We start from the raw sequence: 70,043 nt of genomic DNA, 5'->3' as shown, positions 1-70,043 counted from the left end.
GAACATCAAAGGAAGATGATTGGAAAGTGAGAGAACGAAATGGGAGTCGGGCTGGTAAAGGAAAATAGTAGAGGGTTGTAATTATCGGAAGTTGGAGAAGGCTGTCTCACTTTATCTCCAAACCTGCACATCACCTCCCTCCGGTGACTCTTCTCCTTCCCTTTCTTGCAAGGCCTTCTGTCAGAATCCTATCAGATTCTCCCTTCTCCAGTCCTTTAACAAACCGACCCCCCCAGCTCTTTGCTTCACCACTCCCCCCTCCTGATTTCACCTGATTAATTCCATTTACCTCTTCCTCTCCTCCACCATTTCTAACGCTGACTTTTAATGTCTTACTTCCAGTCCAGAAGACGGGTCTCGACCCGAAACGTCGCCTATACTCAGGCAGTAGTGATAGGAGACTCTATAGTAGGGGCCAGACAGGTGATTCTGTGGACGCAGGAAAGAAACTCGGATGGTAGTTTGCCTCCCAGGTGCCAGGGTCCGGGATGTTTCAGATCGCGTCCAAGATATCCTGCAGTGGGAGGGAGAACAGCCAGAGGTCGTGGTACATATTGGTACCAATGACATAGGTAGGAAAAGGGAAGATATCCTGAAAAAAGACTATAGGGAGTTTGGATGCAAATTGAGAAGAAGGACACCAAAGGAAGTAATCTCGGGATTTCTGCCTGTGCCAAGCAACAGTGAGAATAGGAATAGAATGAGGTGAATGATAGATGCGTGGCTGAAGCATTGAAGCAGGGGGCAGGGATTCAGATTTCTGGATCATTCGGAACTCTTTTGGGGCAGGTGAGACCTGTACAAAAAAGGATGGGCGGCACTTGAGTCCCGGGGGACCAATATCCTGGCGGGGAGGTTTGCAAAGGCTACTGGGGAGAGTGTAAACTAGAATTGCTGGTGGTGGGAACGGAACTGAAGAGACTGGGGAAGAGGAGGTTGGCTCACAAATAGAGAAAGCTTGTAGATAGTGCGAGAAGGAGGATAGGCAGCTGATAGAGAAGGGACGCGCTCAGACCGACGCTTTGAGATGTGTCTACTTCCTTAGAAGGTTGGCGTCATTCAACGTCTGTAGTGAGATGTTGAAGATGTTCTATAGGTCAGTTGTGGAGAGCGCCCTCTTCTTTGTGGTGGCGTGTTGGGGAGGAAGCATTAAGAAGAGGGACGCCTCACGTCTTAATAAGCTGGTAAGGAAGGCGGGCTCTGTCGTGGGCAAAGTACTGGAGAGTTTAACATCGGTAGCTGAGCGAAGGGCGCTGAGTAGGCTACGGTCAATTATGGAAAACTCTGAACATCCTCTACATAGCACCATCCAGAGACAGAGAAGCAGTTTCAGCGACAGGTTACTATCGATGCAATGCTCCTCAGACAGGATGAAGAGGTCAATACTCCCCAATGCCATTAGGCTTTACAATTCAACCGCCAGGACTTAAGAACTTTTTAAAAGCTATTATTAATGCTTTTTGAGATAGTGATTTAGATGCATATCATATTTTTACTGAGTTAAGTATTGTATGTTATTAGTTTTGCTACAACAAGTGTATGGGACATTGGAAAAAAAAGTTGAATTTCCCCATGGGGATGAATAAAGTATCTATCTATCTATCTATCTATCTATCTATCTATCTATCTATCTATCTATCTAATGCAAGGAGTGTTGTGAACAAAGCGGATGAGCTTAGAGTGTGGATCGGTACTTGGAGATATGATGTGGTGGCCATTACAGAGACTTGGCTGGCTCAGGCACAGGAACGGTTACTTCAAGTGCCGGGTTTTAGATATTTCAGAAAGGATAGGGAGGGAGGCAAAAGAGGTGGAGGTGTGGTACTATTGATCAGAGTTAGTGTTACGGCTGCAGAAAAAGTGGACGCCATGGAGGGATTGTCTACGGAGTCTCTGTGGATGGAAGTTAGGAACAGCAAGGGATCAATAACTTTACTGGGTGTTTTTATAGGCCGCCCAATTGTAACAGGTATATGGAGGAGCAGATAGGGAAACACATCCTGGAAAGGTGTAATGATAACAGAAACACGAGGAAATCGGCAGACATTGGAAATTTAAATTTAAATTTAAGCAGGAGAAGTGGGTCATCGTTGGGGGTGGGAGCAGCCTCCAACTGCGACTCCATACATGCTTCGATTGTGACTCCCGTCTCCCCTTCCATCACCAGCACTCTACAATCCCCTCTCCCTCAGATCCCACCGTTAACCGCTGGAACATCAGAGGCTCCATCTTCCTCTCACCCCAACCCTCCCCTCTCCAGTTACTCAACTAGACTCCCTGCCCACCCCCCTCCTCTGATCCCGGCTCTCATCCGTGCAGGGTCTTTGCTATCCCCTCTGACATTCCACTCTTTGAGGCAGAACGAGCTGTCCTCAGTAAGGGCCTTACCTTTATCTCCCTTCACCCACACCTCAGCAAGTTCCGCGTACACCATGACGCTGAACTCTTCTTCCGCCGGGTCTGTCTCCAAGCTCACATTTTGGCAAGGACTCTCCCAACCCCACCGATGACCCTTTCTCCCGGCTTCAATCCTCCTTCTCTTCATGGACACCCCACTCTGGTCTTCTGCCTCCTCTGGATCTCTTTATTGCTAATTGCCGACGGGACATCAACCGTCTCGACTTCACCAATTCACACACCTTGTTCCAATTCCAACCTCACACCTTCCGAACACTCTGCTCTCCACTCCCTCCGCACCAATTCCAATCTTAATATAAAACCCGCTGACAAGTGGGGCGCTGTTGCGGTCTGGTGTACTGACCTCTACCTGGCCGAGGCACAGCGACAACTCGCTGATACCTCCTCTTATTTACCCCTCGATTATGACCTCACTAAGGAGCATCAGGCCACTGTCTCCCACACCATTACCAACCTTATCAGCTCTCGGGATCTTCCATCTACTGCCACCAACCTTATAGTTCCCACACCCCGCACTTCCCGTTTCTACCTCCTAGCCAAGACCCACAAACCTGCCTGTCCAGGTAGAGCCATTGTCTCAGCTTGCTCCTGCCCCACTGAACTCATTTCTGCATTCCTTGACACTGTTTTATCCCCCTTTGTTCAATCCCTTCCCACCTATGTTCGTGACACTTCTCACGCTCTGATTTTTTTTTTCAGTGATTTTAAGTTCCCTGGCCCCCACCGCCTTATTTTCACCATGGACGTCCAGTCCCTATATACCTCCATCCCCCACCCGGACGGTCTCAAAGCTCAAAGCTCTCCGCTTCTTTTTGGATTGCAGACCTAACCAATTCCCCGCTACCACAACTCTCCTCCGTCTAGCAGAATTAGTTCTTACTCTCAATAATTTCACTTTTGGCTCCTCCCACTTCCTCCAAATCAAGGTTGTAGCCATGGGCACCGGTATTGGTCCCAGCTATGCCTGCCTTTTTGTTGGCTTTGTGGAACAGTCCATGTTCCAAGCCTCTACGGGTATCCGTCCCCCTCTTTTCCTTCGCTACATCGATGACTGCCTCCTGCACGCATGCTGAGCTAGTTGACTTCATTAACTTTGCCTCCAACTTTCACCCTGCCCTCAAATTTACCTGGTCCATTTCCGACACCTCCCTCCCCTTTTTGATCTTTTTGACTCTATCTCTGGAGACAGCTTATCTACTGATATCTACTATAAGCCTACGGACTCTCACGGCTACCTGGACTATTCCTCTTCCCACCCTGTAACCTGAAAAAGTGCTATCCCCTTCTACCAATTCCTCCGTCTCCGCCGCATCTGCTCTCAGGATGAAGCTTTTCATTCCAGGGCGAAGGAGATGTCTTCCTTTCTTAAAGAAAGTGCCTTCCCTTCCTCCACCATCAACTCTGCCCTCAAACGCATCTCTCCCATTTCACGCATATCTGCTCTCATACCATCCTCTCGCCACCCCACTAGGGATAGGGTTCCCCTTGTCATCACCTACCACCCCACCAGCCTCCGGCTCCGACATATAATTCTCCATAACTTCCGACACTTCCAACGGGATCCCACTAACAAGCACATCTTTCCCTCCTGCCCCACTCTTTCTGCTTTCTGCAGGGATCGCTCCCTACGGAGCTCCCTTGTCCATTCGTCGTCCCCCCCACATCCTTTCCCACCGATCACCCTCCTGGCACTTATCCTTGTAAACGGAACAAATGCTACACCTGCCCTTACACTTCCTCCCTCACCACCATTCAGGGCCCCAGACAGTCCTTCCAGGTGAGGCGACACTTCACCTGTGAGTCGGCTGGTGTGGTATACTGCTTCCGGTACTCCCGGTGTGGCCTTTTATATATTGGTGAGACCCGACGCGACAGGAGACCGTTTCGCTTAACACCTACGCTCTATCGGCCAGAGAAAGCAGGATCTCCCAGTGGCCACACATTTTAATTCCACGTCCCATTCCCATTCTGATATGTCTATCCATGGCTTCTCTACTGTCAAAATGAAACCACACTCAGGTTGGAGGAATAACATCTTATATTCCGTCTGGGTAGCCTCCGACCTGAAGGCATGAACATTCATTTCTCTAACTTCGGTTAATGCCCCTCCTCCCCTTCTTACCCCATCCCAAATTTATTTATTTATTCCCGCCACTTTTTTTTCCTCTATCTCTGCCCGTCTCACAATCACTCCCTGTTTGTTCTCCATCTCCCTCTGGTGCTCCCCTCCCCCTTTCTTTTCTCCTAGGCCTCCTGACTCATGATCCTTTCCCTTCTCCAGCTCGGTATCTCTTTTCCCACTCACCTTTCCAGTTCTTAGCTTCACCCCTCCCCTTCCTGTCTTCTAGCATTTCGGATTTCCCCCTGCCTCTCCTACTTTCAAATCTTACTTTCCTTTCTTTCAGATTGTCCTTACGAAGGGTCTCGGCCCAAAACCTCCACAGTACTTCTTCCTGTAGGTACTACGTGGCCTGCTGCGTTCTACCAGCATCTTGTGTGTGTTGCTTGAATTTCCAGCATATGCAGATTTCCTCGTGTTTACAGTACTCCAACTGGGATCTGTAGAGGGTCCTATATGGCTGCAATATTACCTGTCGGCTCCTAAATTCAATACCACGATTGATTAAGGCTAATACACATTACGCCTTCTTAACCACTGAGTCAAACTGTGCAGCTTTGAGCGTGCTATGGACTCGGACTCAGACCCCAAGATCCCTGTGATCTTCCACATTGTCAAAAGTCTTACCATTAATACTATATTCTGCCATCATATTTGACCTACCAAAATGAACCACTTCACATTCATCTGGATTTAATTCCATCTGCCACTTCTCAGCCCAGTTTTGCATCCTATCAATGTCCTGCCATAACGTCTGGCATCCGTCCACACTATCCACAACAACTCCAAGCTTAGTGATATCAGCAAACTTACTAACCCATCCCTCCACCTCCTCATCCAGGTCATTTACAAAAATCACGAAGATTAAGGGTCCCAGAACAGATCCCTGAGGCACTCCACTGGTGACCGACCTCCATGCAGAATATGACCCATCTCCAACCACTCTTTGCCTTCTGTGGGCAAGCCAGTTCTTGATCCACAAAGCAATATCCCCCTGGATCCCATGCCTCCTTACTTTCTAATGAAGTCTTGCATGGGGCGCCTTATCAAATGCTTTGCTGAAATCTATATACACTACTTCTACTACTCTTCTTTCATCAATATGTTTAGTCACATCCTCAAAAAAATTCAATCAGGCTTGTAAGGCACGATCTGCTTTTGACAAAGCCGTGCTGACTATTCCCAATCATATTATAACTCTCCAAATGTTCATAAATCCTGTCTCTCAAGATCATCTCCAACCACTGACCAACCACTGAGATAAGACTCACTGGTCTATAATTTCCAGGTCTATCTTTACTCCATTTCTTGAATAAAGGAACAACATTCGCAACTCTCCAATCCTCTCGAAACTCTCCCGTCCCTAGTGATGATACAAAAATAATCTCCAGAGGCTCAGCAATCTCCTCTCTCGCCTCTTACAGTATCCTGGGGTGATGTCCATCCGGGCCCGGCGCCTTATCCAACTTGATGTTTTCCAAAAGCTCCAGCACATCCTCTTTCTTAATATCTACATGCTCAAGCTGTTCGGTCTGCTGCAAGTCGTCACTATTATCACCAAGAGCCTTTTCCATAGTGAATACTGAAGAAAAATATTCATTAAGAACCTCTTCTATTTTCTCTGGTCCCATACACACTTTCCCACTGTCACATTTGATAGGTCCTATTTTTTCACGTCTTATCCTCCTGCTCTTCACATACTTGTAGAATGCCTCGGGGTTTTCCTTAATCCTGCCCGCCAAGGCCTACTCATGGCCCCTTCTGGTTCTCCGAATTTCCTTTGTAAGCAGCATCCTGTTAGCCTTATAATCTACTAGATCTCTAACATTACCTTACTCTCTGAACCTTTCATAAGCTCTTCTTTTCATCTTGACCAGGTTTATTACAGCCTTTGTGCTCCACGGTTCCTGCACCCTACCATAACATCCCTGTCTCTTTGGAGCGTTCCTATGCAGAACTTCACACAAATATTCCCTGAACATTTGCCACATTTCTTCCGTACTTTTCCTTCAGAACATCTGTTTCCAATTTAAGCTTCCAATTTTCCTGCCTGATAGCCTCATAATTCCCCTTACCCCAATTAAACGCTTTTCTGATTTGTCTGTTGCAATCTCTTTCCAATGCTATGGTAAAGGAGATAGAGTTATGATCACTATCTTCAAAATTCTCTACACTGAGAGATCTGACACTTGACCAGGTTTATTTCCCAAAACCGAATCAAGTGCAGCCTCTCCTCTTGTAGGCTTATCTACATATTGTGTCAAGAAACCTCCCTGAACACACCTAATAAACTCCACCCTCTCTATACCCTTTGCTCTATGGAGATACCAATCGATATTTGGGAAATTAAAATCTCCCATCACGACAACCCTGTTATTATCACACCTTTCCTGGATCTGTTTCCCTATCTACTCCTCCATATACCTGTTACTATTGAGCGGCCTAAAAAAACACCAAGTAATGTTATTGACCGCTTCCTGTTCCTAATCTCCACCGACAGAGACTCCGTAGACAATCCCTTCATGACTTCTACCTTTTCTGCAGCCCTGACACTATCTTTTATCAACAGTGCCATGCCCCCACCTCTTTTGCCTCCCCCCCCCCGTCCTTCCTGAAACAAGTAAAAACTTGAAGTAACTATTCCTGTCCCTGAGCCATCCAAGTCTCTCTAATGGCCACCACATCATATCTCCAAGTACTGATCCACGCTGTGAGCTCAACTGCTTTGTACATAACACTCCTTGAGTTAAAATACACATCTCAAACCTTCGGTCCCTTCTTTATCACCTGCCTATCCTCCCTAACACTCTGTCTCCTATCTTTCTCTATTTGACAGCCAGACGCCTCTTCCCCAGTCTCTTCAGTTTGGCACCTGAGAACATTTTTACCACATACAAACCATTTATTTCTGTCTATACAAGCAGTCCTCGTAAGAACATTTATCCTCCTCCACCTCACCATCTGTGCTAACACTCAGGTTCCCCTCCCCCTGCAAATCTAGGTTAAACATCGCCAGAGCAGCACTAGCTAGCATTCCCTGGAAAGAAGCCCAATTGGCCAGAATCATTAAGCCCTCTCTCCTGTTCCATCTCCTTAGCCACGTATTTAGTTGCATTATCTTCCTGTTTCTAGCCTCACTAGCACGTGGCACAGGGAGCAATCCTGAGATTGCAACCCTGGAGGTCCTGTCCTTCAACTTTGCACCTAACTCCCTAAACTCTCTTTGCAGGACCTCCTCCTTCTTCCTATCCACTTCACTGGTCCCTACATTGACCATGACATCTGGCTGCTCACCCTTCCTCTTGAGAATACTGAGAGCTCGATCCGAGATATCGCGGACCCTGGCACCAGGGAGGTAACAGACCATCCGGGATTCTCGATCTCTCCCACGGAACCTCTTACCTGTCCCCTAACTGTCGTATCCCCTATAACTACTGCTCTCCTCTTTTCCCTCCTTCCTTTCTGAGCTGAGTGTCTAGTCTCGGCGCCAGAAACGCGGCCACTACAACTTGTCCCTGGTAGGTCGGCTCCACCAACAGTATCCAAAACGGTATACTTATTGTTGATGGGAACGGCCACAGGAGTGATCTGCTCTTCCTATCAATTCCCCTTCCCCCTCCTGAGTCATCCAGCTACCTGCCTCCTGACTTTTAGGGGTGACTATCTCTCTGAAACTCCTGTCTATTTCTGTCTCTGCCTCGCAAATGATCAGATGTTCATCCAGGTCCAGCCCCAGTTCCCTAACTCGGTTTGTCAGGAGCTGCAGCTGGATGCACCTTTTACAGGTGTAGTCATCAGAGACAATTGAGCTCGCCCTGACTTCCTAAATACTGCAAACGGAGCACTCGACTGCCCTAACTGCTGCTTCCATTACCTACTTCTAAGCTAATTAGATTAATTAAAGGACTTTACCCAGCCTTACCTCACTGGGAGCAAGCTCGTCCTCAGCCTCTGCTCACTCATTCCCACTGTCACAGCGGTATATACATACAGCAACCAGTATCTCTCAGTCTCACTCTCTCAGGAGTATATAAATAAACTGACCAGTGTCTCTCAGTCCTCCTCTCACAGGGACATATTTATACACTCAACACGTACAAAAGCTGGATGAACTCAGCAGGTTGGGCAGCATCCGTTGAAATGAGCAGTCAACGTTTCGGGCCGAGACCATTCATCAAGTCAGAAGAACGAGGGGGCAGGGGCCATATAAAGAACGTGGGAGAGGATGGAAGGTGCCAGGTGAAAAGCCAATCAGAGGAAAGATCAAGAGGTGGCGGAGGGGAAGCAGGAAGGGGATAGGCAGGAGAGGTGAAGAAGGAATGTAAGGGGAAAGCAGGATGGGTAGTAGAAGAAGGCAGAATCATGAGAGAGGTGATAGCCAGTTAGAAGAGGAGGCAAAGTGAAATTGGGATGGGGGAAGGGAGAGGGAGGGCTCTCTGTCCACTCTGTCAGGGTCCTATCCATACACTGGCCTGTTTCTCTCAGCCCCACTCTCTCAGGGGTACTCAATGGTTTGGAGTGTTTAACCCATGAACCACTGTGCCGAATCCATTACTTCTTGTAGGATTTTCGGTTCAATTCCATTGCTGTTTCCGTAGCAAGCCGTGATGCAGCCAGTCAACACAGTTTCTACTACACCCCAGATTTCTGAAAGAGTAGCTTATTGGTGTCCTTTGTGAACTACTTGAAACTGAAATGGTTCCTCTGGATTGGAAATTACACATGTCACGCCACTCCTTAAGAAAGGAAGGAGACCAAAATAGGAAATTGTAGGCCAATTAGTCTTACTTCATGGTTAGGAAAATGTTGGAGTATGAGGTGTCCGGATACATGAAAAAGTAGGGCAAAGTCTGCAAAGGTTCCGTAATGGAAAACCTGTTGCAATGTTTTGAGGATATAACAATCAGCATCAACAAAGGAGAGTCAGTGGATATGGTTTACTTGTTTTTTCAGAAGGTAGTTGACAATGTGCTGCACATGAGGCTACTTAATGAGATAAGGCTGGTTGATTTTCAGGAAACATGCTACCATGGAGAGTACAAAACTCTAGTTAGTCTGTAATAAACTCTGGTGACCCCATCAGAGGAAAGACATCGAGGCTTTGCAGAGGATTCAGCCGGCGCTAACCAGGATGCCTCCTGGATTAGAGAGCATGCACTATACTGAGAGTTTGGACAAACTGGGGTTGTCGTCTCAGGAGCGGGAGAGGCTAAGAATAGATCTGCTGAATTTTATACAATTTATGAGAGACATTGGTATACCAGACAGACAGTATTTTCCCCACGGTTGAAATGTCAAAAAACAGAGGGCACATTTTAAAGGTGAGATGGGGTAATTCCAAAGGACATGTGAGGTGCAGGGTTTTGTTTTTTACACAGACTGCTGGTGTGGGGTGGTGATAGAGGCAGATTCATTGGGAACCTTTAAGAGATGTTAAAGTAGGCAAGGTTACGGTGTGGAAAAAGGTTTCGGGGGGAACAATGAAAGTGTGGCGGGGGGCAGGAGCAAGAAAAGCGCGGTATCAGCGTGGGTGCACTGGGGATTACGAAATCCTGGGTAGCAGACCTCCCTCAGCCTCAGCTGTACCTCTGCGAGAAGCTCTGGATCGCTGTGGGTGATGGGGTTCCCGAGCAAACTCAAATCAAGTCCAACATAGATCAAGTTACAGCAGTTTATTGATTTCATCATAATAATAGTCATCCGATAGTCTCATGAGACCATGGATTTGCGCCTTGGAAGGTTTCTTTTCCAGGGTTTTTTTGATGGGAGACCAGGCTGCAAGCCGTCCCCTCTCCACGCCAACGATGTTGTCCAAGGGAAGGGCACTAGGCCCCGGTGCCACAGAGCAATGTGTTAACTGCGTTGCTCAAGGACACCAACACGCTGCCTCAGCTGAGGCTCGAACCAGTGACCTTCAGGTTACCAGTCTGATGCCTTGTCCACTAGGCCACGCGCCAACACACATGACAGATGTAAATGTAAATTAAACAACGTGCAACCTGCTAACTTGCAGAAATAAATAAGCTGTTCCTGATTCACTCAGAGTCACACACAATTAACTGACCAGTGACAACGAGTAACAGATTGAATAACCAGTCCCGTTTCTCACCATCACTCCGCATCAGGAAACCGATGATTATAAAATCACATTTCAGGACAGTGTCCGAGATCGCTGCAGTTCCAGGGTCGCTACCAAGGTATTTATCCATTTAACATCATTATGTCGGGCAGACTTCTAAATGTATTGTCCTCAGCATAGTGAGCAAAAGTATTCTCCCTCAGGATAATCCCACCTCAGACACTGGTGTCCCAGACTGAGCCCCGCCTCCGGGCTCATTCTATCTGTGTATTTCTCCAAGGCCTGACTTAAATGAACTCTCGGACCGGGACATCCAGCAGAAGTAGCGCCGCTGGTCACAAAGGTGAATTACATGCCTGCGGAAACACCTCCGACATCAGAGAGTGCTTGGTTGGAAACGTGACCCGTTAGAACCATTGGGAATTAAACCTGAAGCATTGTCGTTAAAGGGGATGGTGAGGAATCGACCAAAATGTCCCCATCCCTTGGGTGGGGTTGTTCACTCATTCAGATGTTCACAGGTTCACTGTCAGTCCAGGTCTGAGTTCCTGCAGAGACTTCAGTTCCATCTCCCCAGTCTCACTGAAGTGATTTCTCCACAGCCTGAAACAGAGGGAAGAATACAGGGAAATAAACAAATAATACAACAGTGACTGTAACAGCGGGCTGGGGTTAATATTTCAACAACGTTGACAAACAAATATCACCGGTGAACCCGAGGATCCACTGATATTTTATCACACTGAGCATTAACAAGTATACTCACTCAATATAAGCCAGACTTGGGACGGCCAGTATTAGGCGACGGAGAGCAGGGACAGATCGGTCCGTGAGCGAGTTTAATCTCAGGTCCAGCTCCGTCAGTGATTGGTTTGTACTGAGAGCCGAGACAAGATCCTCGGCACCAGAATCCGTGAGACCAACTTTCCACAGCCTGGAGGTGAGAGAGAGTGAGGGTGAAGGACACAGAGAGACAGGAGATAGTACAAATCCCCAGTGTTTATCAGTAACATAATTACTAATCACATTAATGTTCAGTGTCAGACACCCAGTGACTGTAAACACAAACTCCCACAGTCTGGTACTTACCACAGTCTCTGTATTTTACACTCCGGGTTTCCAAGAGCCTCAGACACCAGTTTCACTCCTGAATCTTTCAGTTTATTATAACTCAGGTTCAGCTCTGTAAGTGTACAGTTTGCACTGAGAGTGGAGGCGAGATCCTCGGCACCAGAAACTGTGAGGCCAACATCGTTCAGCCTGGAGATGAGAGAGAGTGAGGGTGAAGGACACAGAGAGACAGGAGACGGTACAAATCCCCAGTGTTTATCAGTAACACAATTACTGATCACATTAATGTTCAGTGTCAGACACCCAGTGACTGTAAACACAATCTCCCACAGTCTGGTACTTACCCCAGTTTCTGTATTTTACACTCCGGGTTCCTCAGAGCCGCAGACACCAGTTTCACTCCTGAATCTCCCAGTTTATTAGCACCAAGTCTAAACACAAACAGACAAACTAATGAACAAAGTGATTGAAACCGTGGTTCTGAGGGAATATCTCTCATTCCGATATTTCCTGAAACATGAAACCCTTCAGTAGATCACTGATTGGAATTCAATGTCAAATTTCACTACAGAATGTCAGGAATTTACTGTCAGTGTGACTCCGTAATTTCCTATCATCTGACTCCTTCCCCAACAGTTAGAATAGTTTTCCTGATGTGAGAATGTCAGAAAGAGCAGGGTTGAAGGGTTAGATATCGTCCCTCTGAGAGGAGGAATTGTAGGTGGGAAAATTTCCATGGGAGATGCGCGCAGAGATCACCATCGCAGGAAAAGTGGTGGGAAAAATGATCTCCACAGGAGGAAGGGGAACAAGGAACAGGGATCCCCATAGGGCGATGGGAAATGAGGAAGAGAAATCCCGAGAGGATGAAGGGAGATGGGGAAAAGAGATCCCACAGGATGAAGGAGGTGGGGAAGAGAGACTCCAGAGGAGAAAGCGGTATGAGGAAGAGAGATTCCTATTGGAGGAATGGGGATGGACAAGAGAGAACCCCACAGGAGGGAGGGAATCAGCAAGGGAGAAACCCACAGAGGAAGGGGGATAGGGAAGTGATCCCCACAGGAGGAAGGAGTTAGGGAATAAAGATACCACTGGAGGAAGGAGATGGGGAAGAGCGAGCCAAAAGAACGAATGGGGAGAGGGAATTGAGATCCCACCGGAGGAAGGGGAATCGAGAAGAGTTCCCACAGGGGTAATGGGGGTGGAGATTAGAGATATCACAAGGGGAGGAGGACGGTGGAGAGAGAAGAGAACTGACAGCAGAATGGGATGGGGAAGAGGGATCCCCACAGTGGGAAGGGAAAGGAGGAAGCGAGACACCCCGCACAGGGGAAAGGGAGTGGGGAAGGGAGATCCCATAGGGGGAAGGACGGGGAAGAGAGAACCCACAGCAGGAAGGTGGATGGGGAAAAGTTACACTCACAGGGAAAATGGGATTGGGAGAAATGAACGCACAGGAGGAATAAGACTTCTGCAGAGAGGTCCAACAATGGGAATGGAAGTGTGCACAGAGATCCCACAGGAGTGTAGTGATGAGAAAAGGTGTTCCCACAAGAGGAGGTGATGCGGACGTAGATCCTCGGGGAGAGCTTGGTCTAAACTGAGGTCCACAATCGGGAGAAAAGATGCCCACGTAGTGACTGGGTATCGGGGATTGAGAAAAGTCACACAGTTGGAGTGATGGAGATAGTCACTCACTGGGAAGGGCTGAGGAGGACAATCTCACAGCAGCATTTCTAAATCTCTCACTGGGAAAGTCAGCTCACAAACTCTTGTCCCTCAACGGGTGAAGGGTAGGAAGTTCCAAGACATCGCCTTGCAGTCAGTGTCGGTGTGGGTGTCATTAACATTGAGAAGGAACAATGTCAATGGACGTGTCACAGGCAGCGAGAAACACGGCCAATCCTGTGATTTATTACCATTAAACGAATGGCTGTTTTTCACTGATCTGATGAAGTCTCCAAATCCCATCAGAAGGTACAACAGAACCATCCCGTCTTTAGGGAATTACTGACTGGTCCCCTAGTCATTTGTAACAATGTTCCGCAATCTGATTTACTCCGATTTTACCCAATTTCTTTCACATTGAAACAACACAATAGAACAATTTCACATTTCAGAGTGAGAGAGAAATCTGGTTACCTCAACTCCTGGCACTTGTGCAGCCCGGGTCCCAGCCGCTGGATTCCTTCAAACTGAATGCGGCAGTTCCAAAAACAGAGGTGTTTTATTGTATCACAGAGTCCGATGGCATGAGACAGGACCGCGCAGTCAATCGGGGTCAGTGTCATTCCACTGAATGAAAGTTTTTCCACAGATCCCAGTGTGGCCCGAGCCAGTCCACGATTCTGAGACTCAAACAGGTAGTGTAATGCGTTCAGGAGACTCCTTGTATCATCTTCACCAGCAGAGTTATATATCTGGTTTTTAACCTCCTCCTTCACCCAGTCAATCACCCGGCCGGTTGTTTGATGCTGAAATGGACCCAGAAACTCCTCCAGGCCCGGAGCTGTCATTGGGGAGGAGAGACCAGCAACAAATCGGAGAAATACCTCAAATCGCCCATCTGTTGTGTTGTGGGCTTCAGTGAGGAATTTCAGGATATCCCCAGGATGTGGATTCAGGAATTGTGCGACTGCAGCTACAAACTCTTGGATTGTGAGGTGTGGGAATGTGTACACCACGCTGCGGGCAGAATCCTCTCTCTCCAAAAGCTCCATCAGGAACCCGGACAGGAACTGGGAAGGCTGCAGATTGTAGTTGATCAAATCGCCACCTGTAAACACAATCTTCTTATCGAACACTCCTCTGAAGGCCATCTGACCAACCCTGAGTAACACATCACGGGGGTTGTCAATCTCACGGCGGTGGTTTTTCAGGATGTTGTAAATATAGTAGGAGTACAGTTGGGTGATGGACTTGGGAACTCGCTGTGGGTCTCTGACTCTTTGTGTGAAGAAGGGGCCGAGTGCCAGAGCGAGGATCCAGCAGTAGGAGGGGCTGTAGCTCATGGTGTACAGGATCTCGTTCTCCTTCACGTGTTTGAAAACAGCTTCCGCCACCGTCTGATCTTCAAAATGCCTGATGAAATATTCCTTCCGTTCCTCACCAACAAATCCCAGGATATCGGCCCGAACACCGATCTTCGCCTTTTCCAATAAATGTAACGCAGCGGGACGGGTGGTCACCAGCACTGAACATCCTGGGAGCAGCTTGCCCTGGATTAAACTGTACACAATGTCAGACACTTCACACCACCACTCGGGATCTGGGCACTGGTGCTTGGGTTCTGTATCTCTCCGACTGTCAGCAAAATCGATTTTGTTTTTGAATTCATCCAAACCATCGAATATAAACAGCAAGCCCTCTGGGTTCTTCCAGACTTCTCTCAGTAAATTTCCAAAGTACGGATACTGATCCAGAATCAGTTCCCTCAGGTTTATTCTGCAGTTAATGGAGTTTAAATCCCGGAATTTGAAACTGAAGACAAACTGGAACCGTTGGTATATTTTACCCGTGGCCCAGTCGTAAACAATCTTTTGTACCATTGTTGTTTTCCCGATCCCTGGGACTCCGGCCACTGCTGCCGAACTCCCAGATTTGGATTCACTCTGGGAAAAGCTGCTGTGGAACAACTGATCAGTCCGGATTTTTTCTAGCCCTCCGCTGAGATGTTTCTGTCTCCACTCGTCGTGGTCTCTGCCTCTTGCCAGCAGTTCATGTTCCACCAGTCTCCGATCTCGAACAGTGGAAATGACCGTGAGCTCAGCGTATCGATCAACCAGCTGGAAAACCTTCACCTTCTCCCTCATCAGGATCGTGTTCACTTTCAGTGTCTCAGTTTGTGCCCGCAGAGTCTCCTTGTGTTTTTGTTGAACACCTTCCATGGGAACAGATAGTGGACAAACTGTTAGATGCCTCAACTCGGAACTTGGGTATTTAGGTACACAATAGTTAGCTGAAAGTTATTGTATTAATTGAATACATCAATGGATGTTCGTTCAGTTAAGTAAATTTTGATTAACAGACCCCGAACTGGACAAAGGGGCCTGGTTTAAATAAACAGCAGTTCATCATATTTCCACATTAATTGTGCTTTTGAGATGAGTACTTCCCTGGTAGTTTACTGACCCCCGACTGTCCCGACAAACCCCAATACTGCTACAGATATCATTGTTCTTGTGGAAGAAACTGTTAATCCCAAGTGCAGATGTGTCGTGTGGAGATAGAGAAAAGGGTAGTGGGCGTTCTGTCAAAAGAACAGGTCGGATAATCACAGCTCCCCCTCCTCTCTCACCGACACTGATTCAAAGTACAAAGAAGTAGCTTTCTTCATCATTACGTGCACTGTGGGTGGGTAATTGGGGAGAGAAAATGTCAGTGTCTTGCTCAGGAGATTGATTGAGACAATCACCATTTGACACGAAACACAGACAATTTCCCCCTTCTACCATCACAGATGCTGCTCAGCTCACTGAGATCCTCCAGAAAATAGTTTGAGACGGCAGATCTGCAGTCCCGTGTCTGTTAAAGAGTATGTGTTGCAAATATTCAACAGATTCTAGATTGAAGATACCCAAGTGTAAAGGAGAAGTAAATAATTGTTATTCCGTGTCTGATGCAGCACTCAGATAAAGATAGATAGATAGATAGATAGATAGATAGATAGATAGATAGATAGATAGATAGATAGATAGATAGATAGATAGATAGATAGATAGATAGATAGATAGATAGATAGATAGATGGATACTTTATTCATCCCCATGGGGAAATTCAACCTTTTTTCCAATGTCCCATACACTTGTTCTAGCAAAAACTAATTACATACAATACTTATCTCAGTAATAATATGATATGCATCTAAATCACTAACTCAAAAAGCATTAATAATAGCTTTAAAAGAAAAAGTTCTTAAGTCCTGGCAGTTGAATTGTAAAGCCTAATGGCATTGGGGAGTATTGACCTCTTCATCCTGTCTGAGGAGCATTGCATCGATAGTAACCTGTCGCTGAAACTGCTTCTCTGTCTCTGGATGGTGCTATGTAGAGGATGTTCAGGGTTTTCCATAATTGACCGTAGCCTACTCAGCGCCCTTCGCTCAGTTAGTGATGTTAAACTCTCCAGTACTTTGCCCACGACAGAGCCCGCCTTCCTTACCAGCTTATTAAGACGTGAGGCGTCCCTCTTCTTAATGCTTCCTCCCCAACACGCCACCACAAAGAAGAGGGCGCTCTCAACAACTGACCTATATAACATCTTCAGCATCTCACTGCAGACATTGAATGACGCCAACCTTCTAAGGAAGTACAGTCGACTCTGTGCCTTCCTGCACAAGGCATCTGTGTTGGCAGTCCAGTCTAGCTTCTCGTCTAACTGTACTCCCAGATACTTGTAGGTCTTAACCTGCTCCACACATTCTCCATTAATGATCACTGGCTCCATATGAGGCCTAGATCTCCTAAAGTCCACCACCATCTCCTTGGTCTTGGTGATATTGAGACGCAGGTAGTTTGAGTTGCACCATATCACAAAGTCCTGTATCAGTTTCCTATACTCCTCCTCCTGTCCATTCCTGACACACCCCACTATGGCCGTGTCATCAGCGAACTTCTGCACATGGCAGGACTCCGAGTTATATTGGAAGTCTGATGTGATTCGTTGGGCAGTTTTGACTACCGGTTGTAGTCAAAAGGTCCGCCGCAGTTATGCAGGGTGTTGGTCTGCCCTCTGCAGCACAGCTGTAGAAGGTCGGGAGTGTAGATGTGAGTACAGGTCAGACAACGTCTGTGGAAAGGGGAGAAAGTGGAGATGCTACTGGTCTATGACTGTGGTTAGGGGGTCAGACAGACTTTAAATACAAGTTTGAAAATCATACTGATTAGAGTCGGGTGGTGAAGAAGAGAGCAGAGAACGTGGAATTTCGGTAGCAGGTGGTTCAGGATTTCAGCTGTTACAGAACCTGAATAGAACACAGAACAGCACAGGAATAGGGCTTCGGCCTACAACGTTGCCACATTAAACTCTAATGTTTCAACATTCTCCCTACTGAGATAAGAGTCTGCATTATTGCTCCTTTTACCAAAATGCATGATCATATATTTCACAACACTGTATTCCATCTGTCACTTTTTGCCCATTCTTCTGATTTGTCTGTGTCCTGCTGCAATCTCTTTGCTTCTTCAGCACTACCAACGCCTCCACCTATCTTCATATCATTTGCAAAGTGCCACAAAGCCATCAATTCCTTCATCCATACCATTGAAAAACAGTGTGAAAAGTAGCGGTCCCAATACTGACCCCTAAGGAAAATCACAAGTCACCGGCAGCCAAAGAGAAAAGGCCGATTTTTTTCCCACTCACTGCCTCCTACCCGTCGACCATGCCGCTAACCATGCGAGTAACTCTCCTGTAATGGCGTCGGATTTTATCTTGTTAAACAGCCTGAAGTGTACCAACATATCAAACGCGTTATGAAAATCCATGTTAATGACATCCACTGCATCGCCTTTGTCCACACTGCTTAGTATTTCCTCAGTAAACTCGAACAGATTCATCAGACAAGATTTCCCTTCACAGAAACAATGCCTACTTTGACATATGTTATCATTAGGTTCCAAATACCAGGGAACCTCATCCTTAATAATAGACTCCAACACTTTCCCAAACACTGAGGTTAGACTACCTGGCCTATAATTTCATTTTGCTTGCCTTCCTCCCTTCTTTAAGATTCTTTGTTGCATTTTGTTAGATTTTAAAAGCTTCCCAATCAATGAACTTCCCACTCACTTGTGTTACCTTATATTGCGTTCCATTGGCTTTTCTGTGGCCCCTAGTTGCCTCTTAACGGCTCCTTTACATTAAGCTCCTTGATAAGTTCTGGGTTTTACAGTGAGTCCGGACCCTGACAGGAGTCTGTGGGATCTCACAGTGTAATCGAATCGTGTCATGGGTGTGTGGGATCTCACAGTATGTCTGGAATCTGCCAATGGCGTATGTGGTTTTGCAATGTGTCTGGACCCTGCCAGGGGTGTGTGGGGTCTCACAGTGTGCCAGGACCCTGTCAGGGTTGGTGGGGTCTCACAGTGTGTCAGGGCCCTGTTAGGGGTGTGTGGGGTCTCTAAGTGTGTCCGGAACCTGTCCGGGGTGTGTGTGGTCTCACAGTGTGTCAGGACCCTGTCAGGGACATGTTGGGCCTCACAGTGTGTCAGAACCCTGTCAGGGAGCATATGTCTCTCCAATCAACATATCAAACGCCTTCTGAAAATCCAAGTAAATAACTTCAACTGCCTCTCCTTTCCCTTCATAGAAACTACACTGACTTTGACTTATTTGATCATTAGGCTCCAAATAGCTCGAAAATTCAACCTTAATAACAGAGTCCAACACTTTCCAATCACTGAGGTTCGGCTAACTGGCCTATAATTTTACAAAGAAGAGAAAATCTGTAATGCTGGAAATCCGAGCAACACGGACAAAATGCTGGAGGGAGGCGATGGGCGGACAAGGAGATAACAGAAGAGAGGAACGACGTGAAGGGGGAGGGGAAGCATGACTGGAAGTTTGAAAAATCGATGTTCATGCCATCAGGTTGGATGTTACTCAAACGGAACATAAGGTGCTTTTCCTCTTTTCTGAGTGTGACCTTACCCCGACAGTGCAGGAGCCCATGGATGAACATAATGAAATGGGAAAGGGAAATAAACTGGGTGTCCACTGGGAGTTCCCGCTTGTTCTGCTGCACGGAGTGTAGATGCTCAGCGAAGCTGTCTGCCAGTCTATGTCAGGTTTCACCGATATACATGAAGCCGCACCGGTAGCATCTACGCCTCCCTCTGGTGCTCACCACCACCCCCCCCCCCCCCCCCCGTTTTTCTTCCATCTCCTTCTGTCCCTTTCACCAATCAACTTTCAAGTTCTTTGCTTCATTCCCATCCCCCAAACCGGTCTCACATGTCGCCTGAGATTCTTTACACCCCCTCCCCCACCTTTCAAATTTACTCCTCAGGTATACTTCTGCAGTCCTGCCGAAGTATTTCGGCTCGAAACGTCAATTGTACTTTCTCCATTGATGCTACCTGGCCTGCTGAGGTCCACCAGCATTTTGTTGCGTGTTAGCCTATAATTACCATTTCTTTTGACTTCTACGTTTTGATGCGTTATTTGATGTCTTTTGGCAGATTTTAAAAACTTCCCAATCAACCAGCTACCCAGGCACTTTTGCCACCTAATATTATGTTTACTGTTAGGGGTATCTGGGGTCTCATAGTGCGTCAGGATGCTGCTGGGAGTATATGGGGTCTTCAATGAACGTATTCAGGTGAGATAGGGAGCGTAGGAAAACATTGATTGTGGAAATATTGACTTTACAGAATGTGACAGTGGTAGACATAATGTTCTTCAAATAAGCAGGAAGAGAATCTGTTTTCTATTCCGAAATCGGTGTGGGAATTTCACTGCCGTGTCTTTTGCCCCGGCAAACAGCATGAAGAAAAGTGAAGAACAAGTTTGCAGGCAAATTGTAGAGAATTGCCAAATCCTTAGTGCAGAGAAACTGAGGGTTTTTATTGTCTGAATGTGGCCAGAAAAATCATTAACAGAGGTGACAGGAATGTGAGCAGTTTGGAAAACTTCCTCTGGTGCCATTTGAAAATTATCATCTTTGATGTTCTTGTTTGTTCTTGGAAACGACACAGGCTAAACGAGGGTTGTGTCCGAGATTCCTTATATTTCTGTTCAAGGGCATCGAGTAATCAGTTAAAACATGGGCTACTGTAAGATTAATAATTTTTACGATATCTGTCTTTCCTTCGCTCTCTCCTCTGTTAAATGTGGAGTTGAGTAATCAAATTCAGTCTGCGATTATGAAGGCTTACAATTGTTTAAGCCCATGGACTGCCCCGGGCTCCATTTTCGGTGACACAATGTGCTTACGGATGTAGTGAGTTTCTTATCCAGACGATCACAATTTAATTAATTACAATATTATTTATAGATATTTTCAGTACTTTCCACCTTTCTTGCCGCAATCCCACAACCCTTGGTTTCTCTGTCCTAATTCCTATCTCTCACCCTTCCACAATGTCCAGCACACAACACATGAATTTCAGCTTCTGTGGACTGAGCTGAGGATTTTATCCCGAATCTCATCCTCACCAGCACGGTCTCCTGATGGAATTCCCAGGATTATTTAGTGGGAAGTTAAACTGGATAAATTTAGCAGTGTGTGCACTAAGGGAGTGCAGATGTGAACAGAGTGGGATTCAAATGCTGCTTTGGGGTTGAACAGACTAGGTAGGGTGTTACCTGCTTTTCTCATTAAATTATCATTGTTATTCTGTGACGAGAACTTCGATGGACTCCCGGTTCTAAAAATGATGAACTGTAGTTTCTGAGGGAGTTTAGCAAAGTGATTTCAGATGAGGGCTGTGCCAGGGGCTGGATGGTTGTAGGACCTTTCGGAGTAAGAAATTCCCCATAGATTCGCTCCTCAGATCGTCCTCTTCTCCATTCTGACCCCGGTGGAGGGATCTGTAGTTGCAGGACCCAGAGAGGAGTGATCCCTTTCAGCAAACTCACCAACTCTCTGTGTGGTTCCTCATGCTGTCCTGTGAAAACTCTCCCTCCAGCAAACATTTTTCCATGTGTCTCACTGTGCGTTGTGTTACGGGGGAACGTTTACCTTATCAGAACCCCGTGGCTCAACAACGACATGGCCCTACATAATATCAACGTTTGGTGGTAACAGCGGTTTCTTCACTTACCTTTCAGCTCACTGGGAATCTCTGATACGGGCCAATGGACCGGTACACAACCTGTTCGGATTTAAAACATTTGACACATTTCAATTCCTCAAATTATAGGTATGTAATGTTTGAATCCAAAATTAAATTAATCTCTGATATTATCTCACCATGTTCCTGTATTTCTTTCAGTATTTTGTCCAACTTTCGGACACCAATCCGCATTTTGACAAAGGTTTCCCACATCACCCTCCGGGCGCGGGAGCCTTTCTCCATCACCAGGCTCAGGAGGAGTTTAGAACTGTCCGCCCGCTCTCCCTTATCAGCGAGATCAGAGATTTTCTGTGAAGGGTAACAGTGAACATATTGGGGACTGACAGATTCACACAGAGAATGAGAAGTAAATGATGTGCTCTGTAACGGGATCACACTGAGCAGTCACCCGGACGGGTGCTGATCCTGTCTGGACATGGACTGTACATTCTGAGTGCAGAGCACACGGAGGGACATTCACCGTGAACCTGGTCCACCAGTCAATGAGATCCTTGCTGGTCCGTGACCCCTTCGTTGAGGTGACTCTCCGCTATTTATGAAGGGGACAAGGAAGCAAGAAGGAAATTTATAGACCTGTTAACTTGACATCGGTGGTTGGGAAGTTGTTCGAGTCGATTATTAAGGATGAGGTTACGGAGTACTTGAAGGCATATGACAAGATAGGCAGAACTCAGCATGTTTTACTTAAAGGCAAGTCCTGCCTGACAAACCTAGTGCAATCTTTTGAGCAAATTACAAGTAAGCTAGACAAGGGACATGTAGTGGATGTTGTGTATTTGAATTTTCAGAAGAGGCTGCTAAACACTATAAGAGCCCATGAATTACAGGAAAGTTACATACGTAGATAGAGCGTTAGCTGATGAGCAGGAAACAGAAAGTGGGAATAAAGGGATCCCATTCTGGTTGGCTGCCGGTTACCAGTGGTGTTCCACAGGGGTCCGTGTTGGGGCCGCTTCTTTTTACATTGCATATCAATGATTTGGATTATGGAATAGATGGCTTTGTGGCTAAGTTTGCTGATGATACGAAGATAGGTGGAGGGGCCGGTAGTGCTGAGGAAACAGAGAGTCTGCAGAGAGACTTGGATAGTTTGGGGGAATGGGCAAAGAAGTGGCAATTGAATTACAATGTGGGAAAGTGTACGGTCATGCACTTTGGTAGAAGAAATAAATGGGCAGTCCATCATTTAAATAGGAGAGAATTGAAAGTTCTGAGATGCTACGGGATTTGGGAGTCCTTGTGCAGGATACCCTTAAGGTTAACTTCCAGGTTGAGTCGGTGGTGAAGAAGGCGAATGCAATTTTGGCATTCATTTATAGAGGAATAGAGTATAGAAGCAGGGATGTAATGTTGAGGCTCTATAAGGCATTGGTAAGACCTCACTTACAGTACTGCGTACAGTTTTGGGCTCCTTATTTAAGAAAGAATGTGCTGACGTTGGAGAGGTTTCAGAGAAGATTCACTAGAATGATTCCGGGAATGCGAGGGTTAACATATGAGGAACGTTTGACCGCTCCTGAACTGTATTCCTTGGAGTTTAGAAGAATGAGGGGGGCCCTCATAGAAACATTTCGAATGTTGAAAGGCATGGTCAGAGTGGATGTGGCAAAGTTGTTTCCCATGGTGGGGGAACCCAGTACGAGAGGACATGACTTAAGGATTGAAGGGCGCCCATTCAGAACGGAGATGCGAAGACATTTTTTTAGCCAGAGGGTAGTGAATCTGTGGATTTTTTTTCCCACGGGCGGCAGTGGAGGCCAGTTCATTGGGTGTGTTTAAGGCAGAGATTGATAGATATCTGAGTAGTCAGGGCATCAAAGGTTATGGTGAGAAGGCGGGGAAATGGGACTCAAGGGGAGATTGGATCAGCTCATGTTGAAATGGCGGAGCAGACTCGATGGGCCGAATGGCCGAAAGCTGCTCCTTTGTCGTATGGACTAAATCAGAAAATAACGATGGCAGATGAAGAAAGAAGTCAGGAGGGTTTTTTTTATAACAGAGTAAGCAGTCACAGGGAAGTTGCAGAAACGATGATGTGATTCATCTCCTCAGTCCGCCAATGTCCAACATGAGAGCAGATTACCGACTGACACCCAATGCCTTTCCTTTGCCTTTTCCAGGGGAGGTTTATTCAGTGATTACACATTACAACATGGCAGTACTCCACGATTCACACTGTTTGTGGTTACAGATTGTAGCACAATCATCTCCACCCAGAACAGAACACACTCGAGCTCCTGTGGCACCCACAGATGATGTCCCGGTTCTCACTGACATCCTGCCGTCACGCTGCATGGTCAACCGAAACCTCCTGTCATATTTCCATTTAATACTGTAATCCCACACAACCGTTACTTGCTCAACTCACTCTGAACACTGAGCAGCTACCCACCAGTCCCCGGGGTCCTTTCACCCCTTTCTATCACTGGTTCAGATTCAGATTTTTGTGATTGCAGGTACAGTATTTATTTCCCAGTTGTTCTTTTATGTTATTTAATATCCGATGAGTTAGAGTTCAAAACCCATCAGTCCTGTGATGTGTGAAAAGTCAAACCCATTCTCCCTGTCACTCACCCGATGTTCCTCTCCGCTGAACTGATTCTCGGCCGTTAACACCAGACTCACTCCGTGCACCCCTCCTTCCATCGCCTGCTCCAGCCTGTCGCGGTAGAAGTCCGTCAACTGCAGCAGTTGGAAATCATTCCAGCTTGCCAGGAGCTCGGTGATCACTGAGCTTGAAGCTGTGAAGGAAAATGAGGAAAATTAAAGAAATTACTGACCCCATATTGGGCAGCAGCTTTCTCTCTGGAAGCTAAAGATCACCAAATACAGTCCGGGGGTTGGTGGGGGGCGATCGGGGGTAGGGGTCTGATGGGCTATAGTTCCGTTTGTTGAAGGCTGCTCCTTTTTATCCCCAAGAATATATCTCCCTGTTTGGAAAGGACTCTGCTTATTAGCTGAGAATATAGTAACCATTAGCATCACTCTCCTGGTACTGCCCATCACCACCGCTTTGCTCTGGCTTACTGTCTGCCTGCCTGGTCAATCCCTTCCTCAGCAAATCTCTGGAATATCTCACAAAATGCTGGAGGTACTCATCAGGTCAGGCAACAACTATGGAGGCGATAAACTGTCAACATTTCGGGACAATTCCCTTCATCGGACTGGAAATGAGGCGACAGAAATTCTAGATATTCCCACATAAGTTTCTATTCCTCGTGGTCCTGATCCGAAAAGTCAACTGTTCATTCATCTCCATGGATGCTGCCTGACTTGCTGAGTTTCACCAATATTTTGTGTGACTTTCTGTAGTGTTTGTGGAGACATGATCACAGCAATGCTTCGCTTCCTGCTTGCTTTCGGCCTGAGAAATTGGACTGTTGGGTCAACTGACTCTGAAGACTAGCGGTATTAGTTTTATATTTAGTTGTTCTTTTCAGCCGCAGTGTCGGCTTGGTTTTCCATTTGAGAGTTTTAGTCAACGGCCCTGTTTGGCCTAGTGTTTATTGTTTTCTTTTTCCCTATAACACTGTTTGTATTAAAGTCTGTGAGTTATCGACATGTTAGTGGTTCTTTTCAGCCGCAATGGACCCAGCAAACTATCGACCCGCGTTAGTGCCTCTTACTCCGTACTTGGGCCATATCGGAAACGGCTGACTAAAAGATTTGTGTCAACGTGAAAACGTCTCTGTAAAGTGATCTAAATTAACACTAAATATAAAATGCAAAGTGATTAATTGCTTAAGTATTCTTCCTCCTTTAGTATGACACAACAAATCAGCACAAATCAACAAAGCAGCCAATTGGTTTTAGAAGTCACATAATTAGTTGAATTGAGATCTGTTTTCGGGCACCTGTGTGCAGTCAAGGTGCCTCATTGATTGTAGTAAAACTACAACTGTATCTGGAAGGTCCAACTGTTGGCGAGTCTGTATTCTGCACAAGTGACACCCTGAGGACAGAGGAACACTACAAGCAACTGCGTTAAAGGGTTATTATAAAGCACAAATCAGGAGATTGATACAAGAAATTTCCAAGACGCTGAATATCTCTTGGAGTACAATTCAGTCAATCATCAAGAAATGGGAAGAATATGGCACCGCTGTAAATTTGCCTTGAAGAGCTGTCCTCAAACACTGAACGACTGTACAAGAGGAGGACTGATGAGGGAGGCCACCAAGAGACCAAAAACAACTGTGGAGAAGTTACAAGCTTCAGTGACTGCGCAGACAACAACTGTTGCCTGGACACTTCACCAGTCACAGCTTCATTGGAGAGTGGCAAAGAGAAAGGAAGCGTTGAAAATAACTCAGTGTGTTGAAAATAAGTCTTGGCCAGAGTTTGTCAGAAGGCATGTGGGAGGCCCTGAGGATTCTAAGGCCGATGAAACCAAAACTGAGCTTCCTGACCATCAGACTAAATGCTATATTTGATGTAAGCCAAGCACCACACATCATCAAAATCACACCATCCTTACCATGAAGAATCATGCTTTAGGGACGTTGCACTGCAGCAGACTCTGAAAGAATTGTACAGGTAGAGGGTAAAAGGTATGCAGCAAAATACCAGGAAATCCTGGAGGAAAACCTGATGTAGTCTGCTGGAGAGCTGCAACTAGGAAAACATTTGATTTGCAGCAAGACAATGGTCCCCAACATAAAGCCAAAGCTATACAGGAAGAGGTTAAAAACAACAAACTTACTGTCCTGGAGTGGCCAAGTGTGAGTACAGACCTCAATCAAACTGAGTATTTTTGACTGGACTTGAAGACGGCTGTTCACACACGATTCCCATGCAATATGACAGAGCTTGAGCAGTTTTTGTCAAGAAGAATGGGGAAACATTACAGTGTTCTGATGTGCAAAACTGATAGAGATCTACCCACACAACTCAAGCCTGTAATTAATGCCAAAGTGTGATCTACTAAATATGGACTAGAAAGGAGTGAATACTTATGCAATAAGTTATATAAATTTCACAACCCCTGTTAGTGATATTAAACCTGTTTTTGATTTTGAGAAGTTTTATCTGAAAGTTGTGTAATTTTTTTATGTCCGTTATTCATCCTTTACTAGGTCTTGTTAACCAAAGTGTGCTGGAGTCCACATGGTGTTTTCTAAAAGTTGCTATTTCATTTCTTATTTTTCTTTATAAGTTTTCCACATCAGTTTCAGACCGAGATATTATGCCAAAGGATTACGCTAATATAAGCAGAGTGAACGTGGTTATTGCCTTTGTTACATTGTTGTTATTCAGCTCTGTTTGGCAGAATTTCTTTAGTCCTGAAGTAAATTCTGTTGAATGATTTCTCTTTATCACACGCTGATCTATCTTCTTTGCTTGTTGATATCCTAAATATACTTTTATGTTTCATATTCATCTATCTGCTATATTGAATCCTGATGCTCTGTCATATACTACTAGCTCTACAGCACCTATCGTAATGTTTATGTTCTATACTTTTCTCGCCTAAAGCTAATGTTTATATCTTTGGAAAATAGTTCCACTATTTGAATTAATTATTTTAGCTTTACAGATGCAAGAGCGAATATTTTCAAATCATTCTGTACAGTAGATGTGTCAAGCTATAATTCATTTGTTTTTTTTTCTGATTTGATAACTGAGTTTTCTCCGATTCTGTGGATTAGAGAGCGGGTTAAAACCAGACAAGACCATAGCAGGCTTAACGTTTCACTCTAGAAAATGCGTACATTCATTTTGATGACAGTTGCTGTCCCTTTGCGGTTGTTAGTAGGTGATTATTGTACGCCAGTGCTGTATGGTTCCCAGTGCCCTTCCCTTGGACAACATTGGTGGCGTGGAGAGGGGAGACTTGCAGTATGGGCAACTGCCGGTCTCCCATACAAACCTGCCCAGGCCTGCAGCCTGGAAAAACCTTCCAAGGCGCAAATACATGGTCTCACGAGACTAACGGATGCCTCAAATGCTTCATCAGATGTTGTAGATTTTTCACGTTTTCGGTGTATGTACCAGGAAGTTTTATCAACCACGAGTGAGAAACAGAATCAAATATTCAAATTTTTTTGATAGTCAATATAAAAGCATAAAAGATTTCTGCTTTTTCTCCAGGCTTGATATAGAATTGTAATCAACTATTATCAGTTGTTCCTTAAATCTCTTCATATCCTAACAGTATCCTTTCTGCCCTTCAGTAAGTATATTCGGGTTATCTCAGTGAGTGGTTATTAGTTGCGAGATAGATAGATAGATAGATAGATACTTTATTCATCCCCATGGGGAAATTCAACATTTTTTTCCAATGTCCCATACACTTGTTGTAGCAAAAACTCATTACATACAATACTTAACTCAGTAATAATATGATATGCATCTAAATCACTAACTCAAAAAGCATTAATAATAGCTTTAAAAAAAGTTCTTAAGTCCTGGCAGTTGAATTGTAAAGCCTAATGGCATTGGGGAGTATTGACCTCTTCATCCTGTCTGAGGAGCATTGCATCGACAGTAACCTGTCGCTGAAACTGCTTCTCTGTCTCTGGATGGTGCTATGTAGAGGATGTTCAGGGTTTTCCATAATTGACCGTAGCCTACTCAGCGCCCTTCGCTCAGCTACCGATGTTAAACTCTCCAGTACTTTGCCCACGACAGAGCCCGCCTTCCTTACCAGCTTATTAAGACGTGAGGCGTCCTTCTTCTTAATGCTTCCTCCCCAACACGCCACCACAAAGAAGAGGGCGCTCTCAACAACTGACCTATAGAACATCTTCAGCATCTCACTGCAGACATTGAATGACGCCAACCTTCTAAGGAAGTACAGTCGACTCTGTGCCTTCCTGCACAAGGCATCTGTGTTGGCAGTCCAGTCTAGCTTCTCGTCTAACTGTACTCCCAGATACTTGTAGGTCTTAACCTGCTCCACACATTCTCCATTAATGATCACTGGCTCCATATGAGGCCTAGATCTCCTGAAGTCCACCACCATCTCCTTGGTCTTGCTGACATTGAGACGCAGGTAGTTTGAGTTGCACCATATCACAAAGTTCTGTATCAGTTTCCTATACTCCTCCTCCTGTCCATTCCTGACACACCCCACTATGGCCGTGTCATCAGCGAACTTCTGCACATGGCAGGACTCCGAGTTATATTGGTAGTCTGATGTGTACAGGGTGAACAGGACCGGAGAGAGTACGGTTCCCTGCGGCGCTCCTGTGCTGCTGACCACCGTGTCAGACCTACAGTCTCCCAACCGCATTTACTGAGGTCTATCTGTCAAGTAGTCCACTATCCAATCCACCATGCGAGAGTCTACTCCCATCTCCGTTAGTTTGTGCCTTAAGATCTTGGGCTGGATGGTGTTAAAGGCACTAGAGAAGTCAAGGAATGTAATCCTCACAGCACGATGCACGATGTTATAATTTTATTTATAAAATGGTCTTGTTATTAAGAGCGAATTATAACATAGTTGCTGACCATCAATAGCCTTATAAATGCAGAATTAAAGTTGTCCTTGAGGCTGGTGGTACATACCTTCAGCCCTTTATATCTTCTGCCACATGGGAGTATGGAAGATGGAATGCTTGATGTGGGTTGGGGTTCAGCAGCAAGGCTTTGAGCAGGTGAAGTAGCATTTTGCTGACTTGATTGAGTTCTTCCAGGAAGTAACAAAGCTGATGCATGAAGTTACATGGTGGATCTTGCCTACTTGGATGTTAGTCGGGTGTTTGACAAGGTCCCAAATGGGAGTCTCATACAGAAAATTAACGTGCTTGAGAACAGTGGTGAATTGGCCATTTGGATTCATAGCAGACATACGGTAATGAGGCTTAACCTGACTGGCGATCTTTGACCAGTCATGTTCCACAAGAAGCCACACTGGGATCAGCCATGTACACACATATGTCCATTTCCCCAAGACTGTCCCCAAAACCTACCCAACAATGCTCTGGGAATTACTTTACCAGAAGGACTGCTTTGCCAGAAACGAACCACTCCAAACGCACCAACTCACCTATTTCAATTCAGGATGAGAATAAATGCTGGGTCTGTCAATGAGAGTCGATTCCCAGAGATGCTCCCTCCATCCTGGCGAATACATTTCCCTTAATTCATATCCTGGAAATATTCGTTTCATCGGGACAGCTGCATTTCCTCCGATACACATCCTGGAAATCCTTGAAACAGGTAGTACATTTCCTGTAGTGGGGTCACGGGTGCCCCACTACCACATTTACCACACCCACACATTTCACTCACCCATTCCTTGTTGGGGACTTGACAATTCCGTGTTTGATGAGCTTCTGAGTTGACAGGCTGTCGCCTCACTTGTGCTGGTTCCAGGGTCCTGATCGGTGTCTCTGACGTCACTGTCTCTGGGCTGACAGGCAGTCGCCTCACTAGTACTGGTTCCAGGGTGTCTGGCTGACCCGATGTGGAGTGGAACTGTGCTGGTGAATGTGAACCACACCGGCTGCCAGGTGACCATCCCGATAAGCCAGTGACCAGACACATCCACTCCCAGATACAGAGCAGGAGAGAGACAATAATACTGATCACTGACTCTGCAGTAGTTGAACACACTGATAACCAGGGGATCTTAATGGAATGGTGTCCAGTGATACCGGAAAATAACACTGGGATTATTTTCCACAAGCAAATTCTCCCTAGGTCACAAACTGTTCAGTCACCTGTGTCACACACAGATCAACCATCGAGTTGCACACTGCAAGATTCCCTAAATCACATACTCTCCGTCTGCTGTGTCAAAGTGTCTGGACCCCAGGGTCACAGACTGAGCATTACCTAGATACGTAGACTGTCCCGTCCACAGGGTCACACACAGATCAGCCCGCTGATTACAGGAAACAATGTGTAGAGTCAACATTTAGCAGGTTTGCCACCATCAGCTGCAGAGCAGAATACAGACGCAGAGAGGTCTTTTGACAAGGTTATAAACTGTTGGTTGGACCAGTTGAAATGGCCTGTACAGTTCTGGTACCAATACTACAGGAAAAATGTATTAGTGCCGGAAAGATTGCAGATTGAATATTTCATTTACAAAAGATTGAATTGGATGAGAACATTTTCTGACTCAGAGAAAATCATTTCCCTCCATAAATGCTACCTGGCCAGCTGAGTTGCTCTATCAGTTTATGTGGTATCCACCGGAAATGCCACGGGATTCACTTTAATCCGATTCACCAATGACATTCCGTTGTCCCAGTCACCTTCTTTGATTCTATGTTTGTCTCCTGCTGTTTTTATATTTCCTGTGCTATATCAGCATATCAACATTGAAGCTCCTGAAGCATCTTTTGAGAAAATCACGTTCAGATCGGATGCAGGTTATTCTCGAGAAGGAGGGCAAGAACCCAGATGTTGCGGTCCATGTAGGGACCAATGACGTGGGTAGGATGAGTGAGCGGGTCCTGTGTAGTGAGTTCAGGGAGTTAGGTGCGAAGCTGAAGGGCAGGACCTCCAGGGTAACAATCTCAGGATTGCTACCTGTGCCATGTGTGTGTGAGGCAAGGAACAGAAGAATTATACAGATTAATACGTGGCTGAGAGAATGGTGCAGGAGGGAGGGCTTCAGGTTTTTAGATAATTGGGCTTTGCTCCAGGGAAGGTGGGATCTGTTCCGACGGGACGGTTTACACCTGAACTGGAGCGGTACTAACATTCTTGCAGGAAAGTTTGCTAGTCCTGCTCAGTGGTTTTAAACTAAATTTGCAGGGGGCGGTGATCCAGAATGTGAGAGAAGATAGCGAGATGAAAAATATAGGACAGATGGGGACTACACGGTTCCGGAATATTAAGTGTGTAGTAGAGAAAGGTGAGGCGGAACAAGTGATAAGGAGGACACATGTACAGAGCGATGGTCTGATGGAACATGGAGTTAAATGTGCAGAAAGAATAAGTAAATTTAGGAAGGACAACAAAATTCTAGGGGCGTATAGCCCGATGGGAGTTCGGGGAGCTGGGTTAAGCACAATAGGCAGCGATTTAAACATAGAGAGGAGAAAGGGGCTTAAATTTCTATATCTGAATGCACGAAGTGTCAGAAATAAGTCGGATAAGTTTGAAGCACAGGTGCGAATGGGTAACTATGATATTGTTGGGATAACGGAGACATGGCTGCAGGGAGATCAGACCTGGGAAATGAATGTACAAGGGTAAATGTGCTATCGTAGGGACAGAAATGTGGGCAGAGGGGGTCGGGTGGCCCTGTTGGTTAGGAATGAGATTCAGTCCTTTGCAAGGGGGGGGGGCATAGGATCAGGAGAAGTAGATTCTGTGTGGATAGAACTGAGGAACAGTAAGGGCAAAAAGACCCTAATGTGTGTTGTCTACAGGCCCCCAAACAGTGGCATGGATATTGGGTGTAAGTTGAGTAGGGAGTTAACATTGGGATGTGGCAAAGGTAATGTCACAGTAGTTATGGGGGATTTCAACATGCAGGTGAACTGGGAGAATCAGGTTGGTGCTGGACCCCAGGATAGGGAGTTTGAAGAGTGCCTATGGGATGCATTCTTGGAACAGCTTGTACGAGAGCCGACCAGGGACAAGGCTATTCTAGATTTAGTGTTGTGTAATGAACAGGATTTGATAAGCGATCTTGAAGTTAAGGAGCCATCAGGAGGTAGTGACCATAATATGATGTTTTTATCTGCAAATTGAGAAGGATAAGGGCGGATCAGAGGTGTCAGTGTTGCAGTTGAACAAAGGAGGCTATGGAGCCATGAGGGAGGAGCTAGCCAAAGTGAAATGGAAGCATAGCCTAGCAGAAAAGACAGTGGAACAGCAATGGCAGGTATTCTTGGGAATAATGCACAAGGTGCAAAATCAGTACATCCCCCGGAGAAGGAAGGATTCAAAGGGGGGAAAGGGGCCACAGTGGTTGACAAAGGAATTCAGAGATTGCATAGCATTAAAAAAAAGAAGTATGACAGAGCTAAGGTGAGTGGGAAGACAGATGATTGGGAAATTTTTAAGGAGTAACAGAACTTAACTAAAAAGGCAATACGGGGAGAAAAAAATGAGGTGCAAACGTAAGCTCGCCAAGAATATAAAGAAGGATAGCAAAATCTTTTTTAGATATGTGAAGAGGAGGAAGAAGATAGTTAAGAAAAATGTTGGGCCCTTGAAGAATGAATTGGGTGAAATTGTTATGGGAAACTGAGAAATGGCAGAAGAATGTATTAAGTACTTTAGATCTGCCTTTACTAGGGAAGACACAAGCAATCTTCCAGATGTATGGATGGGCCAAGGACATAGGGTAACAGAGGAAATGAAAAAGATTGACATTAGGAAGGAAACGGTGATGAGTAGACTGATGGGACTGAAGGCTAACAAATCCCCAGGTCCAGATGGTCTGCATCCTAGGGTCCTAAAAGAGGTGGCTCTGGAAATTGCGGATGCATTGGTAATCATTTTCCCATGTTCCTTAGATTCAGGATCAGTTCCTGAGGACTGGAGAATGGCTAATGTTATCCCACTTTTTAAGAAAGGAGGGAGGGAGAAAACAGAGAACTATTGTCCTGTCAGCCTAACATCAGTAGTGGGGAAGATGCTCGAGTCCATTATTAAAGAGGAAATAGTGGCTTATCTAGATAGCAGTGATAGGATTGGGCTGAGCCAGCATGGATTTACCAAGGGAAATTCATGCTTGACTAATCTATTGGAGTTTTTCGAGGATGTAACCAGGAAGTTAGACAAGGGAGACCCAGTGGATGTAGTGTACCTCGATTTTCAGAAGGCATTTGATAAGGTCCCAGATAGGAGATTAGTGGGTAAAAATCAGAGCTCATGGCATTGGGGGGAAGATATTGACATGGATAGAAAACTGGTTGGCAGATAGAAAACAAAGGTTAGCGGTGAATGAATGTTTCTCGGAATGGCAGGTGGTGACTAGTGGGGTGCCACAGGGCTCAGTATTGGGACCACAGCTGTTTACGATTTACATCAACGATTTAGATGAAGCCATTGAGAATAACATCAAAAAGTTTGCTGATGATACTAAGCTGGGTGGCAGTGTGACATGCGATGAGGATGTTAGGAGAATTCAGGGTGACTTGGATAGGCTGGGTGTGTGGGCAGATACTTGGCAGATGACGTTTAATGAGAATAAGTGTGAGGTTATCCACTTTGGGAGTAAGAACAGGAAGGCAGATTATTATCTGAATGGTGTAGAGTTAGGTAAGGGAGAAATACAAAGAGATCTAGGAGTCCTTGTTCATCAGTCACTGAAGGTGAATGAGCAAGTGCAGCAGGCAGCGAAGAAGGCTAATCGAATGTTGGCCTTTATTGCAAAGGGTATTGAGTACAAGAGCAAGGAAATCCTTTTGCATTTGTACAGGGCCCTGGTGAGACGACACCTGTAGTATTGTGTACAGTTTTGGTCTCCAGGGTTAAGTAAGGACATCCTGGCTGTAGAAGAAGTGCAGCGTATATTCACGAGGTTAATTCCTGGGATGTCCGGGCTGTCTTTCGTGGAGAGGTTAGAGAGACTGGGCTTGTACACGCTGGAATTAAGGAGATTGAGAGGGGATCTGATTGCAACATATGATTATTAAGGGATTGGACAAGATAGAGGCAGGAAATATGTTTCAGATGCTGGGAGAATCCAGTACCAGAGGGCATGGATTGAGAATACGGGGTAGGTCATTTAGGACAGAGTTAAGGAAAAACTTCTTCTCTCAGATAGTTGTGGGAGTCTGGAATGCACTGCCTCAGAAGACAGTGGAGGCCAATTCTCTGGATGCTTTCAAGAAGGAGCTAGATAGGTATCTTATGGATAGGGGAATCAAGGGATATGGGGACAAGGCAGGAACCGGGTATTGATAGTAGATGATCAGCCATGATCTCAGAATGGCGGTGCAGGCTCGAAGGGCCGAATGGTCTACTTCTGCAACTATTGTGTATTGTCTATTGTTCACCATTTTCCCACTGCCTAGACATTCATTGGGGTATTAAAACACTGAAACACACCACCTATTTACCTACAGTGAGCTGTCTTCTGATCCTCAGCAATTCTAAACATTGGCAATGTTCTCCGCTCGGCTACAGAAAACAGATTTCGGAAACTCCTTCCATCTCCTTTGTGTAGCCGTCAAGAAAACCAGGGGGGAGTTGATAGCTACCCTATCAAAACCTGAAATGCTGTGTTATCACACAATCCTTGAAATCCCAGAAATGCTCCAATCATCTGGCTCTGAATGTTATAATTGAAAGTTGGGGATGTCTTTCACCTCTAAACAGGCCTTGATGTGCAACAAACCCTGAACCTGGACTTTTACGTAACAAACAACACCGCTGTCACATTCCTGTCTGTGTTTCATTCTCAACCTGCTGATTCAGTGTCTCCGGCTCCTTTCACTCAGTTGAAACTTTGCATGCTGACCTGAGTGATTTCACCATTACCGGTGTCGGGTCCCTGTTCTGCAACTGCTGGATTGATCGATTACTCAAGACCTCATTACAAAGGAATTTGAGGACCCTGTTTGATGAAACCTTTCTGTGCCCATTAGCATCTGTGTAAGTTAATTCATCTGAACTATTGTGCACAAACGCAACAGAGGTTTAATCATAACGATCCCAGTGATCATACCTGTTGCCATTCTGATTCCCACTGACGATTCCTGGTTGTTGTTTTCTTGTTTACACTTTGGTCCCGGTGCAGAAATGCTCCACCTGCTGGTGATGCTCTGAATTACACAGAAGCAGACAGTGAGTCAGAGATACTTTGTAAATATGACAGAACCTGCATCCACTGTATCAGAGCAGCAGTTTCCATCAATTTTCACACCATGCCTGCGTGACTGTCCAGTGATATCTGACGCATCCTAAGGATAGAATAACACACAGATACAGACCCTTCAGCCCGATGAGAAAATGCTAACCACAGTGCCCACAGAAATGGTCCTAATTTCCTGTTTTGAGCCCATTTCCCTCCTGGCCTCTTCACTCCACCTTCACATCCCAACTGCTTCTGGAATTAGACAATTGTGCTGCCTCATCCACTTCCTCTGACAGGTCCCTCCACGTCATCACCAACCTCAGCGTGAAACTGTCATTGCTCATGTAGGTTCTACAACCTATTTATCACTCCTCTACCCATTTCGATCCCCAATAAGCTATGATAATCTTCACTGTGAGTACCATCTAATAATGTTGTGTCATCAGTGAGCTCACTAGTCAAGCCTGGTGCAATTGCATTCAGATCGTTGCTATCAAATCATGAATATCAAATATCCCAACTTGTAGCCTTGCGGCCCCCTTGTAAAGAAACCTTCAACCACCACTCTTTGCTTGCTACCTTCAAGGCAATTTTTAATCCACCTAACTTTCTCTCCCTGGACCGCATGTGAACATGTCTTCCAGAACGAGCTGTCATGTGGCACCTTGTCAAAGGCTTTACTGAAGTTCAATGTACAACATCCACTCCCCTGCCCTCATTGGCACTCATCGTCAAACGCCTTAAGAAGTGTTGTTGAACTCAACTTTCCATGCACAATGCCATGCTGCCTCCTGATCAGTCTCTGTCGATCCAAATGTCAGTGCATGACTGTCACAGATGGTGGAAAATTATCTCTGGCACCTCCGCTACACTTTTCTCCACTCACCATCGAAACGCTGAAGTGGCAACCTGTAGTAAGATAATGTTTCTCCAAATGCTCTAATTCCTGTTCCCAAGTCTCCGTTCCAAGAGTTTGCCCAGCACCAATGTAACACTCACTGCTCTATGATCCCCAGGATCCCCAGTATATTATTTTTATTGAATTACAGAACAACATATACCATCTTCTAATCCTGTATTACTATACCTGTGGCCTTCATCTCCATTACAGGTATAACCCGTCCCTTTGGTACCAGGTCAAATTAGAACATAACTCAATTTCAAAACCTATTTCTGCTTAATCACAGGGTCATAGGTTCTGACAATTTATTAGTAGAAATGTATTTGATGACGAAAGGGTATATAAATGTAAATTATCGATTGGCTTTGTTCTTTGGGACTGAATGAAATGTGGTGCCTGGACATTTGGCATCAAATGGATTGTTTTGGGTTGAGGCTTGCACAACCATACACTCGAGGGCGAGTATATCATTGCAGCTTGCAACAGCCAGAGGAATCAATGACATGTCGCCGCAGTTCATGGCAATTCTACATTTCTGCAATCACTACAGAACGAAGCAATTTCGGCGTCTCATAAAGGGAGGAAATAGTCAAAGTATTTTGAGATGATTGTGACCTAACACAGCCAAGCAAGGAAACATCAGAAGTGATGTAAATTTATTTCAGAAGATACAAGAGCTTGAACAGAACAAACACTGAGGGAATGGAAGTGGCTTTAAAGAACAGGGATTACTGACAGCACATTACAAGACCTGGAGTGATTGCAACTGGGTCTGACAGAGGTATAACTGGTACTACTGGGCACATTCCGTCTCACTCCAACTATTTCCTACCTTTCTTTGTACAGATATGAAATGTCTAAAGGACGAGCATTTGAGCAAATGAGACTCACCAAAATTTCTCCTGACTGAATGAACGGAAACTCTGAGTCAGAAGGGTTCTCTTCAGTTGGCGCTCTCAGTCTTCAGCTCGTTCAATTATTGCTGTTCCCTCGTCTTCAGTTGTTCTTTGTTTCCAGTTGTGGGCTTTTCTTCCGATAAATCCTTTAGCGCAGATGTAACGTTAATCAGAGAGATAATGAAGCACGTTAACAATCCAAAGAAGAACAAAACATTTATGTTGAATGTTCTTGAAAACAAAACTCATTGAAATTTAAATTTTGAACACAAATATAATGATCCGTGTGATGAAATCTGTAACTGTCCTACACATTTTTCAAAACCTCAGACGGGATATAAAAGAACACACATAAAGCTGGAGGAACTCAGCATGCCAGGCAGCACCTATGGAAATGAGTACAGTCGACATTTCATTTCTAATCCAGTCAGCATCTTCAGCAATCTGTTCTGCACCCTCTGCAGCTGGAATGTTTGCATGACAGGTTTTTTCACTGTCCCTCCGTACATGAGAATAATAAACGAGTCCACACTTTAATTGTGTGGAAATATTAGACAGACTGAGCATCTCCTCAGGAAATTCTGGGGGAAGAATCCACTGAAGTGTACAAATGTTTGAGTGCCCTAAAAAATGGAAAGGCTTCCTTCTTGCATTAATAGGGTTATGTACTTGGAAACATTTGCTGCACTTCGGCAATCTGTAACAGTGGAATGGAGTCAAGGAAATAAAAATGTCCATCCACAATGAGTGGACGTGACATATACGGATCTCACTCCCTGATCTGAACGGAAGAAAGATTCTCTCAGTGAAGTGAAGTGAAGTGTAGAAATTATTTTAGGAGCCCAAATACATGGAAACAATTATTGAACCCAGGTATCGATCCAGGTGAATCTTGGATCCACTACTGGGCCAGGTGATGGAGATAAAGTTTCCGGGATACACCTCAATGGATGGGTTCAGTCCTGGCCTCACCACCTCATCCCACTCCCAGGACCACAGCGGCTCATCTCAGGAGATTCGGTGTGAAGGTCCCATAAACCGGACCAACCCAGCAGGTTCTATCCGGGAAACGGTGGGAGGCCAGCTATTCAGGGAAATAACGGGAATCACTGCACAACACTTGGGACCTACCTCAATTCTCACCTATGGGATCTCATTGGTCTCGCTCACAGAGAATGATCTATCACCCGACTGCCCGCCCCAGGAGGCGAGGTCACTCTCCTGATCTCAGCCCCACATATAATCCGTCGTATCCATCCACAAAATTTCACTGCCCATCTTGGGACTGAGCATGCACAATGTGATCACATGACCATATAACAATTACAGCACGTAAACAGGCCATCTCGGCCCTTCTAGTCCGTGCCGACGCTTACTCTCACCTGCGTCATAGAGCGAGAGCAGGTCCTCAGAAAGAAACCTGCAGATACTGTCTATCTGTGGTAAAAAGGGAGCGGGAAACAGGATCGTGTGATGGTGCAGGGTCTCTCATTTAAACCAGTGACTCTGTTCCTTGCTCCTCACACGCTGCCTGATCCACCTGCCACATTTTCGACATTTCAAATTTACACCAGCTACATTTTTAATTGCTCTCTCTGTATCATTCCCATCCCATCCCTGTACCCCTTCGGTCACAGAAATATGGGTTTGATTCCCATTACTGTCTAAAAGATGATTTAGACCCAAAAAGGACTTGTGTAGGTTTCATTCAAATCACCCTATGTTTACAAGCACTAATTTCTACTCACATCCTCTGGGTTCACTGGATAGGAACACTGAAACATCAAATGAGAAACAGCAGGAGGGGGCCATTCAGCCCCTCCAACCAATGACATGATAGCAGTTGTCCCATCTCAGCCACATTTCTTCCCAATCCTCATTGCCTCGATCCCTTCAGTCTCCACCCATCTCCCAGCCTCTTTATACAGTGAGGGTGATCATTGAGTCTTCACCGCCTCTGTGGTGGGGATTTACAAACATTAACTAACCCTGGAGTGGAGACATTTCCCCTCATCTCAGTCCCGGACAGTCCACCCCCTTTTTCAGAGACTGGCATCCCTGGTTCAACCGGTAATGATGTTATGCATTTCAATGTGTTCACCCCTCAGTCCTCGATTCTCTAAATGAAAGGGTTATCACATTTAATCTTTCTTCATATGATGACCCTACCACTCTAGGGATCAATCTGATGAATCTTCATTGCATTCTCTATAACAAATACTCTCTTACCTCTTTGTTAATCCTCCATGGAATTAATTTCCATCTTCTGTAGCCCCGTGTGGCCCCAACCACTCACCTCCCAGCCCCGTCACTATTTCCACCTTCCCACCTTCCCTTTACTGGATCCACCTCTCACTCTCCAGCTCTTGCCCCATCCCCACCCCTCACCTCTTTTCTCTGACTATTTCCCATCTACTCTCAGTCCAGAGGGAGGGTCTCGGCCCGAAATATTGATAGTCCCTTCTCAAACACAGATGCTGCCTGACCCACTGAGTTCCTTCGGCAGTTTGTTCTTTGGTCTGTATAACCCGTGTTAGTATGGGGAGCGGGATTTTACACCATATTCCAGGTACAATCTCCACAAAACCCAAATAATTGTTAAAGTGATTTTCATTCTTATACCAATAACTCTTGCAATAAATACAATGTACCTTGGACCTCCCTCACTACCCTCTGCACTTCAGTCCATCTCCATTGAATCACACTCAGGATTTCAATTTGTCCTACAGAAGTGGGTGATCTCACATTTCCCACATTGGGCTCCAGCTGACCTGTTGTTCCCACTCACTTGTTTTGCCTCCATAACCCTGAAACCTTTTGACAAGAGACACAGAACATAGAACAGTACAACACAGGAACAGGCCCTGTGGCCTAAAATGTTGTGCTCAAACTATTCAATTAATCAAATTGCCAACTAAATTAATCCCTAATGCTTACACAATTTTCCCTCACGTTCACGTGTCTATCTAAACATCTCTTAAAAGTCCCCAATGTATCTGCCGCTACCATCACACCAGGCAGCACATTCCAGCAACCCACCACTCTGTGTAAAAATTCAAAAAGCTGGACATCTACTTTCGGATTTGTTCCGCTGTGACGGGAAATTCAAAGCGGGAGCAAGAGATGAATTCAGTGGGGATAACGCCTTCTCAGCTGGTCTGCCTCTGCTATTGGATGCAACCAGTGATTGACATCACCACACTAATGGGAAGAGTGTAACTCCTCTGTTGACTGTGGGGTGGGGTGTGTGGGTGGGTCAGGTAATTTTTACCTCAGCCGGTAAAGTTCAACCGTCTCAGCACCAATGTGACATAAGGAATAGCACACGTAATGTCAGATCCTGGTGTGGGAAACCATCACGTGTCATCAGGCATGTGGGGGTGCAAAGAGACATCAGCTCCAGGTGTGGGGAATCCACACGTGTCATCAGGCATGTGGGGGTACAGAGTGACATCAGATCCCAGTGTGGGGAACACACACGTGTCATCAGGCATGTGGGGGGGGGTGCACAGTGATGTCACGTGTGGGTGAGAACTTGTTTTCAAAAGCTGTTCAATGGACGTTTTTAATGATTTCAGGGGGACAATGAAAGAAATTTAACAGGCTTCATCACTGAATCTTGTATTGTATGAGATTAAGTCTCCTGCTATGTGTCCGGCTTTGCCATGTTGTTGATGGAGTGGGCGTCGTGGCCCTTTTCTCGAACTGGGTCACAAAACCCCAAATGCTTCTGGGAAAAACTTTCCAGGGTGATCTGGTGTGGGGTGGGTCAGTCAATGCAGTATCCTGTGGTTTATAATTTCATAAAGAATGGTTTTACTGATGTAAACTGGAATTGCTAGCAGTGTAAACACAGATTCGTATCAGTTAACAGAAGGCCTCTCATCCCTGCAGTCTTCGTCTCCTGGTAAACTAAAAACTCTGACAATGTGGACCACAGATACCCCTTCCTCTAAGTCAGTGTATCATTCAAACAGCTGATCGCTGAGATGCACTATATTTGTTGGTCAGTGAAGTTCCCCCAGATATAGTTCGATGGATTTGTTGGGGAGTTCTGGGATGTCACAGTGAAATGACGGGTCAGCCAAACCCTCTGTTCTGTCCCTCTGACCTCCGGAGGTTCCACGGGGACCTCCTGCAAATCGCAGCACAGTGCCAATTCCAGCTGATGGCGGTAGTATTCCTGTTCAGGCGGGGGTGAGGAAGGAGGCTGATCACGGGTTTGTGTAAATCGAGTGTTAGTATGTGTTGGGGAGCACTTCGGATCCACTGATCACAAAACCATTAGTTTCAATATAATTATAGAGAAGAATAGGACTGGACCCAGGGTTGAGATTTGTGATTGAAGAAAGGCTAACTTTGAGGAGATGCAAAAGGATTTAGAAGGATTGGATTGGGACAATTTGTGTTATGGGAAGGATGTAATAGAGAAATGGAAGTCATTAAAAGGTGAAAATTTGAGGGTAGAGAACCTTTATGTTCCTGCTAGGTTGAAAGGAATGGTTAAAAGTTTGAGAGCACCGTGGTTTTCAAGGGATATTGGAAACTTGGTTCGGAAAAAGAGGGAGATCTACAATAAATATAGGCAGCATGGAGTAAATGAGGTGCTCGAGGAAAATAAAGAATGTAAAAAGAATTTTAAGAAAGAAATTAGAAAAGCTAAAAGAAGATGCGAGGTTGTTTTGGCAATAAAGTGAAAATAAATCCGAAGGGTTTCTACAGTTATATTACTAGCAAAAGGATAGTGAGGGATAAAATTGGTCCCTTAGAGAATCAGTGTGGACAGCTACGTGTGGAGCCGAAAGAGATGGGGTAGATTTTGAACAATTTATTTTCTTCGGTATTCACTAAGGAGAAGGATATTGAATTGTGTAAGGTAAGGGAAACAAGTAGGGAAGTTATGGAAACTATGACCATTAAAGAGGAGGAATTACTGGCGCTTTTAAAGAATATAGAAGTGAATAAATTTCTGGGTCCTGACAGGATATTCCCTAGGACATTGAGGAAAGTTAGTGTAGAAATAGCAGGGGCTCTGACAGAAATATTTCAAATGTCATTAGAAACGGGGATGGTGCCGGAGGATTGGAATATTGTCCATGTGGTTCCATTGTTTAAGAAGGGTTCTAAGAGAAAACCTAGCAATTATAGGCCTGTCAGTTTGACGTCAGTGGTGGGTAAATTAATGGAAAGTATTCTTAGAGATGGTATATATAATTCTCTGGATAGACAGGGTCTGATTAGGAAAAGTCAGTATGGATTTGTGCGTGGAAAGTCATGTTTGACAAACCTTATGGAATTTTTTGAAGAGGTTACGAGGAAAGTTGACCATGGTAAACCAGTGGATGTTGTCTATATGAACTTCCGTAAGGCCTTTGACAAGTTTCCGCACGGAAGGTTAGTTAGGAAGGTTCAATCGTTAGGTATTAATATTGAAGTAGTAAAATGGATTCAACAGTGGCTGGATGGGAGATGCATGAGAGTAGTGGTGGATAACTGTTTGTCAGGTTGGAGGCCGGTGACTAGTGGTGTGGCTCAGGGATCTGTATTGGGTAAAATGTTGTTTGTCATATACATTAATGATCTGGATGATGGGGTGCTATATTGGATTTGTAAGTATGCAGATGATACTAAGGTAGGTGGCGTTGTGGATAATGAAGTAGGTTTTCAAAGCTTGCAGAGAGATTTAGGCCAGTCAGAGGAGTGGGCTGAATGATGGCAGATGGAGTTTAATGCTGTTAAGCGTGAGGTACCACATTTTGGTAGGAATAATCCAAATAGGACATACATGGTAAATGGTAGGGCATTGAAGAATGCAGTAGAACAGAGTGATCTAGGAATAATGGTGCATAGTTCCCTGAAGGTGGAATCTCATGTGGATAGGGTGGTGCAGAAAGCTTTTGGTATGTTGGCCTTTATAAATCAGAGCATTGAGTATAGGAGTTGGGATGTAATGTTAAAATTGTACAAGGCATTGGTAAGGCCAAATTTGGAGTATTGTGTACAGTTCTGGTCAGCGAATTATAGGAAAGATTTCAACAAAATAGAGAGAGTACAGCAAAGATTTACTAGAATGTTACCTGGGTTTCAGCACCTAAGTTACAGGGAAAGGTTGAATAAGTTAGGTCTTTACTATTTGGAGCATAGAAGGTTGAGGGGACTTGATAGAGGTATTTAAAATTATGAGGGGGATAGATCGAGTTGACGTGGATAGGCTTTTTTCCGTTGAAAGTAGGGGAGATTCAAACAAGATGACATGAGTTGAGAGTTAGGGGGCAGAAGTTTAAGGGTAACATGAGGGAGAATTTCTTTATTCAGAGAGTGGTAGATGTGTGGAATGAGCTTCCAGTAGAAGTGGTAGAGGCAGGTTCGGTATTGTCATTTAAAGTAAAATTGGATAGGTATATGGACAGGAAAGGAATGGAGGGTTATGGGCTGGGTGCAGGCCAGTGGGACTAGGTAAGAGTAAGCATTTGGCACAGACTAGAAGGGCCGAGATGGCCTGTTTTGGTGCTGTAATTGTTATATGGTTATATGTCATATGTTATATATTATATTATATTATATGTTATATGGTTAGTTGCCATGGAAGTGGGCGGGTCCGAGCCAGACAGCTGGAGAGTCCAGCTGCCTGCTCTTGCAGATCTGTATTTAGTTTCTTTCCCAAGCCGAGACTGTGGGGTCAATTAGTTGTGGTTCCCCAAGCTGGAAAGGAGGATGTGGGTGATGTGGATCAGTTTACGTGTGTGGGTGTGGGGTAAATGGTGGAAAGGGTATGGGGCCATTAGTGGGATGGAGGGAGGTAGGGGATGTGGGTTATCAGACACAGCATAACATGGGAGGATGGGTCCCAGGACAAATTGAGTCATAAAGAAGGGATGAGTTGGTCCATTAAATCAGACAGGATCAGACCTTTCAGGAAGCAACAGTTCCCTTTGCATGTTAATTACTGACTAATCTTCCTGAACGTTGTGTTTGTGACAGAGCCCCAGTGTCTGGGAACAGCTAAATGGCAGGACGCAGAGGGTGATGGGGAGGGGCTGTTTATTGGACTCGCCAGTGCTTCGTGATGTTCCCCATGGTTACACCTATTGTTACTTGTCATTTATATCAATCATTTGGTTGGGAATATACAGGGTGTGGGTCGGAAGTTTGAACATGGAACATAGAAGTCTACGGTACTTACAGGCCCTTCGGCCCACAATGTTCTGCCAACCTTGTAACCTGCTCTAGAAACTGTCTAGAATTACCCAACTGCATAATACTATTTTTCTGAGCTCCATGTACCTATCTAAGAGTCTCTTAAAATACCCTATTGTATCCGGCTCCACCACCGTTGCCAGCAATGCATAACAGACCCACCACTCTGACTGGAAAAATTCCCCTGACATCCCCCCTCTACCTTCCGCCAAGCACCTTAAAACTATACCCCCTCATGTCAGTCATTTCAGCCCTGGGAAGAAAGCCTCTGGCTATCCACATGATCAAAGCCTCTCATCATTTTATACACTTCTATCAGGTCACCTCTCATTCTCCATCACTCCAAGGAGAAAAGGCCAAGCAAGTTTGCAGCAGTTAAGTTTAAAGAATTACTTTTTTTGAAAGATATTAAGTATAAACTCTTCACTTTGTTTCCATCTCCCCACTCGGAAGTGACCGAAAGCTACTTCACAAGATGCAAGACCTTGAAATGAACACACAGAGGGAATGTGAGTGACTTTAAAGAGCTGGGATACTGACAGCACATCACCAGACCTGGAGTGATTGTAACTGGTCTGACAGAGACATAACTGTTACTTCTGGGCACATTCAGTCTCCCCCCAACTATTTCCTACCTTTCTTTGTGCGGGTATGTAATGTCTAAAGGACCAGTGTTTGAGTAAATGAGACTCACCAAACTTTCTCCTGAGTGAATCTATCGAAACCCTGAGTCTGAAGGGTTCTGTCCAGCTGATGCTCTCAGTCCTCGGGCTGGTTCACTTGTTGATCTTCCCTCATCCTCAGTTGTGGTTTGCTTCCAGTTGTCGGCTTTTCTTCCAATAAATCTCTCACCGCAGTTCTAACTTTAAAATAAAAAACAATGAAGCACGTTAACAACACAAAGGAGAACAAAACATTACTGCTCAATGTTCCTAAAAATAAAACTCACTGAAATTTAAACATTAAGACAAATATAATGATCTGAGTGAACAAATCTGTAATTGTTCCTCACACGTCACAAAATGAAATACGATAAGGAGGAGCCATCATTCATTCAGGAACAGGATTATGTGATTTGATCCATCTGGTCTGCCCCACCATTCAACCATGGCTGATTTCATTCCAACACCATATTTCTGCCTTCCTCCTGTAACCCTGAAACTACTAGGAACAAACACAAATATATTAACCTCTGCCATAAATATACCCCAATAACAGCTTCATCCACCCTCTGTGGCAACAAATTCTACAGATCAGTCACCCTTTACTTGATATTCTCCTCATCTCAATTTTAAAGGGAAGCTTCTTTATTCTGGGATTGTGTTCTCAGATCCCAGGCTCTGCGTCTAATGGAAATATCCTCTCCATGTCCACTGTCTCAAGGCTTTTCAGCATTCGGCTGGTTTCCTTAAACAAGCACAACCCCCACCCCCACTGTCCCTCAGAACTCCATTGAACACAGGCCCAAGACCATTGACTAACAGACAGATGACAGTGAGGGGAAATTTCCAAATACGCTTTGAACACTGAACACCTGGGTCCAATTCTACTTTTTAATTACCTCCTCTCCATGTGAGGGATGGTATAGGAATTCATTCTCTCCTCAGATTAACACTCATTGCCTCCAAATGAACCCCAGAAACAAGCATCTGACCACAGACCATAAACACTCCCTCAACACCTCATGAGCCCGAGCAGCTTGATCTCCAGATCCATTTCACCAGGGTCACAATCTGTGATAGGGTCGCACAGCTGAACGTGACATTTACCGACCCCAGAATGCTCGCACATCGTCCCCACATCAGGGATTTACCCACAACCAATGTCCAGCAACCCGAGACTTCTGATTCATTGTGGGGGGAGGAACATTCAGCCCCATCTACAGCAGTACTGTCCTGGTCAAATCCCAAATACTGACAGTTCCATATTCCCGGAGACTGCATCCCAGGATTACAGTCCAAGCACCAATTTCCCAAGACTCTCTTGCTGCCGGTAACATGCTGCAGTGTGTCGGCCATTCAGAGTTCAAAAACTAACACTCCTGCATCAACCTATGGCAGAATGGGAACCTGATAATCCTCCGACTGGGCCAGATATTGGGCTGGAAAACCGGGCGCGGGTCACCAACAGGCAGGGATACGTTTCACATTGTCTCCAGCAGCTAAACCGAACACATTTTATCATTATCTTATTGTTAAATGAGATTTTGCCCAGCACAATTGGCCGTCGCATTTCCTGTGGGCTAACAGGAATAACAGGCTTTTCATTTCAAATTGAAATTAAATGCTGGAAACTCGGTACATCAGATTGGATCTGTGGAAAGAGAAACTGTGGAAGACGCATTATCAGAACTGATGCTGCCCGATCTGCTGAACGTTTTTTCCAGTATATTCTCTTTTTACTTTAAATGATGCACAACTATAAAGTGATTGCAAGATGTTTGTGACGGCCTGAACAAAGTCGCAAATGTAAGTCCTACATTCATTAGTTTTCTCTTCATTCCAACACAGGGTTAATACAGTCGACACACTGAATGCTCACAACATCCTCCCCACCCCACTATCAAGCTGTTCCATCTGCTCCCGAGGGCACTAACTCTCAATGAGCGGAAATGACCAGAGAACGATAAAAATGTGCACCACTCCCTGCAGATCCTGGCTGTCCCTGGCAACAGGAAAATTGCCTCTCCAAAAATTACCAAAACAGGAAATAACAGACTCAACTTTAAACGCTGAGAGTCTCCGTCTGACAAAGATTAACACAGCGGCCATTTGGTAACTTTGAAACTAAAATTGTAGTGACTGTCTTTATCCTTCCTCATTCTGCATTAAATAAATCCTCTGGTAGATCAGGTAACAAACACTGATTTCAGAAATAACTTCGTGAGGCAAAATACTTCACAATGAAGGCAACGGTAGAAGAGAGATTGTCGATATTTATCATCGAGGTGGTGGGATGCAGGCTGGACAGAGATTGAACAAGATGGGCAGAGATTAAGCAGATGAAACGGGTGGGAGAAGGGATCAAGGACGATCACTGATGGCCCTCCAGCAATGCACAGACACTGAATTAATAGTACATACTACTATGTAGTAAAATGACAAAGATAGAGCAACAGGAACTTTGGCATTGACCCTTCTCCCCGAAACAACTTTTATCAACACAGCATGGAAAATATCCCCAGGTTCGGAGTGAAGGTCTCACAACCCGGACCGACCCCGGCAGGTTTTGTCCAGGAAGCGGGGTGAGAACGCGAGTTCGGGGAAGTTAACGGGACTCACTGCCCAGCATCGGTCGGGACCGGACTCAATACTCACCGCATGGATCTTGTCGGCCCCGCTCCGCAGAGAATGATCCGACCCCCCGGCTCCCCGCCCGAGGGGGCGAGGACCCTCTCCCGATCCGGATCCCGTAGATCCGCCGCTCCGGACTCGCTTCAACACAAAGAAAAAAATCACTGCCCAGCCCGGGAATGTGAGCATGCGCAGTGTGCTTATTGCGTCATCAGAGCGTGGGCGGGGCCTCGGAAACAAACCCGCAGATGCTGCCGATTCAAGTTGTCACTTTTATTCTCATTTCGACCATAACTGCTGGTTCAGTACTTAGTAAAAATGAGACAACGTGTTTTTTTTTCAGGACCATGGTGTTACATGACACAGTACAAAAACTGGACTGAACCACATAAACAATAACACAGAAAAAAAAACTACACCAGACCACAGACCTACCCAGGACTGCATAAAGTGCACAAAACAGTGCAGACAGTACAATAAATAATCAACAGGACAATAGGGCAGTAAGGTGTCAGTCCAGGCTCTGGGTATTGAGGAGTCCGATAGCTTGCGGGAAGAAACCGTTTCATAGTCTGGCCGCGAGAGCCCGAATGCTTCAGTGCCTGTGCTCAGACGGCAGGAGGGAGAAGAGATTGTATGAGGGATGCATGGGGTCCTTCATAATGCTGTTTGCTTTGCGGATGCCGCGTGTAGTGTAAATGTCCGTGATGGCGGGAAGAGAGGCCCCAATGATCTTCTCAGCTGACCTCACTATCCGCTGCAGGGTCTTGCGATCCGAGACGGTGCAATTTCCGAACCAGGCAGTGATGCAGCTGCTCCGGTTGCTCTCAATACAACCCCTGTAGAATGTGATGTGGATGGGGGGTTGGAGATGGACATTCCTCAGCCTTTGCAGAAAGTAGAGACACTGCTGGGCTTCCTTTGCTACGGAGCTGGTGTTGAGGGACCAGGTGAGATTCTCCGCCACGTGAACACCAAGAAATTTTGTGCTCTTAACGATCTCTACCGACGAGCCATCGATGTTCAGCGGGGAGTGGTCGCTCCGTGTCCTCCTGAAGTCAACAACCATCTGTTTTGTTTTGTTCACATTAAGAGACAGGTTGTTGGCTCTGCACCAGTCCGTTAGCCGCTGCACCTCCGCTTTGTAAGCTGACTCATCGTTCTTGCTAATGAGACCCACCACGGTCTTGTCATCGGCGAACTTGATATATGGTTCGAGCTGTGAGTTGCAGCACAGTCGTGGGTCAGCAGAGTGAACAGCAGTGGACTGAGCACGCAGCCCTGGGGAGACCCCGTGCTCAGTGTGATGGTGTTGGAGATGCTGATCCCGATCCGGACTGACACAGGTCTCCCAGTCAGGAAGTCTAAGATCCAGTTGCAGAGGGAGGTGTTCAGGCCCAGTAAATTCAGCTTTCCAGTCAGTTTCTGAGGGATGATTGTGTTGAATGCTGAACTGAATGCTATGAACAGCATCCGAACGTACGTGTCGTTTTTGTCCAGGTGGGCCGAACTGCCAAGATGATCATCACTAATCAAATTCACTGAGATTTCTCACGTCCCGTTGAATTTATTGCCAAGTGCACAAGTACGGGAAGGTACAGGAACAGAGAAACACTGACTTGTGGCAGCATCACAGGCAAGTACATTCAGATAACACACGGAACACAAGTTATACAATTCTCTGTCAGTGACAATCTATAAAAATGTTTTATATCCTTAACAATATATAAAATACATTGTGTCATGATCAATATTAAAATGAGCATTTTGTGTCAATAACAGACTGGGAAATGTTGAATTTGGTCCCTGTCTCCATTCCTCCTGTAATCCACAACCAGCTCCTTTGTTTTTGTCACAATGAGGGAGAGGTTGTTTTCTTGACACCACTGTGTCGGGGTGATGACTTCTTCTCTGTAGGCTGCCTCGTTATTATTTGAAATTAGGACAGTCAGTGTAGTGTCATCAGCAAATTTAATTAGCAGATTGGAGCTGCGGGTGGCGACAAAAGTCATGGGAATACAGGGAGTAAACGAGGGGTCAAGGAGACACCCCTGTGGGGTATCTGTGCTGAAGGTGAGAGAGACAGAGGTGAGGGAGCCCACTCTTACACGTCGAGCTGCGGATCTGCGGAACAACGTGAACAGGAAGCGAGATCACGTGACGGGTGGAGGATCTCTCACCCCAGGCAGTGACTCCAGCTGCCCACGACTCTGTGGAAAGAAGCAAACGCCGCTCACAACTGCTCTGCAATTACACATTTCAACCCCCAAAGAAAATATATCGTCTGTCCACTCTATCTATTCCTCTTGTAATCTTATAAACGTCCATCCAGTCTCACCCCAGCCTGCGCCGCTCTGGAGAAAACAACACAAGTTTGTTCAGCCTCTCGTTATAGCTCATGCCCTCTAATCCAGGCAGTGCCCTGGTAAACCTCTTCTGCGCCCTCTCCAAAGCCCCGACATCCTTCCGAGAATGGGGGCGACCAGAACTGTATGAAACACTCCAGATGTGGTCTAACTAGTTTTATAAAACTGTGTTACGAACTGTAACGTTTTAGAAACGAAACAGCAGTAATAGAGTTCACATTGGAGTCTGGTTTTGATGTTAAAACCACTCTCTTTATTAGTATCTACTTATAATATAGTAACTTAATGAAATAAAGGAAAGTTAACAGTGTAAATATAATTCCCACACTATCGAGCCTGAGGAAACAAAGCTTAGAGTCTTGAGATGGTAAAGTAGGAAAGTTCAGTAATCCACGGAATAAATGATGGGAGAGAGATATTTGTAATCTAGGGTGAAACGTAGAGAAAAGGCTGTTACATCAAAATAACCGTCGACGAAGTTCTTATTCGGTGAATCCGTCCACATACGAGCTATCAGCGAAAGTGACCTGTCACAGGAAAACCTTCTTCCAGGGGTTACCACATAACATACCCAGGCAAGGATTAACACAAGATATTCCACAAACACTCCTATGGATTATACGAAGTGTCAGCCACACACATTCGTTGTGGTTCCGTGTACCGATGATCAACCCACTCTTGTGGGCATAGGAGAGTTCCAAGCCTCAGCTGCAACTACCTGAAGCGATCAGCGTTTCCAGTCTCTCTCTCTCTCTTTAGACTGGCAGACTGCCTGTCTGCAGATCGCTCTCTCTCTCTTATGGTTCTGTCCACAGTCAGCGCTGTCAGCCTGTGACTGACGTCATAGTCCCGCCTCCTCACGCCGGCGCTCTTAAAGAAACAGTCACAGAACGACCGCAGGCTCGTAACAGCTGCAACAAAACTTCCCAACTTTTGAACTCAGTGCTTCAACTAATAAAGACAACCATGTCATTTGTCTTCTTAACCACCCGATCAATCTGTGCAGTCTCTCTCAGGAAGCGATGAACCTGGAGTCTAAGATCCCTCTGATCATCAACACTGTTCAGGGTTTTGCATTTAACGGTGTACTGTCTCATACATTCGACCTACCGAGCTGCCAAGATGATCATCACTAATCAAATCTCACTGAGATTTCTCAGGTCCTGTTGAATTTATTGCCAAGTGCACAAGTACGGGAAGGTACAGGGACAGAGAAACACTGACTACAGGCAAGTACATTCAGATAACACACGGAACACAAATTATATGATTCTCTGTCAGTAACAATCTATAAATATGTTTTATGTCATTAACGATATATAAAATACATTGTGTCATGATCACTATTAAAATGTGCATTTTGTGTCAATAACAGACTTGGAAATGTTGAATGTGCTCCCTGTCTCCATTCCTCCTGTAATCCACAACCAGCTCCTTTCTTTTTGTCACAATGAGGGAGAGGTTGTTTTCTTGACCCCACTGTGTCGGGGTGATGACTTCTTCTCTGTAGGCTGCCTCGTTATTATTTGGGATCCGGCGGATCAATGTAGTGTCGTCAGCAAATCTAATTAGCAGATTGGAACCCGTCACTGCAGCCCCACAGTGCACTATGTACTGATTGCAAAGCTACGAAATTGCATGTGAATAGCCTCCTCTCCCCCAACTCAACTCTTTCTGCGTCACCAGCAGACTGGGACATCTCACATCTCGCTGCCTCCGCCAGGATATTAAACTGTGAACAACTGTGGTCAGGGACTGATTTCTGCGTTACTCCAAACGCCACCTCCTTCCAGTCTGAAAACGACCTACTCATCCAGACACAAACTACCGTCAGTTTATCGAGCTCCAACGAAAAAGCCTAATCACCTACTCCCGATGTTCAATACCATTGTTGACTCTGAGTTTACCACCGTCAAATGCCTGGAGGGACATAATAATCAGAACGTCTCTAGTCACAGCCGTGTAAATAAAATGTGATCTCAGTAGGTGTGTGGCGCATGCTCAGAATGCGAAGGAGACAGACAAACTGAGCCAAGTCACAGACTGATGAAGGGGAGGAATGATCCATTTTGATACAGAGAGGGAAGCAGAGAGTTTGATATTGTGCCTGATGCCGGAACTGTGGCCAGTTAGAAGATGAAGTCTTGTCCCCCCAAATTGTTTTGAGTTGTGACAGTGTTTTTCTCAGAAGGCACCATGACGAATAAAATTATCTGAACTGAAATGTTGTCCTTCACCCACTGACGTGGTTTGTAAACTTTTAACAGTTTAGAAAAGTCAAAAGATTTGAGTATGGCAATCACAAACACATTAGTTGCTTTGTGATTGCTCGTTAGTTCCGCTGTATCTGTCAGTTCACCAGCGCTTGAATGCCGCCGATCCTTGAATGTGGAGGCGGAGATGTTGGAGAAGACAGCGCCCCACTCGCTCCAAGGAGAGCCGGAACACGTGCCCATGTCCGTGATCTGATTGGATACATCGCCATGACGTCATAGCAGTGAGATGTCATTCACTGGCTCTCATTTTGGAAGGGATTCAGTCGGCCATCGCAGATACACCAACAGCTTCGCACTGGGAAGCGGCCGTTCATCTGCTCCGTGTGTGCGAAGAGACTCATTCAGTTAACCCACCTTGTGATGCTCCGGTGAGTTCACAATAAATAGAGGCCACATTTCTGTCCGGAGTGAGCAAAGAGTTTTACTCAATCATCCCAGCTGCTGCAACACCAGCAACTTCACATCAGGGAGGAAGTTCAAATCAGCTCCGTGTTAAATGTTTCACCATCACGGTGACTGAAGGCAGCTGCAGGTTCATGAGGGACTGTTACTGTCAGATTCTGCAGTTCTTGCGGCTGCTCATCGCACCCAGGACTGAACCCTGGTCACTGAGCATTGGAGGAGTCTGTTCTGCTGATGTTAGTCTTAAACTAGACTGGTGTTTAATATTGTGGATCTGTGGAAGATAAATCAGTTTGTATCAAATCCCGTGTCTCACTTGAGAGGCCACTCGGCCCATCTGGTCCCTGCCCATGTTTATGTTCCGTATCAGTTTATGAAAATCTATCCCTGCCGTTCCCCTCTCACCCTCCCTGAGATGACAGGTTGCAACTAGTCACCACTCCGTCGGATAGGAGATTTCCCTTGAATTTCATAGAATCACAGAAATCTACAACATATTACCGATGCTTTGGCCCAGAATGTTGTACCGACCATATAACTTACTCTAGGTCTGCTTAGAATTACCCTACCGCATAGCCACCTATTTTCCTAAGCTCCATGTACCTATCTAAGAGTCTCTTAAAAGACCCTATTGTATCCGCCTCTACCACCGTCGCTGGCAGTGCATTGCACACACACACACACACCAGTCTTTGCTTAAAAAACTTAGCTCTGACATCTCCTCTGTACCTACTTCCAAGCAGCTTAAACCTATTCCCCTCGTGTTAGCCGTTTCAGCCCTGGGAAAAAACCTCTGGCAATCCACACGACCAATGCCTCTCATAATCTTATACAGCTGGGTTGTTGCAATTGTTACGTACCAGCAGCAATAGATCACTAATGGAATCTGGTTTCGATGTTAAAATCACTATCTTCATTAGTATTGTGGTGGGGTCCTGAATTACCCCTATGAACTGTGTTTTTGAAAAGAGAGAGGGAGTTGTTGTTCAACACCGAACACCTTGTTGGAGAGAGGGAGAGAGAGAGAGGGGGGGGGGGAGAGAGAGAGAGAGAGAGAGAGAGAGAGAGAGAGAGAGAGAGAGAGAGACAGAGAGACAGAGACAGAGAGAGAGAGAGAGAGAGAGAGAGAGAGAGAGAGAGAGAGAGAGAGAGAGAGAGAGAGAGAGAGAGAGAGAGAGAGAGAGACTGCTCGGAGATGGTGTTATGGTTTCTCTGCAAGCTTGTTTACACTTTTACAAGGACACTGTCAGCTTCTGTGTTCTTACAGACAGAGAAGGGAGGAACTGTTTGATGGACAGCTGGGGCTCAGCACGGTGAGATAAGTAGGAGGTCCGCTGATAGACCTCCAGACACATGGTTTTGGACACTGAATGAGCTTTGTTGTGTCCACAGAAAAAGGTGGGCTTTGGAAGATCGATCAGGAGCATCGATCAGTGGCTCTCGCAGTGTGAAAAGGCTGTGACCGGTGGGGAGTTATTCGTGTGTCCATCCCTCGCCTGGGTTAATAACTCCACCACAGAAGAACGGTCCTGTTTGTAGTGTCACAGTCGGTGACTTCCAAAGGATTTCGGAGGACGACGGGACTATCGACGGCGTCAGCTTACCTGAAGACTCAAACCTCTCCCTCTCTCTCTTTCTCCATCACTACTCGACTCAATCCCACGAACTGAACCGAACTTCACTCATCACCATAAGACGGTATCCATTCACCCCGAGGCGTGAAGAAGCTTGGCTTTCCTATTTCCACACACACACACACACACACACACACACACACACACACACACACACACACACACACACACACACACACACACACACACACACACACACACACACACACACACACACATCATTGCTAACCTGTTTGATATATCTGCATTTATATTGCTGTATCGCGTAGTTACTAATAAATAGCATTAGTTTATAGCAATACCAGACTCCACGGTGTTTTCTATTTCTGCTGGTTCTTTGACCCGTCACGGGGTACGTAACAGTATCTACTCCAAATATAAAAGATTAAAGGAAATAAACAGAAGTTAACAGTGTTATGCGTATATATAGCTCCCAAACTATCAAGCTTGGGAAACAATGCTTAAAGTCTTCAGATGGTAAAGTGGAAAAGTTCAGTAATCCACGGAATAAGTGAGAGAGAGGAGAGATTTGTAAATCCACACGAACATGTAGAGAGAAGGCAATTACGAAGAATTCCACATACATTCCACGCTGGGTAAACGAAATAACAGTCGCCGAAGATCTTATCCGTCGATTAGTTCCGAAATCCACTTGGAAATATCACCAGGTGACGGTGACAGGAATATCGTCTTCAAGTGGTTACCACAGAACACCCCGATTCCAGGTAAGGGCCAACAAAAGTGATACCACAGGGTACTCCAGCAAATCCACACATATGGATGATACGAAGTGACAGTCACACATCCGTTGATCAGATCAACCCAACCTTTTGGGCATGGAAGAGTTGCAGCCTAGAGCAGTCACACGCTGAAGTTCCAACAGCTTGTCTCCCTCTCCCTCTCCCGCTCCCGCTCCCTCAGGCTGCCGCAGCTTGTGTCTGACGTCACAGCCCCGCCTCACTCAGCCACTTAAAGCGACACTCATAGTAAACGAATCTGCGGTCTCGTAACACAATGCACCTCTAAAGTCTGACAGCAGACTAGCGAGTGAATCTTCGATGGTGCAGAGTCAGAAACCAAAGAGTTGCCAGCCTGAGTCAGGGGCTCCAGAGGGAGATGGGGTCCAGAGGAGGAGGAGGAATAAGACCAGCAGGATGTGGTTAAAGGTGAAAGATTAGAAGCATTTGGAAACTGGTTGATCGAAAAAAAAGGTGGTTAATTTCTGCAAAACACAGGTGGAAATCAACAGATCAGGCAGAAATTTTGGAGAGGAATAAATAGAAAACGTTTAGGCAGAGCCCCTTCCGCATGCCTAGCCTGTGTACTCCGCTGCTTAGTTGCTCTCTGAATTGCAGAGTTCCTCCAGCGTTTTGTGTGTGCGTCTCTGTATTTCCAGCAACTGCAGAATCTCCTGTGTTTTATATCTGCATTTTACTTTGGCATTAGATACACGTTGATATTGAGTACATTGTTTACGTGAGCCGCTTTCTGCGTTAAAACAGCTGCAGATTTTTCTATACACACGATAAAAAAAAATGAGGTATGGACATTGGACCGGTGCTTGCAGGAATGTTTAATGGCACCGTGATTACCCATAGGGCCATGCGTTAAGAATTTCGCCGGCGCTGAAGCGCCGATGAAATGCGCAGGCGTCAGGTTGAGGACGTCCCTGAATTTCACGCATGCGCGCAGTACACGGAAGCCTTGGAAATAGCGTCTGCAGGTAAGAGTGATTCTCCGTGTATTATCTGAAACACCAACTTCGGGATAATTCCTCTGAATTTCGGACACTATGACCAGCAACCCCGGGACAGTCCTGCCCTCTTCCCTCTCTCGCAGCCCCGGGGTCATTCCCCGTACACGGGCCCCGGGGAGCTTCCGGTTGACGAGGGAATGGGAACCGATGGATCTCTCAGACAGAGCTGAGCTCCGGCTATCCAAATGCAAGGATTAGGAACTCGGAGAAAGGGAACAAAATCTTTTACAGCACCAGTTGAGAAAATTGGCATTAGTACTCTTTTCCGTTGATGCTGCCTGGCCTGCTGAGCTCCTCCAGTATTTTGTGTGTGTTGCTTCCTCTACCTCCTCTTGCTCTGGACTTTTATACCGGTGAGAACATGTTTTGTCCCATTCTCTCTGAGTACGTAATAATATCAAACACCTTTGCCCTGGGCAACAAGTAGCTTTCACATCCCAATGTGCCAGACTCCAGTGAGACAGAGTACTGCCCTTCCCTTCATATTCATTGGGATTTCATTCACTGAGTTCACCACCGTCAGTCATTGGGGGAGGGTTCAGGGGGAATATTTATGTAGAATACAGAAACTAGTGATGCCTGTTTGCATTTTGGTGATTCCAAAGTTTGCTGGAGAATTTGCAAGTGGGAAGAAGTGGAGTGATATTTGGAAATCTGACTTTTTAAAGCGTAATTTAGCAAGGAAACCACATATGGACAATGTGCAAAAGCTTTGGTGGGAAAATCCTCCATTTCCTGTTACAGGCCTGCTACAAAGGTTGTGTGAGAGTGCAGATGAACTCGAACAAACCCAGAGGAGATCAAAGGTTCCTATTGACAGTGATTTGCTAGATGTTAAAATGAATACCTCTCTATATAAAATTCACTGTGCACATCTTGTCACTGGGTAAAAAATGCACAGTACAAGATTTATCTGCACACTGGTTATTACAAATTAGAGGGGAGATTATTACAAATTAGAGAGGTATTGGAGGGAAGGAGGGGAGACCTCCAGTGTCCCTGATGTCCTCACCTACAAGATGTGCAGCTTGTAACCCTGCACTTCAATGAGCTGCAACTTGAAATGGGTGAATTCCAGATCATCCAGCAGTTGGAGGGGGTGATAGATATGACATGAGGAGAGGTGAGTTACACCTAAGGTGCAGGACACAGGAAACTGGGTGAGAATCAGGAAGGGGAATGAGGTTAAATAGGCATCACAGAGTACTCTCGTGGCCAACCCCACAACAACAGGTGGACCACTTTAGAAGCTGTTGGGGGGAATTACCTGGCAGAGGAAAGTCAAAAGGCTGATAGGGGATTTGTTAGAGGAACAGAACAAGAAGGGACGAATATCCTAGTGGTAAGGCTTGCTAGTGGTAGTGAGCAGGGGAGGGGGTGATGTGGTTAAAATAAGTTGTAGGGGGAATGGGAGCCAGAATGACAGAACAGATAGTGGAGAGGGTGAATTGAATTGACTTTATTAAATACATACCTCATAAACATGAGGAGTAGAAATATTTACCTTACATCATATAAATGTGCAATGTGTAATTTATAGTAGTTTATAATAGATAGTTTGCTCATAGGACAGTCAATATAACATCGAAATGCAATTGTATCAGCATGAATTAATCAGTCTGATGGCCTGGTAGAAGATGATCTCCTGGAGCCTGTTGCTCCTTTTGCTGTGGTACTGTTTCCTGGATGGTAGCAGCAGGAACAGTTTGTGGTTCTGATGAATTGGGCCTGTTTGACTCTGATATTCGTTGGGCACTTTTTACACACCTGTCTGTGTAAATGTACTGAATCATGGAAAGTAGATTGTGCAATGTATAATTTCCTTGTTTATATTTAGAGACATTTTTTGGTGTATAAAATGATGAGGGGTATTGAGCGTGTGAGTGGCCAGAGGAGTGTTTTTTCCCCCCAGGGTTGAAATGGTTAATGCCACTTTTCCACACTCCCATAGACCCTTTGTCCATCTCCTGAGTAAATAGAGATGGAAAAATATTTAAGATCTCCCCCATCTGCTTTGTTTCCACGCGTGGATTGCCATTCCGGTCTTCCAGAGGACCAACTTTGTGCCTTGCAATCCTTTTGCCCTTAATCTATCACTAGAATCCCTGAGGATTATCCTTCACCTTTTCTGTGACAGCAACCTCATGCCATCTTTTAGCCATCCTGATTTATTTCTTATGTGTTCTCTTGCATTTCTTATACTCCATAAGAAACTGACTGCCTATCCCTGTTATGCAATTCCATTTTGTGCTTTACCAGGGTCTCAATATCTCTTGCAATCCAAGTTTCCCTGCAGTTTCTATCTTTACCTTTTATTCTGACATACCCGCTTTGTACTTTCAAAATGTTGCTTTGAAGGCCTCCCATTTACCAAGCACACCTTTGCCCTAAAACAGCCTGTCCCAATCCACAGTTGCCAGATCCTAGTGTTGATTCCAGGTGTTGATCCATGCCCTGAACACATCCACCTTTCCTACGCTGCTCCTTGTATTGAAATATACAGGGCTCAGCATATTCACTGCACCATGCTCAACTTTTTCATTCCTGACTTTGTCTGAGGCCTGAACAACATCTGTCTCCACAACCTCTCCACTACCATTCAGGCTCCCATTCCCCCTGCAACTTTAGCTTAACCCTCCTTGCCCCCACCTCCCAGCATGCAGCTCTATCACCCCTTTGGCTTTTCTTTCCCAGATCAATAAAAAGGAGGTGCATACCAGGTACAGGCAGACAGGAACAAATGGGGTACTTATGAAATACAGGAAATTCAAGTGAACACTTATGAAAGAAATAAAAGAAGGCATGAGGTTGCCCCAGCAGACAAGGTGAAGGAGAATCCTCAGGGAATCTGCAGATATGTTAAGAGCAAAAAGATTGCAAGGGAAAAAATTAATCCTCTGGAAGATCAGAATGGTAATCCATATGAAGGGATAACATAGACTTGGGGAGATATTTTTTGCATCTGTATTTACTCAAGCTATGAACACAGAGTCTATAGAAGTGAGGCAAAGCCGCATCAACTTCATGGACTCTGTACAGATTACAGAGGTGGAGGTGTTTGCTGTCTTGAGGCAAATCAGTGTGGATCAATCCCCAGGGCCTGACAAGTTGTTCACTAGGACCCTGCGGAAGACAAGTGCAGAAATTATTGGGGCCTAAGCACAGATATTTAAATCATCCTTAGTGACAGTTGAGGTACTGGAGGATTGGAGGACAGACAACATTGTTCTGCTGTTCAAGAAAGGCTGTAAAAATAAACTAGGAAATTATACATTGGTGAGCTTGACATCAGAACTGGCAAAGTTATTGGAATGTGTGTGCAGGAACCCGATATATACTGTAAGTATTTGGATAGGTGTGGACTGATAAAGGATGGACAGCATGGCTCTGGCCAATCTTATAGAGTCTCTCGAGGAAGTTATCAGGAAAGTGGATGAAGGCAAGGCAGTGGATGTTGTCTACATGGACTATAGCAAGGCACTTGACAAAGTCTCATATGGGAGGTTGGTCAAGAAGGTTCAGTCACTCAGCATTCAAGACGAGATAGTAAATTGGATGAGACACTGTCTTTGGGAGAAGCCAGAATGTGGTAGCAGATGGTTGCCTCTCTGACTGGAAGCCTGTGTCTAGTGGTGTGCCACAGGGATCAGTGCTGGATCTGTTGTTGTTTGTCATCTATATCAGTAATCTGGATGATAGTGTGGTTAACTGGATCAGCAAATTTGTGGATGACACCAAGACTGGTGGTGTAGTGGACAGTGAGGAAGACTATCATGGCTTGCAGTGCGATCTAGACCAGGTGGGAAAATGGTTTTAGAAATGGAAAATGGAATTTAATGCAGACCAGTGTGAGTTGTTGCACTTTGGTATGACCTACCAAGGGAGGCCTTTCACAGTGACTGGTTGGGCATGGAGGAGTTTTGTGGAAGAAAGGGACCTGGGAATACAAGTCCTTAATTCACTGAAAGTGCTATCACAGGTAGATAGGGATGGAAAGAATGATTTCAGCCCTTTGCCCTTCATGAACCAAAGTACTGATAACAATAGATGGATGTTATGTTGACTTCTAGAAGACATTGGTGAGGCCTAATTTGGAGTATTGTTTGCAGTTTTGGTCACCTACCTACAGGAAAGATGTAAAAGAAGTTCAGAGATTTCAGAGAAAATTCACAAGGATGTTGCCATGTCTAGAGGACTTGGGTTATAAGGTAAGATTGAACAAATCAGGACTTTGTTCCTTGGAATGCAGAAGATTGAGGCGAGATTTGATTGTGATAGAGAAGCACAGATAGTGTTAATGCAAGCTGGCTTTTTCCATGAAGATTGGGGGGTGACGACAACCAGAGGCCATGGGTTAAGGGTGAAAGGTGAAATGTTAAGGGGAACATGAGGGAAACTTCTTCACACAGACGGTTATCCGGCTGTGGAATGAGCAGCCAGCACAAGTGGTGCATGCGCGCTAGATTTCAACATTTAAGAGGTTTATGTTGGTACCTGGATGGTAGAGGTGTGGGAGTGGGCTGTTTAAATAGTTCAGCACAAACTAGATGGCCCAAAGGGCCTGTTTCTGTGTTGAAATTTTCTATGATTGTGACAAGAACCTGAAATAATACAAAAATTCACTCTAACCCCTTTTGACAGCTGTGTGAACCAACCAGTCATTTCAGCAGGAATGTTTTATATGGCGTTAAAACTGTGGCACTTTAAGTTAATAATACATAAAAGAAGATCCCAGCTGCACGTCAAGAAATACTATTTGTGTGAGACTGTTTCAGTTACTGTGGGGCGAGGAACCCATGCAGCTCAGCAGGAACAGGGAATAATACCAATGGAGAGAGTCAAACTGAGCCAAGGCATAGATTGGAGATGGCAGAAATGCCCCATTCTTATAGAAACAGGAAGAGCATCAGGGAATTGATGGTCATTCCAGATACCAGCACTCTGCCCAGTCAGGAGATGATTTCTCTGTCCAACTTGGGTTGAACCTCACTGTAACAGTGTGATACCAGATCAAACCTTGGTAACTCAAGTAATCTCATCTGAAATGTACACCCATTGATGGATTTTGTAAATCTTTTTACAGGTGAAAAATGAGAAGGAATTCGTCTCCAGGAAGCTCAAACACAGCACAGCAGTTTTGTTGTCTCTGTCTAGATATATAAGAAGTGGAGCAATGGATCCAATTGACCATCCTTCCTGCTCAGACTGTGGGGAGGGATTCACTCGGTCATTTGACCAACTGGCACGCCTGTAATTTACACAGGAGAAAGGCCTTTCGCCTGCTCAGACAGTGGGAATGGATTCTCTCGGTTATCACAATTGAAGGTACATCAGCACGTTCACACTGGGCAAGGCCATTCACCTGTTCTGTGTGTGAGAAGGGGTTCAGTCGGTCTTCCCACCTGTGGACACACCAGTCAGTTCACACCACACCGGGCAGAGGCTGGTCATCTGTTGAATTTCTGGGAAAGGATTCACAGTCATCTGACCTAATGGCTCACCAGCGGGTTCACACTCGGGAGAAGCCATTAACTTGCTCAGTCTGTGGGAAGGGATTCACTTATTTATCCCAACTACAGAGTCATCAGCGAGTTCACACTGGGGAGAGGCCGTTCACCTGCTCAGAATGTGGGAAGGGATTCACTCAGTCATCCAACCTACAGAGGCACCAGCAAGTTCACACTGGGGAGAAGCCATTCACCTGCTCAGTCTGTGGGCAGAGATTCACTTATTTATCCCAACTACAGAGTCATCAGCGAGTTCACACCGGGGAGAAAGCGTTCACCTGCTCAGAATGTGGGAAGGGATTCACTCAGTCATGCAACCTACGGAGACATCAGCAAGCGCATACAGGGGAGAGGCCATTCACCTGCTCAGTCTGTGGGAAGAGATTCACTCAGTCATCCAACCTACAGAGACACCAGCAAGTTCACACTGGGGAGAAGCCATTCACCTGCTCAGTCTGTGGGAAAGGATTCACTCTGTCATCTACCCTAATGGTACATCAGCGAGTTCACACTGGGGAGAAGCCGTTCACCTGCTCAGTCTGTGGGCAGAGATTCACTAATTTATTCAGCCTACAGAGACATCAGCGAGTTCACACTGGGGAGAAGCCATTCACCTGCTCAGAATGTGGGAAAGGATTCACTCGGTCATGTACCCTACTGGTACATCAGCGAGTTCACACTGGGGAGAAGCCGTTCACCTGCTCAGTCTGTGGGAAGGGATTCACTCAGTCATCTACCCTACTGGTACATCAGCAAGTTCATACTGGGGAGAGGCCATTCACCTGCTCAGTCTGTGGGAAAGGATTCACGCAGTCATCTACCCTACTGGTACATCAGCGAGTTCACACTGGGGAGAAGCCGTTCACCTGCTCAGTCTGTGGGAAGGGATTCACTCAGTCATCTACCCTACTGGTACATCAACAAGTTCACACTGGGGAGAGGCCGTTCACCTGCTCAGTCTGTGGGAAAGGATTCACTCTGTCATCTACCCTACTGGTACATCAGCGAGTTCACACTGGGGAGAGGCCGTTCACCTGCTCAGTCTGTGGGAAGGGATTCACTCTGTCATCTACCCTACTGGTACATCAGCAAGTTCACACTATGGAGAAGCCGTTCACCTGCTCAGTCTGTGGGAAGAGCTTCACTCATTTATCCACCCTATGGAATCATCAGCGAGTTCACACTGGGGAGAGGCCATTCACCTGCTCAGTCTGTGGGAAGGGATTCAGTCAGTCATCTACCCTACTGGTACATCAGCAAGTTCACACTGGGGAGAAGCCGTTCACCTGCTCAGTCTGTGGGAAGTGCTTCACTCATTTATCCACCCTACAGAGACACCAGCGAGTTCACACTGGGGAGAAGCCGTTCACCTGCTCAGTCTGTGGGAAGGGATTCACTCAGTCATCTACCCTTCTGGTACATCAGCGAGTTCACACTGGGGAGAGGCCGTTCACCTGCTCAGTCTGTGGGAAAGGATTCACTCGGTCATTCAGCCTACAGGGTCATCAACGAGTTCACACTAGAGAGAGGCCGTTCACCTGCTGAGAATGTGGGAAAGGATTCGCTCAGTCATCCCACCTGCTGGCACACCTGTCAGCTCACAATGGGGAGTGGCCATTGTTTTGAATCCCTGGGTTTTGTGTGCAGTGGACTCTCATTTTAAGAGAGAGAGAGAGAGAGATTAAGAAGGCAAATGTGTCTGACTTGCAGCTTGTTTACATCGTGTGCAGCTTGTTTAGTTTTAACCGAGGACACAGACACTCAGAGTCAGACGGAGACGAAGGAGGAAAAATGGAAGAATCGAAACCAGGGAACTAGTGGCCAAGGGTCACTGTTTGGAACTTTCCTTTGCCCACAAGGGCGGGCTAATTATCGATTCACCGTACATCAAATGTGTGGTTGTCACCTCATTGGATCCATAGGAGTGGATCTGATTTGGCACATCCTGTGGAGACCACTTATGTGTTAACCCTTGCCTGGCTGTGGTGTGGTAGTTCATTAAGACGATACCAATTATGACAAGTCACTTCGGGTGATTATTAGTATGTGGATTTGGAAGGATGACAGATAAAATCTACAGCAACTGTTGGTCTCGTTATACCACCATGGAACCTGTGGAATACGACATAATTGCCTTCTCTCAACATTTACCCTGGATTACAATTATCTCTCTCTCATCACCTATTCTGTGGTTGAACTGAACTTTCATACTTTACCATCTCAAGACTCCAAGCCTTGTTTCCCCCGAGCTCAATAGTTTGGGAGTTATATTTATACACATAACACTGACGAGGAAATCTGCAGATGCTGGAAATTCAAACAACACACACAAAATGCTTGTGGAACACAGCAGGCCAGGCAACATCTATAAGGAGAACTGCCGATGTTTCAGGCTGAGACCCTTCGTCAGGACTAACTGAAAGGAAAGATACTAAGAGATTTGAAAGTAGTGGGGGGAGGGGGAAATGCGAAATGATAGGAGAAGTCCGGAGGTGGTGGGATGAAGCTAAGAGCTGGAAAGGTGATTGGCAAAAGTGATACAGAGCTGGAGAAGGGAAAGGATCATTGGACAGGAGGCCTCGGGAGAAAGAAAGGTGGGGGGGGGGGGGAAAGCACAAGAGGGACATGGAAAACATGCAAAAAATTAAATATGTCAGTGATGGGGTAAGAAGGGGAAGAGGGGCATTAACGGAAGTTAGAGAAGTCAATTTTCATCCCATCAGGTTGGAGGCTACCCAGCCGGTATATAAGGTGTTGTTCCTCCAACCTGAGTTTGGATTAATTTTGACAGTAGAGGAGGCTGTGGATAGACATATCAGAATGGGAATAGGACATGGAATTAAAATGTGTGGCCACTGGGAGTAGTCTGTTGCTGCTGGTTCATTTCTAAAGCGTTACGGTTTGTAAGAAAATGGGGCCTGCATCTGGGATATGAACAAATTTAAGGATTGATTTATTATCGATTTCATTGGGGAAATCCCTTTTGATTTATTTGTGTGTGGAAAACCAGCAGCAATAGATGTTGATAGATATCTGGAAGTGTGAACCTCTCAGGTATTAGAGGACACCAGAAGGATTGAGTATTGCTAAAACGTTAATACTTGCTAAGGTGAAATTGACAATGAGGAGGGAACAGATGCAGAGGATAATAGCTGAACATTATATATCTGAGGGTGTATTTAAAGTGGAGGAGTTGGAGTTTCCTGAAAGTAAACCTAGTGAGCTTGAGTTCCAGTACAAGTTAGAAAAATTGAAGATGGAGGCTCCGGAAAGGCAGAGGCAGTTTCAGGCTGGAGAGGCAGAAAAGCAGAAAGAAAATTCTCTTACAAAGTGTAATTAAGGGGAAGGCTCAGCAAGCCTATTCTGCTTTGACAGTTGCTGAAGCAGCTTATTATTTATTCATTTATGCTGCCCCAATCATCGCCACTGGGCTATAAATGTGCAGGAGCAGTGTGTGGTTCAGTGCTTTGCTCAAGGACACACACGCTGCCTCGGCTGAGGCTCGAACTTATGACTTTCAGATCGCTAGTTCAACACCTTAACCACATGGTCACGCACCACACATTATGACATAGTGAAACAGGCTGTGCTCAAAGCTTACGAGTTGGTCCCAGAAGCAGACAGGCAAAAGTTTAGAAATTTGAAGAAATCTGTGAACCAGACATAGGGAATTTGCTTATGAGAAATTTGTGTGTATTGACCCCTGGTGCACATCTGAACATGTAAATGATGATTTTAACAGCTTGAGAGAGTTGGTTTTAATTGAAGAATTCAGAAGGTGCGTCCCTGATGGCATAAAGACGTATTTAGATGGAAATAATGCTGCCACTAAGCAGGAATCTGCTGGATTAGCAGATCAGTTTGCTTTAACTCATAAAGTTATGTTTACCCTGAATAAGAGTTTCCAAAAGGCACTTGTCAAGTTGTGGGTAAACCGAATGAGCTCACCCCAGTGGCCTGTACCTGCATTCGGTGAACACTTTTCCAAAGTTATAGTGGATTGTGTTGGCCCATTGCCAAAGACTAAAGCTGGCCATCAGTATCTGCTAACTATTACGTGTACTGCATCCAGATTCCCAGAGGCAATACCTCTCAGAAATATTAAAGCTAAAACTGTGGCGAAGGCTCTTACCAAGATTTTCACTTTATTCGATTTGCCTAAAGAAATCCAGTCTGATCAAGGATGTAATTTTACATCTGGATTATTCCAGCAGGCAATTTCTGAACTGGGAGCAAAACAAATTGCATCATCTGCGTACCATACAGAATCACAAGGGGCTTTAGAAAGATTTCATTCTACTCTCAAAACAATGATTAAGACATATTGTGTTGAAAATGGAAAAGACTGGGGTGAAGGAATACATTTGCTTTTGTCCATAGAAAGTGAGTCAGTACAGGAATCACTGGGCTTTACTCCATTTGAACTTGTATTTGGTCGCAGAGTGACCTTTGACCTTGTTAAAAGGAACAGTGGATTGATGTTAATTCGTTAGACTATGTTTTGAAGTTCAAAAATAAACTACACCAAGCCTGTAGTCTAGCGGGACAAAACTTAAAGATTTCTCAAAACAAAATGAAGTGTTGGTTTGATAACAGTGCTCGCGAAAGAAAATACCAGGTGTGAGATAAGGTGCTTGCCTTATGTTAACGAATCTACTTCAGGCGAAATTCAATAGACCGTATGAAATAGTCTCCCAAATTAATGATGTGAATTATGTTATTAAAACACCCAACTGACTTGAACTAACACAGGTGGTACACATAAATATGATAAAGCTTTTTTTGACAGGCAGGTACCATCTGTGTGTGTTGTTGTCAAAACAAATGAAACTGGCAACCCTGAGAATGAAACAATTGACTCGGCTGAGACTTTTCACAAGCCAAACATGGTCCCAGTTAGGCGAATGAACTCGGTTGTTCCAGAAAACATTGCTAACAAGTTGGCTCCTCTGCAGCCAAAGCAACAACAGCAGCTGAAGGAATTAATTCTGAAGTTTAAAGATTTATTTCCCGATGTTCCCAAGCAAACCATGGTCGTGGTACATGATGTAGATGTTGGTCAAGCCAAACTGATTAAACAACACCCACTTCGCATGAACGTAGAAAAGTGTAAATTGGCTGACCAGGGAATTGAGTATTTGCTGGAGAATGGTATTATTAGGCCTTCAAAATGAGATTGGAGTCACCCTGCATTACTGTGCCCAAACGTGATGGTATTGTTAGATTTTGCACTGATTATAGGAAGGTAAATGCAGTAACAAAAACAGATGCCTATCCTATCCCTAGGGTGGATGATTGCATCGATAAGGCTGGAAAAGCTAATTTCTTACAAAGATTGATCTGCTGAAAGGGTATTGGTGTGTTCCATTGACGGACAGAGGTAGAGAAATTCCTGTGTTTGTGACACCATCTGGGTTGTATGAATACAATGTTTTGCCTTTTGGAAGGAAACATGCTCCAGGAACATCCAGAGAATGATTGAGTTTGTAATTCGAGGGTTAGAACACACAGGTACCTATATTGATGACTTAGTTACAGGGAGTGGCACTTGGAAAGAGCATAGCTCTGCAGTAGAAAAGCTATTTGACAGGCTTTCATTGGACAACCTTACAGTTAACTTGGCTAAGAGTGAATTTGGCCATGCCAGTGTGACCTGTCTTGGCTATGTTGTAGGTCAAAGGAAGTTGGCTCCTGTTCGGGCAAAAGTCCAGGCAATTTCTCAACTTCCTATTCTGACTGCTAAGAAGGATCTTAGAAGGTTTCTGGGAATGGATGGATATTATCATAAGTTCTGTAAGAACTTTGCTGATATCGCTCTTCCTCTGACCAATCTCCTGAAGAAGGGTGAAAAGTTTGTTTGGACGGAGCCTTGTCAGAAGCATTTGATTGATTGTTATCAGTATTTAAGATTAGGCCAATCAATATAGTGCTGTCAGCAAATTTAATTAGCAGATTGGAGCTGTGGGTGGCAACACAAGTCATGGGTGCACAGAGAGTAAAGGTCGAAACAGTGAATGAAACGTGCAGAAAAAAAAATTGTCCACCAACAATAAGAGGATGTGACAGATCTGGATCTCACTGCCTTGTCTGAACGGGGAAAGATGAAGCTACACGTACACGTAGAGCAGTGACCCGCAGATGCTGCAGATCTGCAGAAAAACGTGAACAGGAAACAGGATCAGGTGACGGGTGGAGGGACTCCCACCTGAACCGGTGACTCTGCTCCTCTCCCCTCACACACTGCCCGACCCATCCGCCGCATTCCCCACATTATTCCATATTTACACCAGATACATGTCTACTTTTCCACACCATATCTACACCGATCCTTTTCCCTCCACCCCCAGGTCACAGAGTCACGGGCTCGATTCCCATCCCGGTCCAAAACATAATTTAGACCAAATCAGGAAATATTCACATTTCATTTATATCAGTTCTGTGTTTACAAACACTAATTTCTGTTCATATTCCTCCAGTCTCACTGGACAGAAACACTGAAACATCAAGTGAGAAACAGCAGGAGACCATTCAGCCGCTCTAACCATCAGCAAGATGGCGGCTGTTCTCCCATCTCAGCCACATGTTTCTGTCTGATCCTCATTTCCTCCATCCCTTCGGTCTCCACACATCTGCCGCCCTCTGTTTTATGTGAGGACGATCACCGAGTCTTCACCGCCCTCTGTGGAGGGGATTTACAGACATTCATCAGCCTCGGAGTGGAGACATTTCCCCTCATCTCAGTCCCGGACAGTCCACCCCTGTTTCAGAGACTGGGATCCCTGGTTCAACCGGTAATGATGTTGTGCATTTCAATGTGTTCACCTCTCAGTTCTCGATTCTCTAAATGAAAGGGTTATCACATTTGATCTTTCTTCATATGATGACCCCACCACTCCAGGGATCGGTCTGGTGAATCTTCATTACACTCTCTATAACAAATACTCTCTAACCTCTTTGTTAATCCTCTATGGAATTAATTTCCATCTTCTGCAGCCCCGTGTTGCCCCAACCACTCACCTCCCCCCCCCCCTGTCACTAGTTCCACCTTCCCACCTCCCCCCTCACCTGGATCCACCTCTCACTCCCCAGCTCTTGCCCCATCCCCACCCCTCACCTCTTTTCTCAGACTATTTCCCGTCCACTCTCAGTCCAGAGGGAGGGTCACGGCCCGAAATGTTGACGGTCCATTTCCCTCCACAGATGCTGCCCGAACCACTGAGTTCCTCCGGCAGTTTGTTCTTTGGTCTGTGTAACCCGTGTTAGTGTGGGGAGCGGGATTTTACACCATATTCCAGGGACAATCTCAACAAAGCACAAATAATTGTCACTTTGCCCGGACCATTGGCCCCGCTTGCAGGGCAACAGTCTGCCGGTGTTTGCCCCCCAATGTGGTGAATCCCTCTGCTGGACACCACCGTGGGCCCAGACATTTCCACAGATGAGCCCCTCCTGTCCCCACCGGGACAAACATCCTGTCCGCCCCCTCTCTCACCATCTTCACCCTCTCAATAAAATCCCCCCTCCCCGGGGAGCCGGCATCAAACCGACGGGCCGAGCGGTCTCCTCCTACCTCTCAGCGATACATCAGACTCTGGCCGGAGGAGACGCTTCACAAATGCCCCAACTTCTCTCGGAGGGAAATGGAAATAAATCAGAAAGCGGACATTTACTTTGAGGGTTTCTCCGCTCTGAGGAGGCGGTCGGCGCTCGAGCGGGAGACGGTCTCAGCGGGGTAACGCCCACTCGGCTTGTCCGCCTCCGCGACTGGTTGTAATCAGTGATTGACATCGCTTCGCACCAATGGGAATAGCGCAGCTCCTCAATCCTCTGTTGACAGCGGTGGGGGAGGGGCTGGTCACGTGATTATTAGCCCAGCCGTTAAACCGATAAAGCTCGAGCACAGCAGCGCGTGGATGACGTTAGACACCGCGCACGTGAGGGCAGATCCCGGTGTGGGAAGCCCGTGTGTGACGTCAGGCGCGTGGGGGGGGGGGGGGAGAAGCTGTGTGACGTCACCTGTGGGATTGCGCTGGCATTTAAAAGCACCTTAATGGACTTTTCAGTGGGACAACAACATTAATCACGGGTTTCATCACTGAATCCAGTGTTGTGGGATGTAAAGTCCCCTGTTATGTGTCCGGCTGTGCCGTGTTGTTGGTGGAGTGGGCAGCGTGGTGTTTGTCTCGATTCGGGTGACAACACCAGAATTGCCAGCGGGGTCCACACACAGTGTATTAGTCAACAGAAAACCTCCCGTCCCTGCAGTCTTTGTCTCCTGGTAAACTCAACATCCTGACAATGTGGACCATAGATACCCCTTCCTCTCAGAGTCAGGGAATCATTCAGACAGCTGATCGCTGAGAGGATTATATTTATTAGTCATTAAAGTTCACCCAGATTCGTTTGGACGGATTTGATGTGGAGCTCGGTGTGTCACAGTGTAAGGGCCGAACGGCCGAACTCTCTCCGTTGTCCAAACATCCTTCCAGGTGAGGCGACACTTCACCTGTGAATCTTCCGGGGTCGCCCGTTGTGTCCGCTGCTCCCGATGCGGCCGCCTCCACACTGGTGACACCGGCTCCTCCGCGGTTGTGCGGGGTAGGGTTGTTTTCTTTTT

General features: G+C 45.6%; 1 protein-coding gene across 1 annotated transcript; it reads right to left on the bottom strand.

Annotated features, from left to right (window-relative positions):
* Nucleotides 1-10,194: 10,194 nt before the first annotated feature.
* Nucleotides 10,195-47,661, bottom strand: LOC140721287 (NACHT, LRR and PYD domains-containing protein 3-like). The gene is made up of 12 exons (XM_073036143.1): nucleotides 47,510-47,661; nucleotides 44,887-45,055; nucleotides 36,991-37,141; nucleotides 35,070-35,304; nucleotides 24,059-24,225; nucleotides 21,601-21,772; nucleotides 21,452-21,502; nucleotides 13,830-15,567; nucleotides 12,032-12,118; nucleotides 11,706-11,876; nucleotides 11,383-11,550; nucleotides 10,195-11,219 (listed from the first exon to the last, which is right to left on the bottom strand). The coding sequence occupies exons 4-12, from the start codon at nucleotides 35,077-35,079 to the stop codon at nucleotides 11,132-11,134; spliced, it is 2,652 nt and encodes an 883-aa protein (XP_072892244.1). The 5' UTR covers nucleotides 35,080-35,304; nucleotides 36,991-37,141; nucleotides 44,887-45,055; nucleotides 47,510-47,661; the 3' UTR covers nucleotides 10,195-11,131.
* Between the last annotated feature and the right edge of the window lie 22,382 nt (nucleotides 47,662-70,043).

The sequence above is a fragment of the Hemitrygon akajei genome, unplaced genomic scaffold (assembly GCF_048418815.1).
Source record: "Hemitrygon akajei unplaced genomic scaffold, sHemAka1.3 Scf000053, whole genome shotgun sequence".
Lineage (NCBI taxonomy): Eukaryota > Metazoa > Chordata > Chondrichthyes > Myliobatiformes > Dasyatidae > Hemitrygon > Hemitrygon akajei.
Note: the sequence above shows the minus strand (reverse complement) of the source record. Positions and strands in the feature narration are given on the sequence as shown.

What these genes read in the sequence shown, in the direction of transcription:
- LOC140721287 (XM_073036143.1), bottom strand. An exon ending in GATTCCCAGTGAGCTGAAAG is followed by an intron (nt 15,568 to 21,451) that starts GTAAGTGAAGAA and finishes TTCCCATGGAAG; the next exon opens with GTGTTCAACAAAAACACAAG. An exon ending in CACAAGTGCCAGGAGTTGAG is followed by an intron (nt 12,119 to 13,829) that starts GTAACCAGATTT and finishes GTTTGTGTTTAG; the next exon opens with ACTTGGTGCTAATAAACTGG.